Genomic DNA, 72,089 nt, shown 5'->3' with positions numbered 1-72,089 from the left:
TGTAAAAGATTGGTATTTATTAATTTTATTATTGTATCTCATCATTCATATTATAAAAGCATATTACTTTTTGCAATTAGAATTTAATATTGATTTGTAATTATATTTTTCAACCTTCTATTTCCAGATTTAAAATAGCATAATAAAAGACCATAATGTGTTTATTGATACAAAGATGTTTATTGTTTATTTAGACATGTTTGAGAACTTAGATTTTCATTATATCTTTCAAAATATAGCCATATGATACAATTCATTCAATAGTAATACACCAATCTATGTGATTCTCCATGCAAAAGTCAATACAAACTTTCAGAACCCTTTGCAAATGACCTTGAATTCCCTTTTATAGAAACAAGGGAGCAACAACAACTTTAGGTTGAATTGCAACATGTGAAGACTCAACATCAAAATCACAAACTCAACACAGATTTACATGGCCATCATAGGTCGGATTAGCAATTTAACAACTGCTACATGTCTGATGTCTCCTGTTCAAAAAACAGAGTTCAAAATTAAATATTAATTCATGCCATGGCAAATTAAATATAGATAATAGTAGTACCCAAAACCTAGTAATCAGAAATAGAGAAATGCAGAAATGTTAAAGCTTGGGAGAATTTGAGAATACAAATTTACAGGCTGAATTTTTGCACTATGCATCATATATTCATAGGCTGGATTAGCAATTTAGCAATAGCGAGTGCTAGTTTTTTCCTATTCATAAAACAAAGTTATTTCAAGTGATGCCAAATTCCAAACAGAAAAAACATAAAACCTTGAAATTAAGAGTAAAAGAAGAAAATTGTGCAATACATACTATGATTCTTAAGATTTATGTGCCAGTTTTTGTAGGGTGCTCCACTCTTCGTCTGATGGAAGGTCAATATTCTATAAACTATGGGAAGTCAACTGCAACTTCGTCAACATTCCATATTTAGAAGAGTGACTTGACATCACTGTTTCACCCAATACCGAATTTAGAGTTGTAAATGGTTGGATGAATTCCAGAAAGCTTTGGGGAGTTGTGTCCTTAGAAAGCAAGTTTAAATCAGACTTCATTTATATTTCCATGCTCTTTTTGTAAGCTTCTTTTCCAATGAATATATTTGATGGGTCAACGGTCTTAGGAAAACCAAGTTTAATCAAATTAGTTTTCTTTTCTTGCAACTTCAATATCTTTTTGCCGCATTTATCCATAACTTTTGATGTTTCTCTTAGTTTCTGACATTTTTGAATGATAGATGATGTCTTAACTGTGGCATCAATGCGACTCTTAATTCCCTTGGATGCCAATTAGTTCTCACTGGTACTGTAGACTACTTGCAGAATCTGTTTTGCCATATCCTCTTTTGAATAAACATGTATGCTCTTCTCAAAGTGCCCTTTGATTTTCATATAAATTACTCTCAGACTTTCATTCAATTCAAACCATTCACACAACTTGTCACTCCTCTGCATTATTTTCCGCCAAATGTTTTCTTGTATATACTTTGATGTATTTTTCATATTATCTTTCAATCTATCCTCCAAAGTTTTAATTTTATCATTTGCATTGTGCAGGTCTTCTTTCATTTGTGCACATTTTTTTCTTTCTTCCTCTACTTCCTCTTGCAATTTTTTTTCTTTTTCCTTCTCATGATCCAATAGGTCTTGTATTTTTACTACTTTTAGCCAGTTTTTCTCTCAGGTCCTTCAATTTTGCATCCATCTTCTCCCGCTCTGCAATTTCTACTGTAGAGCCTAAATTTTTTATCCTTTTTTGTAAATCATTGCACTTGTTATCTGTTTCTTTCCTCTTTGATTTTTTCGTTTGCTAGGTCTGCTTGTAACTTTTCTATTTGGTTCTCCAATTTATTTTTTTCTCTCTCCACCTTTAGCAGTGAAGTGCAGACCACTTTGTTAGTCCTTTTTGACACACTAATTTTGTCCACATTATGTACTTTGGAAAAATCCATTTGGAGGGTGCTAACTTGAAATTCAAAGGGATCTATCTGACTGTGTGGTGGATTTTTATCTTTAGTTGGGGGCATAACAACCATGAACTCCATCATATAATACCGTATTCCTTGCAGGTTGTTCATCTAAAACTTCAGTCAGGGCAACCCTATGAAATGCTCTCTTTTTTATTTATTTATTTGCATTTGTTGTGTGTTCAAATTTTTCATAGTAATCACGAAATTGAAAATTTGGGCTTGTTGAAGCAATTGAATGTTTGAAAGGTGACATAGGAATAACAGAAGCTCCAGTTCCACTTATGCATGTGGTTTTAACTAATGCATTACTAGGATTACCAACAACCTTTCCTGATCCTGTCCCACTAACACTTTCATGTGTAGTTTTCATAATATTTTGAGGTGTGTGATCCGAAGCCATAAATGATTGATTTGTAGTGTCAATGGCACTTGATATAGGATTCTGAATAGTGTGAGTATCTACCACTAGTGGCCTCTTGCGAGAGATATTTTGTTGTAGCCCTTGTCCAACACCAAGACAACTAGTATCAGTAGTAGTACCCATGCAAACCCCACCAATCATAGCGACACTTGACTAAACAATAATAGGAATACCATCCCCAGATTCCCCACCAGTGACAGTGGCACTTAATTCAACACCAATGGGAATACCATGATGTGGTGGTGGTTGTGGATTTGAACCTAAAACAAATGTAGGTGGACCCTAAGGGTAATGAGTAGTACCTTTCCATGATGAATATGAAGAATCAAGTCCAATGACTAGTTTAATAGGAGCTTTTGATTTTTAATCTGATGGAAGTTGTACCTCAAGTGGATACCAAATGCCTTCTCCTCTGGGACCTAGACCACTAGCTTCAAAACCCATTTTTTCCACAATGTTTGCCCCTTTGCTATATTTTTCTTTCATGGACTCATTGACTCCACCTAATATTTTAGGGACTGTAGTAGTTGTTGGAGTGGGCTCAACCTCATACTCATCATCATTTTCACTCCTATCATATCTTGTTGTGGGATGCTCCATATTCCACAATTTGATAAACTCTTCATCTTCATCGATGGTCTCAAATTCTGCACTGGTCTTTGGTTCACCGAGATTCTTCCTTGTAGTCCAAAAATTATTTATTTTGGTTTGAGTCTAATTACTCTCTTTACATTCTTGCAGAATTGATTTGGGAATAGATTTGTTAGATGGATTAACAAATTTTTGGTAGAAATTGTAGGACCTCATATTCTGGATGCCCTGGCCCTCCTCTGTTGTCCTCTATGTGTGTAATGCCATAATTTGTGATGACATTTCTACTGTTGAAATGTTATTGTCAACGACAATTTTCTCCATATTTTTTTTTACCTCATCCCAGGAGTCCATGTTTCTAAGCTTTTCTAGCAATGGTTTACTTTCATGTTGGCATAACGCTGAAGAGTTCCCATTTTTCTTACGCCTTGCTTGAACTACACCGATTGGATCATATTGCTAGAGACCCTCATCACCAAAGCTAAAAACTGTAAAAAAATCATGTGCCACATTGAATGCTTTTCTCTCAAATGTGAACCCTCCACATGAGAAAGGAAAGGAAGGAAATATGCTCTTCTTTTGCTGACCATGGAAGTGCCTATCTGTGCTCTCAATCTGTCATACATATTCTACTGCAAATACCCTCTCTGTCACATGTATTGGAAGTCTGTATGGTTTTAGTGTTGATCCATAAAACCTTAACACAATGAATTCTTCCATGAAGAACCAGTCAGCCAATTGTATTTGACTTCTGAGTTGATTGCAATCTCTACAAGACACAAGCAATCTAGGCATTGGAGTGCTTGTAATTTCATTATACATTGGTGCCAAAAAGAAGTCTACAAAATGGTTGTAGTTCTTTCTGTTATCGTGCATCCTTATCTTTGGTGTCCATTCATATATTGGTCACTTTGTTCTATTCCAAGTCTTCTCATCAATCTTATAGTTCACAATTTGAAGATTGTTGGTCTCGAATATTGCATGATACTTGGATAGAAGGAGATAGCACAAGTAGGATGAGAACCTAAATGTCTTATAGGAACCTTTTTTGATCATTAGTAATTGTTTTTGCATGGATTGAACAATGTGCTCAATAAAATTATATCTTATTGGCTGACCTACACAATGGATGTTAAAAATCATTTCAAGAAGGCTTGCACCCACTTCCCTATCATTTTCCAATCCCGGGCAAAATGACAACAAGTAAATAGTATCCCTAACCCATGGAACAAAAATGTTAGAATCATAAGGAGGCTTATGATTATGATCCAACAGAGTACCACGTTTTATTAGATCTTTGATAAATGAATCTCTGTGACTTGGATCGAGACTCTCATAATTATTTGCCAACTTTCCTAGGTCAATTTGGACGTTTGAGTTTTGTGCTTCAAACCCTAGGTTCAACAATGAGCAAATTATCCCACATTTATGGATAGAATTTCCTCTTTTGTATTTTTATTGACAATTGTTTTTTTATCTTCATCATAATTTTTGATGCAGAGCATGACAAAATCATGGCAAGGGAATACTTCAGGTAATACCATGCTTCCCAATCCAGCATCCCACGATGCGATTTTATTTATTCTTTGTTTTAACATTGAGTTGAAAACAATAAATTTTGCCTTGGATGGATCTGCCGCCTTACTAGACAATGCATATCTAATATCTATGATACGCTTTTCACCATGGATAATAGGGTCATAAATATCATGGTATTCATTAGTGAAACCTGGTGTTTTAACCAGTTCGGTTAGGTACATTTTTTTTCACTTGGCTTCCTATTGAACTATTGCTTCCCATTTTCCCCATCGTTGTTATTGTTAATAATTCAAAATAATGCTAGATACAAACCTGGAAATACTAACCCTCAAATTGGACCACGAGATTAAAAAAAAGTAGAAAAGGTGGGATGTGTTCTAGATTTTACTTGAAATTTCTATTTCACTAGATTGGCGCAGACAGTCTCTATTGCAACTTGCATTCCTCAATCTAGCAGCTGTTTCTAAATCTCTCTTGATTTACTAGTTTGTCCATGAAATGAAATACAATTATGATTTATGAGTCACTTATTTTGAAAACTCTGAAAAGTACAAAAGTAATACTTAGGACAAAATATCTAGAATCATGTTGTAATTTTATTAATTATTATTAATATCTATTTGCCGCCAAAGGACAAAACATTCATTACTTCATTCTAAATTATGAGGACATTAAATGTAAAACATTCAATTCCGAGCGAAGTTCTCACAAATGTGTTCACTTCCCACATTTGGGCTGAAATCCACCCTAGGTCGTTGATCTTTTCTCATCCAACAGATGATGGTACTTGTTGTCAGATGTCGTGGGTCTCATGACTTTTGCCATTTTTCGGGCATGTCACCACACTCGAGTCACTTTTCGGGACTATTTTTTAAGTCCGTTTAATCATTTTAAACTTCCACCTGAAAAAGAGCTTTATAGACTTAATTATATTTAATTAAATTTAAAACATTCAATTTCGGGTGAAGTTCTCACAAATGTGTTCATTTCCCACATTCGGGCTGAAATCCACCCTAAGTCATTGATCTTTACTCATCCAATGGACGATGGTACATGTTGTCAGATGTCGTGGGTCCCATGACTTTTTCCATTTTTCAGGCACGTCAGCACACTCGAGTCACTTTCCAGGACTGTTTTTTAAGTCTGTTTAATCATTTTAAACTTCTGTCCAAAAAAGAGTTTTATAGACAATTATATTTAATTAAATTTGAAACGTTCAATTCTAGGCAAAGTTCTCACAAATGTGTTCACTTCCCACATTCGGGTCAAAATCCACCCTAAGTCGTTGATCTTTGATCATCCAATGGACGATGGTACCTATTGTCAGATGTTGTGGGTCCCATGACTTCTGCCATTTTTTGGGCACATCACCACAGTCGAGTTGCTTTTTGGGACTGTTTTTTAAGTCTGTTTAATCATTTTAAACTTCCGCCCGAAAAAGATCTTTATAGACTTAATTATATTTAATTAAATTTAAAACGTTCAATTCTAGGCGAAGTTCTCACAAATGTGTTCACTTCCCACATTCGGGCCAAAATCCACCCTAAGTCGTTGATCTTTGCTCATCCAACGGACGATGGTACATGTTGTCAGATGTCGTGGGTCCCATAATAAGAGAAATTTAAAGATGTGCAAAAGTTTGAGATAACTATTAAATATAATGTTAATATTATTTGTAAAAATATGAAATTCAAAAATAGTATAGAACATGAAACTTAGTTTCTAGAATACAAAAAATAACTAAATAAAAATATAAATTTTGATATACAATTTGAAAGGTAAAAGTTTAATATAAAAAAGAAAACATTCAATATTAAATCTAAAATATTAATTTACAGTTTAACGAAATTCTTTAAAAATATGTTTACGATATATAATTTTAAAAAATAGTTCAAAAATATATATAAAAGTTCAACATAAATTTAGTGTAATATAAAATTTAATTTAATTTAATTTAATTTAATAAATAAATAAAGACTAAAAATATATATAAAAGCTCAACATAAATTTAGTTTAATATAAATTTTAATTTAATTTAGTTCAAATTAATTTAATAAACAAATAAAGACTATAAAAAAATTATATGATTGTATTTCCAACAAAGTTTATAGCCTCTATGAAAAATCCACCCTAAGTCGTTGATCTAATTGAGTCTAATCCTGTTCTCTAATTGTGTCTAGAATCTTGATTTTTCTTCTAATGACCTTGGCCTTGAGTCTAATAATGTGGTGAATCTTATTGATAAACCTGCACCTCCTAAGGACCTATGCAATATGCATTACCTTTGATCCTAGTGAGACTATTGAAATTTGAAACACCTGATGGCCCACTATAAGTCTATATATCACCTGCAAAGATCAAAGACATACTCTCATGAGGGGTTCTCATTGATGATTGATCCAACATGTATGGTGAATGTAATAAATTAAGAATATCTTTATACTTTACAATTGCATGAAGTAACATATTGATATGATAAATTTGATTTAGTGGTTAAGATCTTTGATGATTTCTCTTGTCCTACTATAGGTTCTATTAATCTTCCCGTTAAGGTTGGTAATAAGTTCTTAGATGTCATTTTTGCTATCATTCCTAAATCCTACTTCAGTCTTCAGATCAATTTTGTGTGAATTTGGGACATCCTTGCCCTTGGTTCTCTTCCATGAAAGTGGTCCCATCTACCCTTCATAAATGTCTCAAATTTCTTCATTATGACAAAATCTTAACTATAAATCATAGCATGTACCCAGTACCAACCCACACATGCACTAGTTCAAAACTTCAACAACAAGTAAGTTGGACTTTTAGTTTTAATTCACTTGTTTTTCGCGAGATAAACATCTTTTTTTTAATATATTTATAAAATTATAATCAACCATAATCAATGTACACATAATTAATGGAACAAATTGATTTTTTTTTTATATATTAAATATAGAGGAAGAAGCATTACATAAAAAAGATCACAATATTAAATTTATTTCCATTGTTTAACAAAATATTGAAATAATGTAGCTCATAGACAAAAAGCATTTGAAAATTTTTTATTAATAAAAATGAAATAGAAAGCATTTTTATATCCATAAGACTCTAAGATGCAAACTGAAACAAACTAGAATTTGAAAAATTATCATTAATAGTTATGCTTTGGAAATTTACAATTTTTACATGTTTGAGACTTGAGTCCCTCAAAAACTTTAAAGCCAAAATGAGTGAGACACTGAGCCTGTGAGGTTTCGAGGACATAGGCAAAAAATAAAACTACTAGGGGGTCGGGGCTAGGGCACATGTAGTGGATGGTTTACAACTTTACCCTAAGAATTTGGCCCTCCTTCCATGTAGAATTTTTTAGATAGCATAAGCTGAGAGAATTCTTCAAGCCACATGTAGTTTGGAAAGCCATCCAAGAGCAATCATTTTCGGAGAAAGTCCCTGCCAATCCATGCCCATTTTCTGTGACATGTCAACTGCTCCGCATTCAAGTTCAAAAGAAACGATTGCCTGACCACTGACGTTGTTTGGTTAGGGAGGAGAAGCTTGGATAATTTACTCATCGAAGGGATCCCCACCCCTACTTCTGCAAGGATGACAACATTAATGTTGTCTCCAAGGAAGTCTTCCTTAAACACCTTCCTCAACAACATCAACATATCCACCTTGTCTCCTCCGAGGTCTAGAAGAGATGCCAAGAATCAGGATATAATGTCTGTGTTAACATGGTATCTATATTCATTTCGCATAAACTCTCTGCCCAGCACCATCCCCACAACCTCATTGGTGAATTACCCAACCTCCTTGTAGACTAATTGGAGGGTTGGGTCTCTAACGAAGCCTAGAAAGGCCCTTTGGTCCTTTGCAGAAATGCTTCTCAAGAAGATGGGAGTGTCCATCTTGAGAAATCAGATTGACAAATTAAACAACCCAAGCCTATAAACCTAAACCAAAGGAAGAATTACAATACCATGAGCTCTGACGATTTATCTACCAAATGGCAAAGGCTAATTGAATATGAAAGAAGCAGAGATCGTATATAAATAGTTGAAGCTCTTGATTGTAATAATTACTTCTCTAACCATATTAATTGCTTTAATTTTTTTAAAAATCTTTCGTATCTCTGCTAATCTTTCCCATAAATGGACTAGTGTGCGAAATTGGAAACAACTATAAACCAGTACCAAGTTGGCAAGTACCACATTGGAAGTTGTGGGGACATAGTGGATTGCAGTTAGTGAATAGATATGTATTAAATGACCAAAATTATCGATCATGACATTTGATACATGTCTATTGAATCCAATTCCATTTCGGGCACTTTCTAGTGAGCTATGTTCTCTTCAAAAAATTGGGCCGAAATAAAACTTCAGCCATTGATCTATGATCATCGAACGGTTTAAAATCATTGATGGATTTTAGTTATGTGTCACCCTTCACGTGTCAAAGAGGTCGCGCTTATTGATACATCGTGCAGAGTCCAGACTCAATGTGATGTACTGATGTGATGTGATGTGCCTTGTCTATTAATGACAATGAATTCATGAAAACACTAATAAATTATATATTTTTCCATAAATAACAAAATATTCGCCAAAACAAATTAAATAATTTTCAAGCAGTGGATAAAAATCGCCAATACATTTAAATAATTTTTCCTTCGGAGTAAAAATTTTCACCCATACAATTATATATTTATTCCTTTTAACAAAAATTATTTGCCTCCTACAATATGTATTTTCCCCATAGAACAAGGTATTATTCGCCAGAAATTTATAGAATATTCGTACCCTAGAAAAAAATCGGCAATACAAAATAGTTTTTTTCCCTATTTTAAAAAAAAATTCGCCATCAATATGAAAAATTCCCCCCCGAAAATAATGTCTGATTCGCTAGGATTTTACATAGTTGCCCGGGGGGTGGTTTCTTAAAGTTATCCCTGCACATACTGCCTATTTTTGGTACTCTTCACACGACTTTCTAGAATTGCTTCGATCTCTTCCTTCTCCGAAGTAGGTGTAGGGATTTTGTACTTCTCTGTTACCGAATCCTCCTCTATGTCACTTTCACAATATTCTCTTAAATATGCAATGTTGAACATAGGGGAAATATTAATTCCATCCATCAACTCTACCTCGTATGCACTCCCTGAATTATACTTCTTCAAAATCTTGCAGGGACCAAACTGCTTCACCTTTATCCTATTGTAGATCCCAACTGGGAACATTTCCTTCTTCAAATGAACCATTACCTCATCTCCAATCCGAAACTCCTTATACCTCCTTTTATGATCCGCCTTCTCCATATATTGCAGATTCATCTCATTGATGTGCTTATTCACCTCCCACGACCTCTTTGGAATAGGTAATGGCTGATACAGCCTTGTATTTTAGCTTACTCCTTTTGCCCTCTAGCATGCTCTGCAACTCTGCACAAATTTCTTTACATCTTGGGATAACTGAGGCCAATAATAATGCTCACTGATGATGACAATGGTCTTCTCTTGACCAAAATATTCTGCCATCCCTCCACTATGCTTATCCTTGATCAAGCTCTCTCTCAAGGAACTCCTCAGAATACACAATCAGCTTCCCTTAAATAACATGACATCCTGGATTATGAAATCTTTCCATCTCGTCCTATCCAAAGTAACAGGTTCCTTGCAAGCTTTCCAAGCTTCTGCAAAAGTAGGATCCTTAGGATACAACTTCTTGAGTTCGTTGAAATCAACCACTTCCAACTACATCTTTTTCAACAAAGTTTGCCTCCTACTAAAGGCATCTACAACTCCATTAGACATTCCACTTGATAAACCCTTAGACACATTATCAGACACAATGTTCTGAAACTCACTCAACAAATTACCTGAAAAATTTTACAGGCACTTCTTCATTGACTTCTCTACCCACTCTAGGAATTGAAGCAAAACACACACATTCATGTTTCTTATCTTTCAAATATTCTTTTCCACCAACAAAACACATCCTCGCACGGTTGCATACCTTTTCCTCCACCTCTTTCAGGGGCTTCAACTTATGGCGAACTCCATCCTTTGTTAGGGTGTAGGTATTAGCATGGCCATCATGTACAACACGCCTATCAAACTGCTATGACCTCCCTAATAGCATGTGACATGCATCCATGGGTATGATATCACAACATATCTCATCCCGGTAACTGCCAATCTTGAATTTTACCAGGCACTGCTCATTGACCAAAACTTTGTGGTCATTCTGCAACCAAGGTATCCGATATGGAGGTGGATGTCTTTCTCTCATCAGCTTCAACTTCCTAACCATCTCTTCAGACACCAGATTGTAAGTACTCCCACTATCGATAATCACATTGCAACACTTATTTTCACATTTGCATCTGGTGTGAATTTTTTTTTGCTTTTGATCTAGGTATTTCTCCTCATTCATCAGGGATCTCTTGATAACTAGGGCCTCTCCCCTTTCAGCATCATCTGAACATTTAGACTAGGCTTCTTCGTCTGCATGTGCCACCCTGCATGGCCTTCATTCTTTCTGTCTGTCCTTCCTTGGTGTTGTGGACATTCAAAGGCTCTATGCCCTTCTTCACCACACTAGAAACAAGTTCCTCTAAAACCACCTCTTCTGGATCCTTGTCCAGATCTTCCTCTTCCTCTTCCACATTGTTCACCATTATTTTGGTCGCGGGGCCAATAGAAATTATCTTCCCTCTGATTTCGGCTAGTACCCACATCTTCAGTTTTCTCCAGATCATCATTTCGATCCCCAAAGGATCTTCCACCACCTCTGTCACCTTGGGCTTTCCCTTTTTGCTGGCCTTCAAATATTTTATTCAATTTCTCCTCCACTTTCAACACAAATTGGTATGCTTCTTCAATACTGGCCATTCTGACCAGACTCAACTCCTCTTGAATACTTGGTCGTAACCCATTAAGATAACGAGCAACTTTCTCTTTGTTGGCTTCTGCATGGCTTGTTCTTATAATGATTTTATAAAATTCTTCTGTATACTCCTTTATAAATTTTCTACCTTGCTTCAAACCTTGTAGTTTCTTCAACAGATCCAACTCATAGTCCATAGGGATGAATTGTTTCTTCAGTTTGTCAACCATGTGGTCCCATCTGGTGATCTTTCCCTTTCCTCTCCGATTTCTGTCCAATTGTACCTCTTTCCACCAGATATTTGCATGGCCTTTCATCTTTGTCTTCTCAAATTTAACCCAATTTGGGTCCTCTATCTCCTCATATTCAAAATATTCCTCTAAGTTATTAATCCAATCAATCAGCTCTTCTGGGTTCAGATTCCCAGAATAATTTGAGACTTCAATTTTGGGTCTCTTCCCAATCTGAGAAATGACCCTCAACAAATGAGCCTGATCATGATCTATTGCTTCTTCTGACTCACTTGAGGATGAATCTTCAACCTCTCCTTCATCATCACTTTCTTCTCTCCTCAGATTAAACCCTCTTCTCAGTTCTTCTTACAGTGCATCAATTTGTCTCTGGAGGGCTCTCAAACCCTCATTTGCCAAAGCATTTCTACCGCCAACATTTCTGCCACCATGCATCACTCTTGGAGGCATCTTGAACATGAGCCCACAATCACAGATCCTAGTATGAATTGCCTCACGTTCGGCGATCTGTTCACACACTCAGGAACAACCCGCTCTGATACCACTTGATGAGGGAACAACCCGAGAAACAAAAAAGCACAACAATTGAGAAACAAAAGAGAAACTTTATTATTATTTGCAACCAACATGCACTACATGCATTACAATTTTAGAGGATTAAAACCTCACAAGTTGCTGCACATGCAACTTATAGGTTCTGGAAAATACCCTTCCCACAATACAATCTCCCAACTCTAAAGCTCTCAAAAACTCAACTCTGAAAACTCCACTATTTTCCTCAAAGATGAGTTTTAAATAGACTTTCTTTCCTTAGGAGCTAAGATTACATTTGCAAAAGAAACTTGGCAGACTAACTAGTGCCAAAATAAGAAACTGCATAATTTCACTGAAGCCAAATTCGTTAACTGGAAACTTTTCAAAAAAAATAATTGTACAACTTTTGATAGCCATAACTTTTGATCTAACTGTCGGATTTTCAATGATAATACCTTTTTGGAAATCTCTTGAGAAGATGACTTTCTAGGCTCATCTAGAGCCTCTAAGGGCTTCAAATATGACTAAGAATAAATTGCAAAAAATAGGAAAGGGAAAATCCAGAAACTACAACAGAAAAGAAAAATCTTTTTGGGTGATGTAGGACTGCCCTTACACCATCAGATGCTCCTGCAGCACCTCTTCTCATCTGTTTTCTCCCTATACTTATTGTTCATGTCCTCCAAATGTTGTTTGACCTGATTATGTATTGTCTTCATATGTACTACAAATGCTTATGCTTCTGCACTCCTCTTATCTTCATTACTAATATCCCTCAACTCTGATATGCCTCTAGGGTGTGCTCTGGTAACAATATCAAAAGGTGTTCTTCCGGGACTCATGTTCGTTGATTATTGTAGGCAAACTTTGCTTGTGCAAGGATCAAGTCCCAACTTCTGGTTTTCTCTCCAACTAAACATCTCAACAAATTTCTCAAACTTCTATTTACCACTTTTGTGTGTCCATCGACCTATGGGTGAAAAGTAGAACTGAATTTCAAGTTTGTTTTCATCTTCTTCCAAAGTGTTCTCAAAAAATATCCAACAAACTTACTATCTCTATCAGAAACTATGCTCTTAGGTAATCCATGTAATCTCACCACCTCCTTGAAAAATAGGTTTGCTATATGCACTGCATCCTTTGTCTTCGTACAAGGTATGAAATGCACCATTTTTGAGAATCTATCTACCACCACAAATACATAATCATTTCCTCTCTGTGTCTTAGGCAATCCAAGTATGAAATCCATGCTTATGTCCTCCCAAGATCTCTCCAAAATTGTCAAAGGCTTATACAATCCAACATTCTGACTACTACCTTTTGCAAGTTGACAAATTCTATAGCTTCACACAAATTTCTTAACATCCTTATTAATTTGAGGCCAAAAGTAATTCTCACTAATCAATGCTACTGTCTTATCAACACCAAAGTGTCTAGCTAATCCTCCACTATGCTTCTCCTTTATCAGACTCTCCCCCATATAACTCCTAGGTATACACAACTGAACTCCTATAAACAACATCTCATCGTGAATGAAATAGTCCAACCACTTACTTCTATCCACCATAACTAGTTCCTTACAAGATTTCCAAGGTTCTACAAAATTCGGGTCATCCTCATACAAGTTCTTCAATTCCTCAAAACCTAATACCTCCACTCTCATCTTTGTCAGCAAATTCCTCCTACTCAAAGCATCAACACCACTATTTGAATTCCCACTTCTATGTTTCATAAAAAAGGACTAACTTTTCAAGAACTCCATCCATCTCATATGTCTCTAATTCAACTTACTCTAACTGTTCAAATATTGCAAAGCTAAATGATCGATATACAACACAAACTCCTTAGGTAACAAATAATGTCTCTACTTCTTTAATGCTTTAACTATGCAATAAAACTCTTGATCATACACATAATATCTTCTTCTTACATCATTCAACTTCTCATTGAAATAAGCTACTGGTCTACCTTCACGACTTAACACTGCTCCAGTTGCATTCTCACTTGCATCACAGTCCACTTATAATACTTTGCTAAAATATGGTAAAGCCAACACACGATGCCCTGTCACCTTCTACTTCAACAATTCAAAAATCCTATTTGCTCTGGTTGTCCACTTGAAATCCTTCCTATCTTCTCTCATCGTTTCTGTCATAGGCCTACAAACTGAACTAAAATTTCTGATAAACTTCCAATAGAAACTAGCCAATCCATGAAATGATCTTACCTCTCCAATGCTTTCCAGTGTATTCCATTCAACAATTTCTCTTACCTTCTTAGGATCCATCTTCAATCCATCTACAAATATCACAAATCCCAAATAGACTAACTCTTCCCTCATGAAACTGTACTTCTTAATGTTTATCAACAACTTCTCTTCTCTCAACCTCTGTAAAACTTGTCTCAAATGCAACATATGTTCTTCCTTTCTCTTATTGATTATCAAAATGTCTTCCAAATACACAATAACAAACTTACCCAAGAATTTATTCAATACTTCATTCATCAACCTCATGAAAGTACTCGGTGCATTAGTCAATCCAAAAGGCATCACCAACCATTCATACAATCCTTCATTTGTCTTGAATGTTGTCTTCCATTCATCTGCTTCCTTGATTATGATCTAATGGTATCCACTCTTCAAGTATATCTTTGTGTAGTATTTGGCTCCACTCAAACAATCCATCATGTCATCCATCCTAGGCAAAGGAAATCTATACTTCATTGTGATCTTGTTTATTGCTCTAGAGTCGATACACATCCTCCATTGTCCATCCTTATTTAGTGCTAACACTATTGGCACTGCGCAAGGACTCAAACTTTCTTTGATCAAACCTTTCCTCAAAAATTCTTACACTTGTCTATTCAGCTCCTCATTCTCTACTAGTGTCATCCAGTGTACTTCTTTATTAGGCAAACTAGCTCTGGAAATCAGGTCCATGCAATGACTGATACTTCTCAAGGGGGGTAATCCATCCAGTACATTATCTGAAATGATATCTCCATATTCTGTCAGCAACTCCTTTATTTCTTCTTGTTGTTCTCCTTCATGCTCTGTATTGTCAGTCTTCTTGGGAACTAAGGAAAAACACACATTCTGATGTCTCATCCCATCCAAGAATTTCCTTTTAACTACCAAAAAAATTCTAGCACTTGTACAAACTTCACTCTTTAGAGGCTCCTCCAAGGGCAACAAGTTCTGCTTCATCCCATTTGCAACAATAGTGTATATGTTCTTTCTCCCATCATGTATTACTTGTGTATCAAACTGCCAAGGTCTACCCAACAAGATACAACAAATATCCATGGGCATAATATCACACAAAACTTCATCATGATAGGCTCTGATTTTCAATTTTACCAAACATTGTTCACTTACTAGTATCTTATGATCATCTTGAATCCACACTATCTGATAAGGCTTAGGGTGCTTCAATCTCTCCAAATTTAGCTTATTCACCATCTCCTTCGAAACAATATTATCTAAACTACCACTATCAATAATAAATTTACAACACTTACCAACTACTTTACATCCGGTCTTGAACAAATTCCTCCTTTGCAAGGGCTCCTCATCACTTCCGGCATGACATAAAGCTCTCCTTATCATTAACAATTCTCCATTTTCTGGTTTATTAGCTGACTTGGTATGGTCTTCTTGTACCAATGTTTCTCTCCCACTGCTCTCTACCTTCCTGCATTCAAAAGCACAATGTCCTTCTCCTCCGCACTTAAAGCAAGTTCCTCTAAACACTCTTTTATCATGTCTTTTGTCAGCTTTTCTATAATCCTCATTCTGATAACCACTAGGTTCTTTTTTCTGGTAAAAATTCTATCATCCTTCCAGTATGAACTTCCATATTTGCTAACTTCCTGTCTATATTTTGATCTGCACAGGGTCCTTTTCCTCCGGAATAACTTCTTCCTCCTTGAAAACTTCCTCCTTTAAACCTACCACCTCTACATATTTTCTTATGCTCATGTCTTTTGTTCAACTTTGCCTCTACTTTCAAGGCATATTGATAGGCTTCCTCAACACTCTACAACTTAATTAGACTAAGTTCATCTTGTATAGACATTCACAACCCATTCAAGTACCTAGCAACTTGTTCAATCTCATCACCAGTATGTCTGAATATGATATTCCACTTGTAGAATACTTCAATATACTCCTTCACACTAGATTCCTTTTGCTTCAGGTTCTGTAACTTCCAGATCAGATTGACTTAGTAATAAGCAGGCATAAACTTAGATTTGAACTTGTTGACCACCCACTCCCAAGATTTGATCTTCTCTTTACCTCTTTTCTATCTATCAACCTACAAATGTTCACACCAAACAGATGCATGTCCTTTCAACTTAGTGCAAGCATATCTCACCTTCTTATCTTCTACAGTACCTTCAAAATCAAAATACTTTTTCATCTCCATAATCTAATCCAACAATTCATCTGAATCCAGCTTGCCATCACAATCCGGTGGGGTAAAATATGGTTAGGTATTTGGTCTTATCAAGGCTCTTATGAACCTTTCTTCATCCGGATCATTTGCTAGAGGATTTGCTCCTCATTCTCCAGCTACTTCTTCTTCCTCATCTTCACTCACATATTCAACATGTCAACCTCTTCTCTAGGTCGTTTCAACGACTTCTAGCCAGGCTACAATTCCTCTCAACATTTCCATCATAACAGGGTTTGCATTTCCACACACTCCACCACCTCTAACATTTCCTCTTCATGCCATCTTCATTATAGTCCTTTGTAGATGCAGGCCGGATCCTCAATCCACCACCCTACAACAAAATATTACAGGACTCCGCAATCTCCAGAATGAAATCTCACTCTAATACCACTTGGTGCAGTCATAGTAGGAGAGTCCTCAAAGAGAACAGTCTGGACCATGCATCAAGATTTAACACAATAGAAGTGACACAATGTGATGGAGGCAATGCAAAACAGACTTTATTTTATCATGAAAATCAATTACAAACTGTCGGCAACATGCGGGCTCACAAGCTTTGGCACACTGGTCAGATTACATACGTTCTCAAGTACAATATTCGGTCTCAAGGAAGAATGTAAGCCAACTCTAGACCTCCTATCCTTCAAATTTATCTTCTCTGTTCTAAGATCTTCCTTCTACATACTTAATTACATTGATTTATATGATCAAGAATGATCTGTGTTAGTCCAAGATGAAACAAATGCCGATGAACAAGATGTATTGTGTAAAAAAACAAGGTCAACCTATGCCAAGGAGATCCTTTAAGAAAATCCATAAAATGAAGTGCGGACCCAAGAGAAGGTCGACAACACACCAAGGAACATTGGAAACAACGAACCGAATCTCTGTAAGCTACGAAAAATTATCTGCAAGATTCTCCAATAGCAAATATGTCCAAGTGGTCCCAGTGTTCCAAGCTAGAAAACTGTCTCAGATTCTAGAAGTGATAACTTGCCAAAAAAAGATCCAAACATCTCATAGACTTAGGATAAGGTAGATGATCATGTCCACAAACAAAATCCAGCTCCGCAAGATCTAGTGCAAAAATGCAAAGAAACACAAAAAGAAATGTTGAAACTGCAAAACAAGAAACAAACTGAAAAGAAAATGTTTTTGGTTGATACAAGATTGCCATGAACCAGGGATGCTCCTGCATCATATTTGAAAACATTTAATTTATGAGACACATGTTGATGTGGCATAATAAGATGAATTGTTGAATGATTAGATAATTATTTTAGGATAAGAAGAATAAATGCCATGAATCATATACATAAATTAAAGAGTTTATTTATAGATAGAGGAATTAGGCATTAATTAAATAACTTGTATTTAATTAATTTTATCAAGCCAATTTTAGGTGTATACACATAGTACCAGAGATCAATATTTAATTCAACATGGTATATGAGCATGGATTCAACAAACCCCTTCTCAAGCTTTTTTGAGAATTTCTTTTCTCGGAAGTATGACAGAGTCTCCAAGTTTTCCTTCTTGTGTGGATTTGGAAGTGGGCGATCTTTTATTAGCTTTTGGAGCAAAACAAACATCATTTTTTTGGAGAAATTCAATACCATTTTTGGAAAGTTTCTATTTTTTATAAAATTTATATTTTTGAAACATTTCTATTTCTTGAAAGTTTCTATTTTTGGGAACCTTCAAGCCTTCCAAGCCCTAATTGACAAGAAATTGGGTTTTTGGCCACAACTTGGTCATACAAAGTAAATCTCACAAAAAAGATATCATCGAAAATTTAGTTTCAACGTCGATCCAAATCTATAGGTACTTTTGTTTGATTCTATACCAATTTTTGGTACTAGGCCTCCAAAGTCAACCTCTAGTTTTGTGCTTCTAGGGCCATATCTTGCACATGTATACTCCATTTTTTCGACTTCCATATATCATCAGGAAGCTCTTAGAGTCCTCTATCTAGATCTTCTACTTTATTTTTATGATTTTTCCATTAGTAGGTTTTATTTATTCTTCTATGTTTTCACTTTATGCTTAATTACTTGGTCATTTTGGCTCCTAGAAAATTTCTATTTACATTTGATGGCTTCTCTCAGGCTGTTCTACATGTATTTCCACCACTTTTCTATATTTGGTCATTTTGAGAGTCCTTTTCATGTACTTCTTTATTCGTATATGCACTGAGATAAAGTGTCGCTCATGTATGGTTTTCAAGGATTTTGCACATTTTGTTGTGCTACATGCACTATATTATAAAGTTCCATGGGGGGTTGTGTGGTGCCTTTTGTTTTTCCATCATACCTTTGTCTGGTGAGTGTCCATCCAAAACGACATCAAATACTAATGATTCTTGTCCCATGCATGTGTGCATTGGTTGCATACCCTTTTTCTATTGCAGGTACTTTTTTGTGCATGTTCAAATGTTTCAACAAATGTCTTTTTCAGTCAACATGGAAGAGACCAAAAAGGAGATCTCAATGCTTTGCAACATCCTCAAGTAGAAAATGCAAAAGAATATTTACAAATAATAGCACATGTACGACATAACATAGATACAATATAGAAAAGAATTGAGATACAAATAGAGAAATGTCACAACAAATTTAGCCTCTTTATTACCTTGCACTAACGAAGCAACAAGGGTCATCCAAAGAGAACCTAACATAACTCAAAAAACATATCAAGTAGTACATCATGGTGGAAGCACATTGCAAACAAGCAAACACACAAAAGAGAATCCACGACATGAATGAAGCTAGTCAAGAAAATTATCCACCTCCCAATCTTTCTTAACATCATTTAGGGATGGTGGAAGAGGAGACACATTGATTATGGTAAATGATGATATTGCAAGTTCCAAACAAGGACCATGCTCTAATGATGAAACACTTTGTTTGTCAATAGGAGCCATGCTTAATGCTTTTAAAAATGTGAAGATAGCTCATGATTAATCTCAATAAGCTCATACATATCATCAAAATAATTAGGATCAACAACGTTAGCATGAAGAATATTATTATCATCATCCATATCATCATCTAAATTAATCATAATAGGATCTTTAACATGAAAGGAAGTTGAACGTGATTTCACTTGAGCATTTTTAACTTAGGTGATTTGAGTTGAACTTCCTCCCTAAGGTTAGGTGAAAGTTGGACAAATGGGACCAAGTCAATATCTGGCATCTTTAAGGAGGAAAGGATTTGGGAAGCAAGCTTATGAGCCTTAGCATGATGTCTTCATGGATGTTCTATTGTACAATGATTCCTTTTAGTTCTAGTTGCGACTTGCGAAGGTTGAGGATCAATCGATATAGGCTTCTTTTCTTCCCTTATAGGGGGAGGAATAAAAGAAAACCCAACAGGTTGAGAGATACATGATGCCAAGCGCTTTCCTTTATAGGATGTAGGAGGTGGGACTGTGGCATATATAGGAGGAATATAAGGAGTAGGAAGAAGACCAGGTCCAGAATGATGAAGAGGAATATCCATGGGTGTAGGGTCTCTAGATTTACTCAAGGCCATTATTATCTTATTTTTCCATTTTTGATAAGATAAGAAAATGATGTTATTTCGAGGCTTTAAGGGCTTAGGTTGTTTAAGCCAAAAGAAATCTAGAGTGCAACTTCCATGCTTCACTATAGGTTGGTAAATGCTATGATTAATCATTATAATTATGTAATTATGAAGAAATTTCAAACATTTATGAATTGTAGAAGGGATAGCTTTTGTGGAAGAGATCCAAGGATTTCCCAACTTCACACGAAATTTACTCGATGTAGGCATGAGTAGTTAACTTTATAATTATGTTCATGGCTCCCTTTTATTTTTTAAAAAATAAATAAATAATTTAATAATAATTGTAGGCACTTAAAAGTTGCACAACAAATTAAGTGAATTTTATTCATTTAATTGTCCCCATTTCTTCCAATTAATTAAATTAAGATTTAATTAATATCCCTATTCTTCTAATTGACCATTAATCAAATTAAAGATTTGATTAATATTCCCCTTTTTCTATCTAAGTCATTTAATTAAATTCACATTTAATTAAATCCCCCTTTCTAAGCCATTTAATTGAATTTACATTAAATTAAAATATCCCTCGTAGCCATTTAATTAAAATTCCCCTTCTAGCCATTTTTAATTAAATTCACATTTAATTAAAACCACCCACTTGCAAAATAAAAAATCACATTTAAATAAATCAATATTTATTTAAATCTATCAAATGCAAGTTGCAACCAAAATTAAAATAAATTAATTTTATTTTAATTAAATTCTTTTTTCCTTGCAAAATCCTACATCTCCCACTTGCCTCCTAAACCTCTTCTAGAGCCTTCTAGATTCTTGTAGATCCTTTTAATTAGCCTAATCCCTCTAATCATGTCCTTTCCCTAAATTTGAGGAGGTCACTTCTCAAATTTGGAATAAAGTCTTCTAAAAGCAATAAAGGCTTTATCCATTCAACAAGCTAACTTGTTGAGTTCCCCCAAATTTGGAAGGACTCTTACAATTTTGTCCCCAAAGTCTTCTTAACCATTAATGGTTAACTCAACCTTCCCCTCATGATTAGAGACTTACTCTCTAACTTAACCCTCATCTAACCCAAGGGTCCCATCAAGCACTCACGACTTTGACCCTAGTTATCCTATTAACCCTTGCACAAGAGTTTACCCCTTGGGTAAAAGCTTAATCCAATGGATAACTCTAACCTAACCCTAACCCTTACCTCCTAAGGTAACCTTCATGTCTTCTCAGGCATTTAATGCCTCTTACATCTCCTCTCAAGCCCTCTCAAGGTTACATTTGTCAACTTGAGATTGGATTTGATCCCTCACATGGATTGTTAATTGTCAATCCTAGCCCTTGTTGAGATTATTCAATTTCAACCCTCCATTGCCCTATTTCCCCTATAAATAGAGTTCTCATTCTTCAAAATAATCAAGTCTTTTGTGCATCTAAATTATAGTTACATTGCAGGTTAAGGAGCTCTCTTTATTATCAAGCATCCATATCATAAGCATTTTAGTTTCATTTAGGTTAGATGCATATCTTTTCTTAATTAATTAACTCATCTAGTATCATCTTAGCTTTCAATTTGTAACTCATCTAAATCTTAATCATCTAGTTTTGCATTTCATCTTGATTATCTCATATTATCATTTCACTAAGATCTTAGTTGCATTTCCATTTAGATCTTAGAATCATCACATATCCCTCGTTCTTTTGGTAGTCATCCTATCGATCAAGTGCTCTTCCAAGTCGAGAGCCACCTTGATTTGAAGGATCCTTGGAGATAGAGAACAATGAAACATGCTTAAGATCTTTATTTCATATATTTTTTCTAATAATTTTTTATCTCTAACATAATGTCCCATTGGTGCGTTTGTGTTGTTTGTCTCTCTCATGCAGGTACGACAATCTAAGCATACATTTCTAGCACCCACCGTGGGGCTCAAACCCTATTTTTCAACATTTTAACTTTTTTTTTCGTAGGATTCATGCCTACAGTTTTAAACACAAAATCGTACATATGACACATATTCCAGTGCATACGATAGATATTCCAACGCATACGACATATCTTTTGGTGCATCTCTTTTTGCACATTTTACTATTTTTCTTGTGCATTTAATTATTTTTCTCACGCATTTAACTATTTTTCTTTTCCATATAATTGATAGTTTTGCGCATACAACTATTTCTGTTGCACATATGATCTCTGCTTTTGCGTATATAAAATAGAGGCAAAAATTTGTAATCCAGTTTTGAAAAAAAAAAAAAAAGGCTTGTGGAAGCCCACCTGAGATTTTGATTTTGCTAACTTATTTTCTTGTAGGTTTTCCTAACAAGTTTCTTGCAGATTTGGAGGAGTTAGAATAGATTTGGTTTTTCTTTTTTTTGCTTCCTTTCAAAGTTGGCTTAAAAAGAATCTCATCTTTATTTTGGTCTTAAAAATCAACCTTATTTTCATTTGGGCTCTAAAAAGAATCATATTTGCAAGGTAAAAAGAACAACAAATCAAACATTTACTTTCTTACAAGTTAGGATTCACACCTCATATTTGGGCTAAAAAAGAATCAACAAATTTGCAATTTCTTGCAAAGGATTAAAAAGAACAATCAATTTTATTATTTCAAGTTAAAAGGAACAAGCCACAAATTTTCAATTTGCCAAGCAATTTATTTTCAAGCAAAGCATTCTTTACTTCATGTTGACTAGGATTTCAATTTCCTAGTTAGACAACAAATTGCTTTGTGGGATAAAAAGAACGCCATGCTTGTTGGAGCAACATCTCCAAATAGGACTTAGCCAACAATTTCTTTAAAAAGGTTAAAAAGAAGTTTGATTGATTTGTCTTAAGTGGTAGGTATATGCTCCCCCCTTAATTGGGTGATCAAAAAGCCAAATCCACTTTTTCATTGCTTTATTTACTTACAAGCATTAAATCCTTTAGAGGGCCTATCTTCCTGAAGCCTCAAAAGGGCTAGTGTGAAGGGTACGACCCAAGTGGGTAACGACTTTATCACCAAGTTTACCAACCCACTATAATCAAATGTGGAGGCTAATGAAAATCCCCTCCAACGGAAGTGTGTATTTGATAGTCTTCCCCTAGTATCCTTGTGATGTGAAAAGCCTTTGTTCTAAAGGTTGGGAAGCCTCTTAATTGAGTTTATCATTTGTCGCGCCAAATGGAATCCTTACTACAAACCAGACCATTAGAAGCTTTGAGTCGAGTCAGCTGCCAAACATTGGCAATATCATAGTGCAAGGGTGGGGAAGAATCTGACCCCAAGATTACTCACCATATATCTCCCAAGATAACTACTCAACTATGAAGCAATTCACTTTGGGTTAATTTATGGAAAAAGGCAAAAAAATGGGTGCCCTCTAGGGGGTGGTAAGGTTGTTTGAGCTGACGGAGTATCGAGACTAGTGGGATATGATATTGTCAATGAACGTTGAATAAAAAAGTCTATCTGATGTGTCTTTTGTTGTAAATCAAGCTAGTGATAACATTGGGGATTTGAAAACATCCTCATAAAACATACACTCAATGTTTATCATAGGGATGGCCATTGTTTTCATGTGTGCTATGTCTTCTTGTCATGAACATTAAAACATCTTGCAAGTTACAAATCAACCACTACAACAATCAGTTCAAAACAAAAAGCAAAGAGCAACCTTAGTGGGAAGAGAATTTCCAAATCCAACTAAGCACTTTTATAAAACGGTATCAGTTCTTGAACTATCTTAGGATAAGATTTCATCTAAGAAAATTAAGGAGTATCCATTTGAGTGATCAAAGGTTCCATCGTCCAAGAAGTCTTATCAAAGCAATACCTAGTTAGGTTCTCAAGTTGTCAAATTAAGTTTCTACATCATGAAACTTAAATCATATCATTTGACACACTTTCTCATAGAAGCAAATCAAACTAAAATTCTACTTGACAAGTAGGCTTGAGTATCCAAAACAAGGTATCCATATCCAACATCAATATCAACTTTGATCATTTTGTATGAGCACTCCCCACATTTTGAGAAGAAGAAGTCTTCATCAAAAGACTAAGTTGAAGAAGAGACAACCTAGTTCTAAGGCACTTGTCAAGAGGAGTAAATTTCTCTCTATCAACCGTCAACTCTTTAAATCACATCTCACATTCTTGTGTCATATGTAGTTGTATCTCCAAGGAAAAATTAACGAATTTGACAAAGAACCTTTGACAAGTAGGGCTTACATTCAAAAAGCAACATTCAATCAATGTCTTAATAGTGGAGGAAGGATTAATCTGCCTTGTTTCCAAAGTTTCTTATCACTTACAACGAAGCTCGGCCTAAGCCACCAACTCCACCAAGAACCCCAATAGAAGAAGAGGAATTCACTACTGTAGAGATATATTGATGCCCACTGTCACTCGATCTCAGAAAAACAAAGAGAAAGATTCACAACCAGAATCAAGCATGAGTCGTAGGGAGACCAATCCTTTTGATGAATATGCAAATATGGAAGAAACAACGATCACCAAAGAGCTTCTCCAAGAATGTCAAGAGAATGCTGCTTTCCAAAAACACGTAGAAAGAGTTATAGAATTGGATAAGAAAAAATATCTCCTCATGCTAACTAGTAAAGGAGTCAATATTCCTGAAGATTTTGAAAAAGAAAATTTAAGGAATACTGATGAGATAATCTCACGAACAAGGGCAAGAACCTATACTTACAATACCCAGAATCAAGGACACCTGAGAGGAGAGGAAACACATGATCAAGAAAACATATGCAACCGATATCACACCCGTGAACAAGATAACACTCACAAACAAGACAATACCCACAATCGGGACAATCTTAATGAATGAGGGGAAGCTCCCCATCAAAGGACCAATGCACCCCTAGCTATTCTTATGAAACAACTCCAAACACTTAAAGACAAATGTAGGACATGCAACAAGGAACCACGATAAGATACTCATTAGAAGACATTTGTCCTTATTCTTTTGATAGAAGATTAAACATGGTACCTTTTCCCCCAAATTCAGATATACCAAAGTATGACAAATACGATGGTAAGAGTGATCACGTTGGAGAATTTTGTACTATGAGCTTGGAGTTTTCTCACAATGACACATACCTAATGAGACTATTCCCAATAAGTTTGGGAGGGAAAAAAATGGAGTGGTTGTCAAAACTCACACCTCCCATAAGATCATTTGATGAGTTGGTCAATAAATTCATAACACAATACTCCTATAATATCCAACACACGATCACCATGCTTGGCATATACAATACGAAACAAAAGAACAATGAAACATTGATGGTGTTTCTACAATGGTGGAGGTGCATGGTCGCAAGGCACCTTCAAGATGTACCTGAAAAGGAAAAGATGGAAATCTTCATAGACAACTTAAATAGTGAAATGAGTTATCATCTCAAACTACAATGTATACTCTCTTTTGCAAAATTAATAGAGAATGGTATCCAAGTAGAAAGAGCTTCCATCAAGAAAGGAACCTTGAAGTTCTTTAAGGAAGGTGTTAGTTTGTCAAAAAATAATATCTTTAAGAATCAAAACAATAACAACTCAGACAAGTTCAAATTTTGGACAAGAAACAAAAACGTTGTTAATGATGGGGTAGTCGAGGCCAACAATGTAAAGTCTAAACAACTAGTGTTGACTTTAACAGGTAACTCACCATCAAATAATGATCAAAGAAGTGTCAATCAAGGTACTAACACTTATCAACGAAATACCAACCAAGGAGATTCAATGTCAAACAACAACAACAATCACCAAGGCAACAACAACAACAACCTAGGGAACAACACAAATCAAAGAGGCAACACTAACAATTCCCCATATCAACGCATATACACACCATTAGGAAAAACCTTAGAATCAACATTTTGAGAGCTATTGGCAAATAAGATCATCACATTGCCAGCCACAAGCAACTTTGAACCCCAAGTCAAACCACCATGGTGGAATGACTTGCATTATTGTGATTATCATCGAAAAAAGGGGCATAGAACAAATGAATGCATGAGGTTGAAGAACCTAGTTCAAGATATGATAGACAAGGGAGACTTAACAGTCGATGGTCATAAAACTAATGGTGACCATGAAGCTTTCAAAAATCCTCTTCCTAATTACGACAAGGGAGGAGCATCAACGTCAAACAACACCAAAGGAGCTCGTATCAATCACATATACGAAAAACACCATCAATCACATATCGATATATGGTAATAAAGTAAATGTCATAAAAATCAAAGACAAACAAGAACATGCGTTGATAAATGTGACAACAAGAGCTCAGAAATATGTCTTAAAGGGGAACGCATCAACAACAACAACTCTCCCCAAGACTCAATATAACTTGGTCATCCAACTACAAAGAACACTTGCTCAAATATCTATACTTGAGTTGCTCAAAATTTCACCAAAACACAAGGATATCTTGGAGCAAGCTCTTGTCGAAACAATTATTCCAAATGATCTGGATATTGATCGATTCCAAGCCATGGTGGCCCATATGATGATGCCACATAACATATCTTTTTCCGAACACGATGATGTCTCCTTGAGTCATCTGCATAACACCTTGCTACATATCAAGGTCTTAGTAAATAAACATCGAGTAAAAAGAGTATTAATAAATGGAGGATTCAATCTCAATATATGTACTCTAAAGCTTATCTGTGCATTGGGCTTCTCTAAGAAAGCTATTGATCCCCCCAAAAAAATCACTATAAAAGCCTACAATGATGAAGAAAGATCATCTGAAGGAACTGTGATACTACCAATTCAGGTAGTCCCTGTACAAAGAGACACAATGTGTCAAGTCTTGGACATAGAATTGACATACAACATACTATTGGGTCATCAATGGATCCATGAAATGCAAGCAGTACCTTCCACGTACCATCAATTTCTCAAGCTCCCCTACAACAGACAATAAATTTCAATATCAGAAGATACTAACCCTTTTCAGTATTGCAATGCTATGGGGCAGCTCAAAATGTCCTAGTTCCACACAATAGGGAGGCCCAAGCTTCCTCATCATCCAACCATCAAGAAGAACTCAAGTCTCTATCAATGAAATTCAAGAAAAAGATGAAACTAAAGGACCAAGGCATGGGGGAATACTTTGTTGAACCCTTGTGTCTATCTAAGTTGCCAACTTCACCAAGGTCTCATGGACAACCTTCCACATCTAGGCATTAGGCAGCACAACCCATCACAAATTTTGATGGTAAATTTATCCAAATGGATACATTGGTTGAAGAATCAGAAGATAAAGACATCCTTGACTAGCTATACAAGGATGAGGAAGAAATCAGAGCTATTGTCCTAGAAGTAGTTGTACCAACAACATAGTATGGAAATGGGTTCTGGATCATGCAACAAATGGGATACAAAGGAAAAGGACCTATTGGCTAGCATCAAGAAGGTATCATAGAACCCATACAACCCCATTCCCAATTACAAGAGATAAAAAAGGACTTGGGTTTGGCCAACATATTCCCCCAATACAAAAGAGAGTTCATCATCAAAAACTGCAATGGAGAGACGACAAGAAGAACTCGCTATCCAAAGGGAGGAAGCTTCTTATAAGAAAGTACATCATGTACAAGAACCTGATCAAACCAAGGCCAAATCGCACTCGTAGGAGATTTCTACTAAAATAAGGGAAACTGTGTATGAACAAATTCAAAGAATAAAAACAAGTATAGATCTTGAATCAGAACAAGCTAACTAGCTGGTATCAATTATCAGTGATATTTTCTCACCATACAAGATCCCTGTTAAATTCAGTGAGGTAACCTAGGACACTGCTTCTGAAACTGATTCCAATGAGTATGAGTGGGATACTTGTTCTAATGTTAGAGAGGATATTGGAGTGGATACAATCCACACATACACACCCATTTCTCATGAGGGACAAGGCTTAAGATCTCAATCGTTTTAATTTTGACCGCAACATATCTATGAGGCTAGTGAGAATGAGCACCAACAATAGGAACAAGGCAATGTCGAGGAGAGTACCATCAAAGACCTTGAGAATAGCAGAGACCTCACCGATATCCCAAACAACTATGACAATTTCTCCATTATAACACTTACAACAACTGATATTAACCCGCCAAATGACTCCCTACCACTCATGTGTCCTGACCTCATAGACTGGGAAGAACCAGAACAACATGATATACCAATATTCCCAAATGATGAGTCAATTGTCCAATAATTTTGCTTAGTCAACCCAAAAACATGCTCCACCAGTGAACCACATAGCAATATATGTAATCAGGAGAGTGCCAAGTCTCTTAGTCACAAAAATAAAAATAAAAAATGGATCTAATAGTGAAAACCATTTAATGGCAGTGTTAGATCGCAAAAACAAAAAAGTAAAATAAAGGACGTATCTAAAGGTGAAAACCTTTTTGAGGCACCTGAATGGGAGACTTGACACTCTTCCTAAAAATTACCAGGAGAGGTCACCAATCTTGATTGAGCCAACTCAATCAATAAATATCAGCAATGAAGCGGCAACCAAAACCATACATCTGGCAGAATCACTCACAGAAATAGAAAAACAAGATTTTGTAAAATTCTTCAAGGAGAAGCGAATCAATTTTTGGTTGGTCTTATGCTGACATGCCAGGGGTAGATCCAAATCTAATCATGCATCACTTGTCCATCGCTCCTGTAGCTAAACCTGTCAAACATAAATTAAGGAAGATGAATCCACATGTGGCATTATTAGTCAAAGCAGAACTGAAGAAGTTTATAGATGTTGGCTTCATCTGACCTATAGACTATGACGAATGGATCTCAAACATTGTACCAATTTCTAAACTAGGTAAAAGCATAAGGATTTGTATAGACTTTAGAGACCTCAACAACGCATGTTCGAAAGATGACTTTCCTTTTCCAAGCATCGACACCATTGTTGATCTAACAGAAGGGCACACAATGCTATCACTCATGGATAGTTTTTTGGGCTACAACCAAATTAAGATAGCTCCAGAGGATCAAGATAAAACTGCATTCACATGTCCATGGGGAATATATTACTGGAACGTCGTGCCTTTTGGCTTGAAAAATGCCAGTATAACTTATCAAAGAGCCATGACAATAATCTTCCATGACATGATGCATACTTTCATGGAGGATTATGTAGATGATTTGCTAGCTAAGTCATTCACAAAAGCTGAACACTTGGAAATCCTAGATAAAATCTTTCAACAATTGGAGAAATTCAATGTCGGATTAAACCCTAAGAAGTGTGTCTTTGGGATCACATCTGGAAAACTTTTGGGCTACATTGTATCAGAAAAAGGCATCGAAGTGGATCCAACAAAAGTTCAGGATATCATGGAGATGTCACCCCCTAAAAACATTGAATGGAAGACATGGAAGACGTTTATCAGACGATTCATTGCTCAGTTAGCAGATAAATGTCTTCCATTCAATCATCTGCTTTATAAGAATATACCTTTCAGATGGGAAGACAAATGTGAAGACTCGTTCCACTAGCTCGAACAATATTTGATGAATCCACCAGTTTTGGTACCACCAATAGAAGGTAAGCCACTCATCCTCTATATATCAACAATAGAAGTATCATTGGGGGCATTGCTAGCACAAGAAGATCCAACAGGCAAAGAAAGGGCTATCTATTACATCAACAAGACTTTGAACAAATATGAACTCAATTATACATTCATCGAAAAGGCTTCCTTAGCGATGGTATTTGCTTTTCAAAAGTTCCACCACTATATGTTAGCCCACACAATCAAGCTAGTAGCAAAGATCAGTCCTCTCAAGTATCTACTCAACAAGGCTACTCTCATAGGAAGATTAGTTAAATGGGTCATGATCCTAAGTGAGTTTGACATTTAGTACACAGAACGACGAGCTATCAAAGGATAGGCAATTGCAGATCAACTGGCAGAAGCACCACTACCAGACCAACACCCACTACAGGTGGAATTTCTAGATATGGATGTACTCACTATCATACCCAAGCAATGGACCCTATACTTTTATGGATCCTATACACAACATGGATCGAGTGTCGACATCCTATTCATCAATCCAGAAGGGCACACAATTTCGAGATCTTATAGACTAATGTTTCCATGCACCAACAACATTACTGAATACCAAGCCCTAGTAACAGAAATCAAAGTAGTTATAGAATGGAGAATCACAAAATTAAGAGTCTATTGGGATTTCCAATTAGTTATCAATCAGATCAATGATGACTATTAGAAGAAAGATGATAAGCTAATGCCTTACAAGAGAATGGTGGATAACTTCAAAAAGTACTTTGTGCACATCACCTTTGAGCAAATTGCAAGATTGGAAAACAGAGCTACCGATGCAATGGCCACTATCGCCTCGCTTCTACATATTCTAGATAAATATAATCATTACGAATTCCTGGTGGAGCAATTGTTTTTCCTAGCCTATGACAATTCCAAATCCCAAGTCATTTGTGCCCTGACCGGTTTTGATTCCCCTCTATATGGGAAGATATATGACTATCTCTAAAACAATACCCTCCCACCTGACCTATCTCGCAACCAAAAAAGAAGCTTCATCCAACAAGCCACCCCCTATGCCTTAACTGCTGACACACTTTACCGCCGAGGTCTAGATGGTACTCTTCTTCAATGCCTCAATCGTAAAGAATCTGACTCCTCCTTACATGAGCTTCATGAAGGCATTTGTGGTACACATTCAAGTGGTCCTACTCTCACCAATAAATTTATGAGAATGGGATATTACTGTTCGACAATAGAAAGAGAGTCCTATCAATTTGCTAGGAAATGTCCTAAATGCCAAATTCATGGTAACCTAATACATGCACCAACACATGAGCTGCAACCATTCACCACATCTTGGCCTTTTTATCAATGGGGACTTGATCTGATAGGAAACATTTATCCTTCCTCTTCAAATGGGCATAAGTTCATTATCACCGCCACATAGTACTTCACTAAGTCGATCGAATCAGTCCCAATGACCACTGTGACTGGAAAGCAGATCTCATCATTCCTCCTCAACTATTTCATTTGTAGATATGGCATTCCTATTTCCATCATGACATATAATGGACACCCTTTCAAGAATCAAGATGTGCAAGAGGTATGTGAACGATTCAAAATCCAACATCGCTTTTCCACACCATACTACCCACAAGGGAATGACCAAGAAGAAGCATCAAACAAAACAATCTTGAAAATCCTCAAGAAAATAGTGAATGATGTTGGCACCAATTGGCATGTACAACTCAATTTGACACTTTGGGCCTACAGAATGAGTATCCGCACACCTACAAGGGCTACACCATATTCATTGGTGTATGGTTCAGAAGCAATTCTGCCTCTTGAGGTAGAAATCCCGACTCTCCGAGTATCTTTGAAGGGCCTCATACCAGATGAGGAATATCGAGTGAATAGGTTGCAGGAACTAGAGCTTCTTGATGAAAAACGACAACGTGCCTATGACCATCTCAAGGCATATCAACAACGAATGTGCATAAGCTATAATCACAAAGTTATCCCAAGGGCTTTCAAAATTGGTGATCTAGTCCTAAAAGAAAATCCCATAAATCAACAAGACTGAGAGAAGAAAGGGAAGTTTGAGCCCAACTGGTTGGGACCATTTGTCGTCATATCAACCTATGGATCAGGAGCATATCATTTATCAACTTCAAAAGGGGACGTGCTCGATGAACCAACTGACAACATCCATCTGAAGAAATTATACACTTGAGTCGTCCAATGCATAGATCAAGAAAAATAGCAAATTTTTTTTTAAAAAGTATTAAAAATCATCACTGAGGTGGAAACCTGGCAAACAGGCGCCTTGTGACACAAAAATAAAATAAAAAATCAGAAAAAAAAATAAAAAATGAAAAACAAATCAAAAAGTGCAAAAAATAAAAAACAAGTGGTGAAAACTTGGCAACAAGCGCCACTTGTGAGAGAACGAATCCTCCATTTATTGGTACTTGTATCATATCTTTAATTCATTTGATCTAAGCCCATAGTCATCGCCAAATACTTATTCACGCCACATCATCCTGGACATACTTAGTGTAGTCATTGTCCCCGATAATCTAAATCATATCCCACCATGGCTTGGTGATCAGTGTAAATATCCATATCAAAGTAGTATCAATAACAAGGGGCAAAATTCTGACCTCGCTGGGGGCATTTCGCCTTGAGGGTTTTCAACATCAGACCAAACATGTAGCAAGACAAAAAGGATCAAAACAACCAACAAATGACAAACGACAATGAAAGAAGACTAGATATCATGGAATTGAACTGATTGAAATTGAACAAAAGATCTATTTGCAAGATGTTTTACTTGACAAGAATACATTTCCAATAGCATGCATGCTTACTTATGGTTGTTAATTTTTGCTTATCATATCTCCTAAGCAACTCAGGGATGTCTCACGACTAGAGAAGCAAGGAAGGAATGTGATGTTTTCTTTGTCTATTGTTTAGGAGTGAAGCCTTCTATTATGCAAATTTGTCTTACGACGTGATAAGGTAACCTATCACTGAAGACATTTTGGATTTGTATGGGACAAAGGTTAACTCTTGTATGTTTTACACAAGCAACACTCTGGTTGTCTTGGTTCAATTATATCTCGACGCTTGTGTCATCTTTCAATATCAAAATCCATGTAAGTTATACTCAGGTCATTATGGTTTATTTATACCATGATGCTTGTATCAACTTTCAACAAATCAAGGCCCTATGATGAAAACAAAGGAAGCACTGGCTCTTTGATCAAAATAGATGGAAACATTGAGAACGAGAATGCATATTAAGCTTTGCATTAGCTGCACATCATTATCATCTTAATCTTGCATTAGGTTGTATATCATTTTAATCTTGCATTAGTATCATATCATTATCATTAGGTTGCATATCATTTCATGTTCATCTTGCATTAGTATCATATCATTATTGTAATACCCTAAAAATGGTCATCTAAACCATGGGCCCCTAATCTCGACAACATCACCAAGGTCCTAACCAAAGGCAATTAAATCAATCTTGAGCACATTATTAATTCTTTAATCATCAAATATCACATGGCAAATCAATTACTCAATATTAATTAAATATTTATTTAATTAATTGAATCATTCCAAGAATATCATTTTTGATCAATTATCCTATTTTAATTTATTAAATATCCTTGCATATTTAATTAATTAATAAATTTGCCATTTAATCATGCAAAAAAGGAATTAATTTATTACAAAAGAGGAATTAATCACAAAGCAAGAGTTGAATTGAAAATAAACAAAAAGAATTGAATTGAGAGAGAAATCAAACCTGAGATATTATTTATTTTTCTAAATTTAGAACTTGAAATCATAAAAGCAATTAATTGAATTATTCTCTAAAATTGGAACTCAAAGCTTTTCAGAAAAAGAAGTTTAGTTGCATTGAAAAGACTCTTTTCTTGAATAAATCAAAGAATTATCTATTTTTATCACAAATGAATGGAATTAGTTTATTATTATTTTCTAATGCAACTTGAACTTCTTATCTAAATGCATTTCAATTAAACTATAATTGGAATCTATCTCAAGGTTAACTGAACCTGATTTCTCAATTATTTTCAATTAATCCTAAGTTGAGCTTTTTTTGTAATTCTCTATAAATTCAGCCTTCAGCTCTCATTCCAATTCACCCTAGAGATTTTTGAGAACATGCTTGGAGATTAATTATTATTATTACACTAATTTTTGCCTTGGAGTCATTGAATACATTGTGCTTTTTTAGATTATTTGCATCCATCATTGCTTGAATCCATATTGCTTGAATCCATTATTGCTTGAATTATTCATCCATCTTGCATCCATATAGTTAAATATCATATAGATTAAATCCTTTATCTTGGTGTAGTCTAGTCACTAGTATTGCTTATAAAAATCTGAGAGCAATCTTATTCTCGCATCTTTTAGAAGGCAATTAGTCGCTTTGTTATGGTTTATTACTTATTGATTATTGATTTACTAACGATACATGTAATGACTTAATTGAAGTGTTGTGCTTGCAGCTACAGACCCTTTTTCACACACACAATTATCATTTTCGCTTTACATTGGGTTACATATAAATCATTAGGTGCATTCTCATTATCATATTAATTTTGCATTATCATTATCATTTAGACCATGTTAAAATATTGCATATAGTTACATTCATTGTATTAGTTACCATTATCATTACATTTCATACATCTCATTTTCAAGATGCATCTCACATTATCATTACATTTCATACATTTGATTTTCAAGGTACATCTCACATTATCATTATATTTCATACATCTCATTTTCAAGATACATTCACAAATCAAAATCATATCATTATCACAATTCATCCTATACATGAGCATCATCATATCAAGCATATGTAACATTCTAGATTGCATTATCCACAACACACAAAAGAACAAAACATGTTAGAAACATTTGCACAATCATAAGCATCTGCAATCATTAATCCAACCATCATCTACATATCACCTTCCAAACTTATAGTACATTACAATCATCATATAAAGCATATAAATCATCCACAACACACACATCACATCATCTACATCAACATCTGCAAAAATCATCTAGATCAAAAGCATATCATATAGCTTATCAAAATCAAAGTAGTTGCATCCATAAAATATCATCATATATATGTGTGGCCACATGTTGATCCAAAGGAAAAACAAGGATATAAGCTAGAAACATATCATCACTGAAGTAATCACATGACCTAAGTCCCTGGATATATATCAATAACAAGTGTCCAACATATCACGTAGCATCAGTATCAAGGCAATCAATAAACATCAATAAGATCATCAGAACATCATACAAGAACATTGTTGAGTAGCATATCAATAAGATCAAAGTACAACAATGTATCATATCAGGAGGTCATCAAAATACAAAGATATATGTACATCAAGGTACAAATACAAAATACATGATCATGATCACAGTGCAGGATCAACCTGACCACCTCCAGGACCTACCAACCGAGAACTCGAGCTACCCGCACCTGTGATAGTGTTAGGAGCATCCCTCCTGGGATCCACAACTCCTTCACTGCCCCTCTATCTCTGAGAACCCCCGCGCTGAGAACTAACAACATATGTAGGAGCACATCGGTCCAGTGGTACAACCTGAAAATATAGAGTTCTGTAATACTCCACCCGCCTTGTCTTCTCAATAAGACTCTGGATGGTGTCCCCTGTAACACCCTATGCGGCTGCCTACTGCAATGATCACACTGTCTCCTTTGAATGACCACATTTCTCTATCTTTGCATCTCTCTTCGCTCGAGTAGTTTCCTGCTCTAGCAACACTGTCACCACCTGTCTCTGCAGTTGTGCAACCTATGCCTGGGCCTATGTAAGTTAACCTTGTACCCTATGTAACAAGGACTGTAATGCTGCTATTTATGCTTGTTGCTGATGAGGAGGTACTCTAATCTGCAAACCCTGTGGCTACAAAGGTTGCAGATCCTACATACCAACCTATCGAGGGGCAAGAGGGGGCATATCAATCCTTCTCTATCAGGCCAATGGCTACACATCCTCCTCCTCTGACTCCTCCTCTACTGCTACACTTGCCAATCCCATCAAACCTACTCCACCAACCTCCTCAGACTCTATATCCTCATCAGAAGAATCATCACTCTCCTTAGATCCGTCACTATCTGACCCCTCCTCAACCCCCACGACAACAACATCGTCCACCTGCACCGGTCCTCCCTGCCCAACCCGATCCATCCTCCATCCTCCTCCTCTACCCCTCACCACTCCTCCCTCATCTCCTCCTCCTACCCCGCTACCACCTCCTCCCCGACCATGTCCAAACCGCACCACCTACAACAATCCTACCACCCGTCCTCCCTCTACCCCTCATCCCACATCAACGACCTTCGCCTTGATCATCATCATCGGCCTCCTCTAGTGCAGGATTCAACTTTCCTGGCCTTGTCAATCGAGAGATCATGTGTGTCAAAAAGTAATGCGTATACTCCACAGTCATCCGTGCGTATGCTATGTCCTCAAACATACTCCATACGCAAAAAGGCAAATAATAGAACTTATTCTGGGTTGTCACAAAATCCAATATGGGCCTCCAATCTGTCCTCTCCTTGTGTACCTGAGCATACACAACCATCCCCTGTGGCATCGACTGCACGCACCCAAACTGTCGATAAACCCAAGGAAGAATGGACCACTCTACCACGTACGGGGTGAGACCCAAAATAAATCTGATCATAAATAAGTGGGGCACCTCAAAATAATCCTTTGACCATGGCTTGCACAATCGATAGGGCCTCCACACCACTGTATCCATATCATCTAGAGCTCGCCTCCAATACTCTAACTTCCCGAGCATCGGCTGGGAAGCAACCTAGCTCTACATCATCACAAAAGGTGCCCCTGCTAGTCTGAACCTCGACCCAAGTGGACGGGTCACGACTATGTCCTCCCATGCCCAAATCTATAGTAGAGTGCATCTGGAAGCTAGGCTGGCCGCATCATCATAAACCACCTGATGAAGCTAATGATATAATTGGGAGAGCAAATAAATACCCCACGTGTATCATGTGCACGCTTGCACCATCTATTAGAGAACTCGACCCCATCCAACTGATAAACCATGTGACCTCCTATCCGAAATCAAGAAGCTTCCAATCAAACCTGCCAAAACTAAAGGGAGTGGGGCATAGTTGTCTACCATGTCTTGCCACACCACTGAGTAACTTGCAATATGGGGATCAGAAAAAACCTCCCACAAAGCATCGGTCTCGCCGGCCTCCTCCACATCATACTCCACAAGCTCACCTTTAATCGGAATTCGCAAAATCCGATAAATGTCCTCCGATGTCACTGTGATCTCACTCGTCGGTGAATGGAAGCTATTATTCTCGTTGTGCCATCTCTCGGCTAGCGTAGTAAGTAGTACCCTATTCTTTCGATAAGGCGGCATGTGTAACAAGTGGATGAGACCGCAAGCCTCGATGACTACCAAATCATCAACACTCAATCGATCTCGCATCACAAAAGTCTTCAGGAATTTCTCCCTAAGCATGAGCACTCCTCGATGGAACTATATCAATACATGGATATCATCCTGTCAGATACATCTATTCTACACAATCTGACACTCAACAAATCAAGTGATGGGAGTCATGCAATCAACCAAGGTTTGTTCAATTATCCAATCAATTAATCACGCCTCAAATTGACTTTCAAACAACATGCTTCATATCAGGACTCATATGGAAAATCAAATACCATTTTAAAACAACCAAGTTCCATATCAACAATCAATCTAAAAAATAAATCATTCAAGTTCCAATCAATCTAGACTCATATCGCAGATCAATCAAATTCGTCTCATATTGACAAATCTGACCCATATTGAACAACAATTGACTCATATCGAATCAGGACCCATATCAAAATTAGACCCATATCGAACAACAATTGACTCATATCGAATCAAGACCCCTATCGAAATTGGACCCATAACGAAAAATTGACCCATAACGACAAGTTGATCCATAACGACAAGTTAACTTATAACAAAAAATTGACCCATAATGGAAAAATGACCCATAACAACAAGTTGACCCATAACGACAAGTTAACCTATAACGAAAAAATTGACCCATAATGAAAAATGACTCATAACGACAACAAAACCCATATCGAAATTGGACCCATATTGCAAACATACTCATAATGATTTTGAACCATATCGACTTTGACCCAAATTGATCCCCACCAAAATTTGAATTGACACAACAAACTCATAACGACAAACATCAATTATCGACCAAAATCAACACATTCAATTCAAAATGACACTTTGACAAGGTGTAAAAACTTCTTAACAAATCTAAAAATTAAAATTACACATGTAAAAAATAATCCAAAAATAAAAAATTTGCTCAGTGTGTCATATGCGCTAAAACAGTCATTAAATGCACAATTTCATATGCGCTATTTAATCTATCATATGTGCTAAAAAACACATCATATGCACCAGACTGTTTCTCGTATGCGTTGTTCTAACAATCAAATGTGTCATTCTAAAAATCATATGCACAAAAATACAATTCAAATGTGCTACGACAATGATTAAATGCGCCATTCTAAAAATCATATGAACAAAAATACTATTCAAATGCGCTATGAAAATGATTAAATGCACCACAAGACAAATTGTATGCGCCAAAAGAAAAATCAAATGCGCAAAAAGAAGCAAAAGTAAAAATGCGTGGAAAAAAACCTTAACTAGCCCAAAAAATTCAGAAATTTCCAAAAACGCCTAAAATCTAATCTAAAAATTTACAATGCGGGTTAGAAGTTTCAACTTACAGGTGGGCCATATTCCACTGGCCTCTCAAATCGATGAACTCGCTCAAAACAGTGATGGTGATAGAGGGTGCCATCTCCTCTCTCTCCTCCAAGCTCCAATGCTCCAAAGACAAGTGTGCAAATGAGGTAGAAATGGGCCCTTGGAGGCTTGTATAGCCCATGCTGATGCAGGCGACTATGATGCCTTGGTGGACATGTGGGGCATGTACGCACTATCCCCACATAGTCTTCACCTCGTTTTTTCGTATCCTTTTTAATAAATCTATCGGGCAATAAATTTTAAAAATCCAAAAAAAAATCATAAATTTTTAAAATTAAAAAAAATAAAATTTTAAAAATCCAAAAGATCAACCTTTTTTTTCCAAAACATCGCAGTACTTTGTGCCTCTCCCTCAAAAAACACAATTTTTCTCAATTTATTGCCCGAGGGGGCATACCATCATTATCATATCACCATTTCCATATCAGCTCCATTATCAGTCTCATATCGACACCAGTTCCATATCGACATATCATATCGATCGAAATCAATTTTCATATCTAGGGAATCAAATCGACAACTTTGACAACAACATCATATCAAAAAAATTTGATGACAAATAGAGCATTTTTCTTTGAATCAACATGTGGTCACACATTAACTCAAAGAGGGGCAAAATGTAGACACCTAAAAGTTGCACAACAAATTAAGTAAATTTTATTCATTTAATTATCCCTATTTCTTCCAATTAATGAAATTAAGATTTAATTAATATCCCTATTCTTCTAATTGGCCATTAATCAAATTAAAGATTTGATTAATATTCCCCCTTTTCTATCTAAACCATTTAATTAAATTCATATTTAATTAAATCCTCCTTTCTAAGCCATTTAATTAAATTTACATTTAATTAAAATCTCCCTCATTGCCATTTAATTAAATTTACATTTAATTAAAATTCCCCTTCCAGCCATATTTTATTAAATTCACATTTAATTAAAACCACCCACTTGCAAAATAAAAAATCACATTTAAATAAATCAATATTTATCTAAATCTATCAAATGCAAGTTGCAACCAAAATGAAAATAAATTAATTTTATTTTGATTAAATTCTTTTTTCCTCACCCACTTGCAAAATCCTACATCTCCCACTTGCCTCATAAACCTCTTCTAGAGCCTTCTAGATTCTTCTAAACCCTTTTAATTAACCTAATCCATCTAATTATGTCCTTTCCCTAAATTTGAGGAGGTCATTTCTCAAATTTGGAGGAAAGTTTTCTAAAAGCAATAAAGGCTTTATCCATTCAACAAGCTAACTTGTTGAGCTCTCCCAAATTTGGAAGGACTCTTACAAATTTTTCCCCAAAGTCTTCTTAACCATTAATGGTTAAATCAACCTTCTCCTCATGGTTAGAGACTTTCTCTCTAACTTAACCCTCATCTAACCCAAGGGTCTCATCAAGCACTCATGGCTTTGACCCTAGTTATCCTATTAACCCTTGCACAAGAGTTTACCCATTGGGTAAAAGTTTTGTCCAATGGATAACTCTAACCTAACCTTAACCCTTACCTCCTAAGGTAACCTTCATGTCTTCTCAGACATTTAATGTCTCTTACATCTCCTCTCAAGCCTTCTCAAGTTGACATTTGTCAACTTGAGATTGGATTGAATCCCTCACATGGATTGATAACTTTCAATCCTAACCCTTGTTGAGATTATTCAATCTCAACCCTCCATTGCCCTATTTTCCCTATAAATAGAGTTCTCATTCTTCAAAATAATCAAGTCTTTTGTGCATCTAGATTATAGTCACATTGCAGGTTAAGGAGCTCTCTTTATTATCAAGCATCCATATCATAAGCATTTTAGTTTCATTTAGGTTAGATGCATATCTTTTCTTAATTAATTAACTCATCTAGTATCATCTTAGCTTTCAATTTGGAACTCATCTAAATCTTAATCATTTAGTTTTGCATGTCATCTTCATTATCTCATATTAGCATTTCATTAAGATCTTAGTTGCATTTCCATTTAGATCTTAGAATCATCACATATCCCTCGTTCTTTTGATAGTCATCCTATAGATCAAGTGCTCTTCCAAGCCGAGAGCCACCTTGATTTGAAGGGTCCTTGGAGATAGAGAACAATGAGACGCGCTTAAGATATTTATTTCATTTGTTTGTTCTAATGATTTTTGATCTCTAACATAATGTCCCATTGGTGTGTTTGTGTTGTTTGCCTCTCTCATGCAAGTACCACAATCGGAGCATACAATAATAATAAAAAATAGGGTTGTGATAGGAAGAAAATGCCAAACACCTATTTTTGGGTTGTTCTTTTGCTCATAAATGTTGGAGATGGTTGTGTGTAAAACTAGGTTGGGTTGGGGTTCTCACAAAAGACATCATGATTTTGTGTTCAAGCATGACCAATGCTTGGCAAAATTTCTTCCTTTTCCTACATATGGGTCATTAGCCTTTCAATAATGATTTGAGAAATATGGAAGGAAAGAAATATAAGGCTTTTTGAAGACAAATATCTGAGTAATCTATCCTTTTTGAACAAGGTAGAAGCAACTATTATGGAGATAGTGAGTAGTAGGGTCACAAATCAAAGGGAGAAGTGTAGTACTCTAATAGGATGAAGAAGAACTGGCATGGGCTAAGGCTTCCCTCACTAATGTGGCTAAGGGAGTTGAGTCTCATTCAAAAGAACCCTCACTAAATGGAAACACCAACAATATGGATGGTATAAATTAAATTTCCATGGTGCTTCCAGGAGCAACTTGGAAGCCTCTAGAGCAAGATGTATTATTAGTGATTAGCATGTTTGTGTGGTTTATAAAACATCCAAACCATTGTCAAAGGGGACATAGAACATTGTGGAGTTCTAGGCCCTTAATTATGGATTGGAGCTTTGCTTAAAACATAAGATCAAACAACTAGAGATTGAAAGTGATTCAAGTATTATAAAAAATGTGCTTAGAAAAATTCAATGAAAAATTATAAGTTGAAGGTGCTACTTGAAGAAGAATGAAACTTGTGAATAAATTCAAGGATCATATGGCCAACCACATGTATTAGGAGGCCAACATAGAGGCGGAAAATCTGGCCAACCTGGTCATAAGCTTAGAAGTGGGAGAAACGCAACATTAAATTCAAGCATAGATGTAAAAGGCCTACTTTTCTAAAGCAAAATGACATTGACAAAGATGCACACAAGAACCTCTAACATATTGTAGAACTCTAATCAATTTTATCATGTGTGTGTGTGTGTGTGTGCTAATCAATTTTATCATGTGTGTGTGTGTGTGTGTGTGTGTGTGTGTGTGTGTGAGAGAGAGAGAGAGAGAGAGAGAGAGAGAGAGAGAGAGAGAGAGAGAGAGAGAGAGAGAGAGAGAGAGAGAGAGAGAGAGAGAGAGAGAGAGAGAGAGATTTGCTGAATTTGAATTTGAATTGCAAGAAAATAAGGGTCAAGTTTTCGCTCGCAAGTTAACCCTACAATTATAAAAAGGGTCAAGTTTTTGCTCGCAAGTTAACCCTACAATTATAAAAAGGGTCAAGTTTTTGCTCGCAAGTTAACCCTACAATTATAAAATGACCTTTGAATAAACAACCAGTCATATTCAAAAATATTATAACTCTACCTTACACATATGGATAATCCAAATATAACTAGCATACCTATTTTTTAAAAATCTATGTAAAATACACCAATAACTATCAAATTTTAAAAACAAAATTAAAATAGAGCAAGTAATCTTTGTTATTTGCTCTTTAACAATTCCCATAAAAATAAAATAAAAAACTTGCATTCCAATCAATTAGCATAATAATAAATATGAAAAAAAATTAAACCATTTTTAAAAACAATGCTTTTGCACTACAGTTATTGCTTTAAATGCTTTCAAATATTCAAAAAAGTGGAATGCTTTTACATCAAAGTTATTGTTTGTTTTTCTTACAAAGCTCATTGCCATTATAGAATTATGCTTATGTAGCACTTTCTCAAACCATATGATCACCTTGTTTTGGATCAAGCATCTACACATGTGAATAGCATCACTACTAGACTACTAAACTTATAAATAAACTATAGAATATTGCCATTATAGAATTACGTCTATGTAACAATTTCCCAAACCATATGATCATCTCAACATGTGAATACCATTCCAACTATAAAGACACTATAAGAACCAAAACTAACTAGACTGACCTCAAAGTCTGGATCTAGACGCATACTAAACATAACGAAGCGAAAGGCCAGCGGAACATACGTATGTTATGTTTCAAAGGAAAGCGGGCCCGCTGGTCAAACCAGTTGTTAGACGGTAGAGTTCAGTTCCCCATTTTCCGGGTACAAAGCAAAGCAAACCTTAGCAGCCACGACTGCAGAAGACAACTACAATCCACTCACGCCATCTTTACGCTGCGTTGTGTGGGCCCACTCAAATTTACATATATACCCACTACTCTCCTCACACCCTCAATCAATCTACCCACAGTAATATTTCCTCCCCTCACTCACGCTGTTTCTTCATTTAGCTTATTTCTCGGCAAAAGAAACACAAGTCCTATCCCTTTGATTGTTTTAGGTCCAGAGAAGAAGCAGAAACTGTGGGCAAATTCTGTGCAGTGGTGGCCATTGTTTTGGTTTTAGGGATGATGGGGCATTCTCTTGCGCAGGCTCCAGCGGGCTCTCCGGCAAAGTCATCGGCGGCAACACCCATAAGGTCGCCGGTTCCAACCCCAGCGAAAACACCCACTTCATCTGCATCTCCAGCGCCCTCGCCTGTGGCTTCGTTCCCTGCTATTGCACCTTCTTCTGCCCCTTCTTCCCCAGCCGGAGCTCCCACAACAGATTCTTTTTCCCCTGCTCCCTCTGTTCAATCCCCAACCCCATCATCTTCAGATGGCACCATTCCTTCTGCCGCCTCTGCTACCTTCGTTCAGAAAATGAGCGTCTTTGGAGCTGCTTTGCTCGGAGGTGCCGCTTTTCTTGTGTAATTAGACGGCTGCATTGTAATTATCTATGTAGGTATTTCCCAGATTTGTAGCTTTTTGCCTGCGAGGCTATCATTCATTCATTTGTTCAGAGACAGGGCTTGTTGAGAACAGTCGCTGTATCGATTCTTTTCCCTCATTTATCTCATTATTGAGTGTGGTCTTCCATTGGCATTTCTCCTTGTATAATCTCCACCCATGTTTCGGACTCACAATTCTTGAATAAAAAGATATTGTGCTTAGTCGGAAAATGTCTTCTCAATATAATTGAACGATTCGTTTTGCAGATAAAAAGATGATTTTTTTTGGTTAATTTTTTAAATCATTGAATGATCTGTTTCTTTCTGTAACCGAGACTTACGGAAATGATTTGTCGTGTCTACTCCTAAATATAGCTCAGATCTTGCATTTGATTTCCAAATCGCCCCACATCGACATATATGAGTCATTCGTTCGGAGCTTGAATTATGATCACTGTTGTTTCTGGATATAAAAAAGCTTTCATACAGTCTAATGTAGAAACAGCAGCAGTGATCATGGAAATTTTGAATTATGTGATTATTTAAAGAAGTATTTTGTTTCTTGTGAAAATTCTGCAGGAATTCTTTAGGTTATGAGTGTGAGAATAAGTTTTAATGATTGATTTAAATTGATCATAAAGTTTGATGAAGTCACTCTTGTATTTTCTAATTTGAGTTTTCATTTAGATTTTTGGTTATAAGGTTGTACAATGATTAATAATTAAATTCTGTTTTATAAATAAAATTATTTAATTATTTTGTAGTATTTGATAATTTTAAAGTTAGATATTTATTTTTTATATTATTTTTTTATAAATAAGTTTATATAATAGAATTAGTTTTATTTATATCAAATGTTAGAAGAAATTACAACCACTTTTTTAATAAGAGAAATGTTTATAATTAATAATGAATTAAGTACCAAAGGCTTTTAAAGGCTCCAAATATACATTCAATTTGTTCAATAGACAAGGCATCCTTCAAATGAGCTATTTAGAAATTTTAAGACTTCTAAATTGTCCATTTCAATCTCTTCATGGAATATAGTTATGGCTTGGCAAAGATCCTCATTGCGTCTTACAATAGTTTTCCTCATTGCGATTTCCTCCTCACTATTCTCCTTTTAGTGGAAATGTCATCTCATAAAGGAATATCATCACATTGATAATTCATAAACATAACAATTTTGTCCTTTGTATTTCACATGATTTATTGGTCAATAAATTTCTCATGCAAGTGCATCATAAAAGCAGTGTGAAATTGAGGTGTTGCTCATTTCATTTAGTAGCACCCAAATTGACTCAACCATATTTCTTAATTTTTTGTTGAATAGTTTTTGGCTTCATATGACATCTAAATAGATTAGGGAGTCTCTTTCAATGTCAAGGTTTGTGACTCTAGTTTTTGCAAAACTACAACCTGTTAATAGTGTCATAAACTCAACTTCGTTGTTGGCACCATTTGGTAGTCTTTTTGAAATGGCCCATAGTAATTCACTTTTGTTGTTCCATATAACAATATCAACACTAGAGACATTTGGATTCCCATTAGTAGCATCAAAATTGAAATAAAGTCTTCCCTTTTGGAGAGGAAACCACTTGATGGATTTTTGACATGTTTTAGAAGTAGAAGTAATAGTGTAGAAATTCCTTAGAAAGCATCTTGGTCATCACAACTTCATAGAATCCTTTCTCTATTTTCTTTATTATCACTTGAACTTCAAACAAGTTTTCTTTTTCATCAAGAATATCTTATTGTTTCATTCCTTCCATATTTCCCATATTGGAAAAGAAACTTGACTCCCAAAGACCACTCCAAATAGAATGATGTAATTTTTGCCAGCTTAAAGAAACAAGTTGTAAATGTCATTTCACATTGTTCCATGATAATTCAAATTTTTGTGTAAGTTGTAAATGTCATTTCACATTGTTCCATGATAATTCAAATTTTTGTGTATTAATAAATGATTCATAATTTCCACAACCTATTTAAATAGTACACACTGAGAGGGGCATGCACTACCATTGGTGTTTAACTGATCACTAAAGAGGATATGCAAAGGTGTTTACCTTTGGGAGAGTCCACTTACCCCTACACAAATTTGAGAGCCAATTTATTCCATCTTTCAATAGTGTTTGGATTTTATAGATAAGTTTGATTGTATATGTACCTATTTTGGACATTTCCAAATGATCATGTCCTCTTTTCTATTTGGGTGAATTTTTATTTTATTTATTTCTTCAATTAGCTTTGTTTGGAGTGCTAAAGAAGGGGCAATTCATTAAAAAAATCCAATTCCAATCAATAACCCACGACGTGTCTTCTAAGAAATCCTTCATGTATACTCTATTGTCCTCCAACGATGTCTCTCTATGTGCAACCATTTGTAGGATGTCCAATAGTGGAGGAAACCAATTCAAAGAGTCTATCCAAAAAAAAAATTGACCATTGTTCACCACCCATGAGATATAATTTGTTACGAGATGATGACAATTCAACATAAAATTCCATTTATGATACCCTCGAGGGGGTTTGGATTTGTTAGAAGGATATGTCATTTAGGTAAAGATATTTATTTTGCAATATTTGGCACCATCAAGTTCCTTTTCTTTTTTTTGTCTATTTGTCTTTCTCCAATTTCTTTGTTATCTTAAAACCTCATATTAAATCTCACTAAAAAAGTTGAATCGTCACTGTTCACGAGTTTGTTGTTCAATGATAAAAAAAGAAAATATATGATAAATAAGCAATAGTAAAGAGGAGAAGATGTGGGCTTTGTGACAAAAGTTGTGGAAATAAGAGTCCTGACACGTTCTCATGTACCACTTCGCAATTGTCTCACGGTTGACCACGTGTTTCACCTCTATAGTTTTGGTACACAACTATTTGTATAGTGAATTAATTTTTTTATTATAATATTAGAACTCCAAAAAGACAAAAAAAAAAACAAAAAAAAAAAATGTGAACAAACACAAATAATTTGAATAAAGATAAATCTAATGATATTTATGGTTTGAATTATGTTTAGAATTCCTTCTTTCATATTCCATTTTCACTAATGCCCATAAGATTATAATAATTAGAATAATGTGATAACTTTAAAAAAATAAAATAATAATAATAATTTAATATTATAATAATAAAAATAATATAATGATTTTAATATTAATATAATAATAAATAAAAATTTAATAATATAACATTATAATAATATATTTATAATTATAAACATATTATTATAATTATTATTAAAATTTTAAATATATAAATATAATATAATATGATTTATAATAATCTAATATTTTTATTTGTAATCTCATTTCTCAATCTAATTGCGTATTGATAATAATATAATAATAAGAATATTATAATAATAATAAATGTATATAGTTTCATACTATAATAATAACAACTTTATTATAATTATTATTAAAATTGTAAATATATATTATAATATATTATTTGTATTAATAATAATAATATTAAATATTTCATAAAAATATAATACTAAAAATACAATATAAAAATTCAATAGTACCAAGATAATAATAATTTAATACTATAATATAATATTATAATAACAATTTATCTTAAATAAAATTTCTAATCTAATGTAATGCTTTAAGGGAGAGGGAACACTAGTCATGGAATATCGTAAGACCTTGTATTATCTCTAATTTTTATATCCAACACCAAAGGATCAATTGTTGAACACTAAAACCTTTGAACAATCCCTCACATTTCAAGGAAAAAAACAAGGTATTTATTATGTTCATTTTTTATATTTGTGATAAGACTAATTATTAATATGAAATACTTTAATGCATATGCATTGCTAGACATGAATAATATTTTTTTACTATGTAGTACTTGTTAAGTGAGCATCTTATTTTATAAATGACATACTTATAGTGGAAAGTTATGAAAAAAATATTTATTTCACTTGTTATGAATTCTCTTGTGTTCAAATAATGATCCATTTTAACCAAGGTTAAAATTTGATATTTTTTTATTTATATATAAATTATTTATTTACAATATGATATAAATATATTGGAAGACTGAATATTATAAAGACTTAGTTTATACAGATTATATAGTAAGCGACCGCTTCGTTTTGGTGAAATCATCTCCCTTGTTAGAAAATGTAAGGGGTTTGTCACTGAATAACATCGTAACGAGAGTCGTGGGAAGTCAGCGAGGACGCGTAATGTAAATTTGCAATGCCTAGTAAACAGCTCGTTAAATCGTTTAAACCAAGAGACCAGTAACACACGTGTATGCATGCTCCTCAAGCCAGCTCAAACCAGCTGTTTGCTTTTACAACGCAACAGACGGTGGAGTCAGGTTCCCGATATTATATTCCGACTAAAGAGAAAAGCCAAACCTTAGAAGCCAAGATTGCAGAGGCGTTTCCGGGAAAGCAGAAGCAGTTAGGGCACCTACGATCCATTCACGCCATCTTTACGCCATACCCCACTCTAATAATATCTATCTCTCTCTCTCTCTCTCTATATATATATATTTCTCTCCTCACGCTCATACCTACAATTATTTCCTCTGCTTAACGCGGTACTTAATTTTGCTTATTTCTTGGCAAAAGAAAATAAAGATTCAAGCTTTTTGATTGTTTTTGTGCGAGAGAAGAATAAAGAAGATATGGGTAAATTCCGTGCAGTCGTGGCCATCGTTTTGGTATTGGGGATAATGGGGCATTCTGTTGCGCAGGCTCCAGCAGGTTCACCAGCGGCAACGCCCACAAGGTCGCCGGTTCCAACCCCAGCGAAATCACCCACGCCATCCCCATCGCCTGTGGCTTCCTCCCCTGCGCCTCCCTCCCAATCCCCATCGCCTGTGGCTTCCTCCCCTGCGCCTTCCTCCCCTGCCCCCTCTGTTGAATCTCCTGCTCCATCATCTTCTGATGGCAACACTTCTTCTTCTGCCTCTGCTGCTACCTTTGTTCAGAAAATCGGCATCTTTGGAGCTGCTCTGCTCGGAGGTGCCGCGTTTCTTGTCTAATTAGATAGTTGCATTGTCATTACTTATGTTACTAATTCCCAGATTCGCAGCTTTTTGCCTGGGAGACTTTCTTTCATTCATTTATTTGTTCAGAATTAAAGCTGTTAGAGAACAGTTGTTCCGAGTTTTGAATACTGCGTAGATGATTGTTTATCTCTATGCTTTCTTTCCTCTTATCTATGACATCGTTGTGTGGTCATCCACTCGCATTTGTCCTTTGTATAATCTCCAGTTCCACCCATGCTTGGGATTCGATTATTTAATAAAAACATCTTCTGCTTAATCGTAAAATGTTTGCTCTCATGCTCAAATGAATATAAACTTGTAAGAAATGGGAAATGTATTATTGTTCTGACTATAAATTTGCAACGGATTTCATCTAGTGTAATTTCTAAATTATAGACACTAATTGCTTACCACTTTTCAAGTCCATTAATTTATCACCATAAAATTAATTAAATATTTTTTTATCGTTTGATTCAAAATGAATCATCTCTCATATTATTCATAATTAAAATAATTTTAATTTTAAATAAAAAGGAGTGAGTTAACTATCCAATTAAAAAAAATAGTTGATTATAAAGTCAATCAATTTAGCCAACTCTCAAATCAAAATAGTTAACTAAATAATCAATTTAGTTAAGTTACCATTGACAAAGCAAATCAATTTGACTAACTCAAGATTACCAATTAATTACAAAATCAAATAATTATCAACTAGTGAGTCAAATGAATTGACTTGTCTACATCCAATTAACAAACTAAGTGCTTCACAATTTGATTTCCTCTCAATATATATTAGAGAGCTTAATTCTTCATTTCATAGAAGAGATGCCAAGCAAATAGATAATACAACACTAAGCAATTAATATTGTAACAATAAAATTATGAATTTTACTTATTTTCCATGCTTATAATTACAACTTATAATAATTAAAATCTTGTTTCAGTACTTTGTATTATAATTTGTGCAAGTTTGTTAGTATTTGTATGGATAACACTTAAGAGTAGAGTCTCATGTTGCTACAATGCCAACTACTTTAAGAAACTAGCACTTGCACCTATAGAAGGTTCAAGGGATCCCTATAGGAAATTGAAGGTAAAATTTAAATGTATTTTACTATTACATTGGATGAAGTACTATTGCAAATATGAGAATAACATATTATTGCCCCTTAGTTGTCCTTGATGACAAAAAGGGTTCTATCATATGACATATTGTATATCATGCCTTACACTTAGCATATATCATAATAGTCATATTGTTTTATGTAACAAAGTTTATAAAGCACTAAATAGTGTTGTTGGCATTTCATGGTTTACCTTTGCATTTGTGGGCCCGAGTTGCCTTGTCATTATACGTCATGTACTATGATCTTGCATTGGCAGTTTTGAAGTTAGCAGATTTCAATGGATTTGAAATGACATTGGAATATTGAAAAGTCAATAGTTAAGGGAATTTCACAAACGAACAAAAGCATTCTTTCTTTGACTCTCTCTAACCCTAGCTCATGTTGCCACCATGAGTTCTGTTCAAGCAGCTACAATGGATTTTTTGTTTGGTTTCTGGTACTGGGTTTCATATATGATGATTCACTGACTTTGGTGGTTACATCGGTGGTCTTCTTGGCTGATTTTATGGGGATTTTTGTGAAGATTTTGGGCAAGTGATTTTGCTTGGTTAAACAGGTAATACCTTTCATGTCTCATGAATTCTGAAGTTAATTTTCTTTGAAAAGGAAAAGCAAGTTTACAGTCTGCTTAAAATCTTTTTCATTTTTTGCAAAAATGAAAGGGCTTATTTAACATTTTATTGTTCATTTTCAAAAAGGAGAAATGAAAATGTGATGTCTTTTTCGAAACTAAAAACTTGAAAAGAGGTTTCAGGAAGGAAAGATTATGATTAAAGAGTTTTATTTTCTATAATGATATTCGTTGTATCGTGAAAGATAAAAAAAAAAAAGGGTTTATCGTTCAAAAAAAAAATGATTTCTCATGAAGAAAAATCTCTGTAATTACATGTGTGATTCTTGTTTCAGTTATTTATTTTGTGCAAACTCTAGATAGGGTTTGGTAACCCTATTCGAGGGTTACCATTGAAGAATTTGTCTCAAAAATTTCATTATTCAATGACATTCTATTCTTAATAGAATTGTACACAGAATTAAAAAGAAAACAATGCATACATTTTCAAAGAATTTGTGATTGGAACACACGTGAGATTATTTAATGGAGATTGAGATTACTCTATCTAATTGTGATTGAGATTGTTTTGGAAAAGCAAAATTGTCAACCCCTAGAGAACTAAAAGAAAACATTTTTGGGAATGCACAATCAATAGAAAGTGATGTACAAACATTGAAACAAAGAAAGAGAAGAGAAAAATACATAAGGAGTGCATCTAAACGAGTAAAGGAAATTAAGGAAAATGTCATGAATATGACTGGTATAAAGGAAAGTGACTTAGAAGGATTACAACCGGAGGCTCATCTCTCACCGATTGGTACATCATCAGAAAGTGAAATTCCTATTGAATTCAAAAGAGTAGATAAGAAGAGAAAACCCTCACCGGTACCCTCTCCTCCTCCCAAGAAAACAAGAACACCAAGGCAGAAGCAACAGGCAGTGAGACCACCGACAAAGAAGCTGACACCCAAAAAGAGAAAGCAAAAACAGGTCATACCACCACTGGACAACTTGCTGAATGAAATAACATATGATTATAATTTATTGAATGTAAGCAAATTGTATGATATATTCACAAATGAGGAAAAAGAAAGTATAGAGAATAACATCATTCTACATCTTGACATTTATAAGAAAGTCTTAATAGAGGTTGTAGATGACTTGCCTAGTGATTTATATAGGCGGTTAGATGCTAAGAGGTTAGCAATTATGGAACTTGACAAGAAAATTAAAATTGAGAAACTGCTAGCTGTACATCCGGTAAAATATGTTGAAGAAATTGATGAACTAATCAGTGAAGCACACAAAACAGTCTTTTCAAGTGGACACCGACATGTGAGCCTAATGGCTGGTAGAGTTAATGAAATTTCAGAAGAGACAACTGACAAATGGGACATTTTCTTTGTTGAGAAAGAAAAACAAGAAGAAATGATAAGACCTAAAACTTTCAAGGTATATCAAAAGGACAAGGGGAAAGGCAAGGTAGGTGGAATACCCAATATAAAAGTGACTGATAACCTACCACCACCTTCAGTTACTCCACCGATACAGACTGATAGTACACCGACTACTGAGAATATGGAAACACCACATGAAGACACAAACCCTGAGTCTAAAATTTTGTACACGATGAACATTGACACTCAGGAGGTTAATGTTGTAGTTGATAAAGAACGCACCGAGGAAAAGAAAAATGATGTTGCTACCGAGCAATCGGTTGAAAACATTGAGATTGGGGTTGAGACTCAAATAGAGAGGTTAGAGAAAACTGAACATTTAGTTGATCCCTTGGTTAGTGGCATGGTTACTGATAAGACTAATGCATGCATTGAGAAACCACCAGAGACAACAACTAAGATACTGGTAGTGGACAATGCAGAAAAACAAACAGAGATACCGATAGATAACACTGTAAAACAAGCAGAGACACAAGCAAAGAAACAGGTTGATTCACAGGTACACACTAAGATAGTGCCACCGACAACCACTGAAAAAGACAAAACCTTTTCTAGTGGAAATGCAGACACAAACTGACCCACCAGAGGCCGAGACAAGCAAATTGGTTACTCCCACCGACAGCACAGAGATTGTAAAGGTAATTGTACAGTCATCCAGTACTTCAATGACATAATTTAGACCCACCAATGTGACTGAAGTACTCTTGGATTCAATAAAGAAAATTACAGATTGTAATGCATTGGCCTATAAGGCAATAGATGATACAATTCCTATTCTTAAGTTGATTGCACCAAAATGCAATTTAGTTCAGGTAAAGGATTCTTTAGGTCAGTTAGACACATTGTCTAAATATATTACTGGCAATATACTGACTGTAGATCAAATAAATGAAGAAATATTTAAGGAGAAAATGGAGAAGGAAAGAGAGAAATTATTTGAAGAAACAATAAAGAAGTGCACGGAACACATTGACACTCTTTTACTGGCACTGAATAAAACAATTATGGAGTTCAAGGAACTGTACAGAGACACTTGTAAGACAAATCTTTTGACAGTGGATATTGACAAGGAAATCAACAAAGTTCAAAAGGAGATTAATGACATAGCTGATAATATCATTGGTTCATCTGAACCTATATCAGTTATTGAACAGGAAATTGCTGGATTTGAAGATAAATTGGAGAAGTTAGAGAAAGAGAAGGAAAAAATAAAGGGAAAAGCCAAAGGGCTAAAATGTAGACTCAGTCCAAAGTTAGATAACCTCATCTCTCTAAGGAAAGAGATCTTTGAGGCACTAATTCAAGGACATAAGACACCGAAAGAGAAAATGCATCATCTCACCGGTACAATTCAAAGAACTGAGGTAGCTTTGAAGGATAGTAAAAGGTTTACACAAAGCTTGAATTTGGTTTTAGCAGACTTATTCCAAATTGTAACCAACCGGTTACAAGGTTCAAATTGAAGACTGCACTCATTTGGCAATTTTGATAACCTTTGTCATTGATGCCAAAGGGGGAGTAGTAAGACAGAGAAAAATGATTATCAGAGGAGATCGTTTGCTTAGGGGGAGCACACATTTTGGGTAAAATTTTGGACTTCATTTTTTGGATACGATTTTTGGATTTTTCTCATGAGTGTTGCCATCAATGCCAAAGGGGGAGATTGTTGGCATTGCACACTCCAATGAGAATTGAAGGTGATTGAAGGTGTTGTCATTGATGGAAACTTACCGGCAACCTTGTGGATATCTTCAGGCACTGGCACCGACACTGACAGGCACTTCATCGGCAGCGACAACAATGCTCACCGACATCCCAGCCGATAGGAATAAAGTTTTGTTTATTGTATTTAATTGTAATATCTTTTGTAAGATGACATGGCATATTATAATAAGACTCATATATGTATGAGGTCTTGTAAATCATTTTGATATGGATGTGGAATAAGGTAGCATAATGGTAGAAGTGATGAGCAAATATTTTGTATAAGGTTTATGGTTATTGTATGAGCTTAAAATGGTACTGAACCTGGCATAACAGATGCTGAATTATAGCAGTACATTATATTGGATTTTCATCATCCATTTTGTAAGTCAGTGAGACTTCCTTTTATAATTGAGTAGTGAGCTCTAGGTAGTTGGTCTTCCTGCATGTGCAGGCCCCTCTTGTAAGTAATATCCATTCATTGGCTAGTGAGTAAATATTGTGGGTCACAAATCCCACCGAGGTTTTTCCCACACCGGGTTTCCTTGTTAAACATCTTGTGTTATGGTGTGCTTTCTATGTTGTCTTTACTATTCTTATTTACTACATTAATTCTTGTTTACTGGTACACTGTTTTGGAATGCAAAATACTTAATAAGGTCAAATATTTTGTTAACCGGTTAGATACTGATTCACGCCCCCCTCTTAGTATCTTTGGGACTATCATCAATCCTAACATCATCAACTTGCTGATATGGGTATTTCACTTGACAAACCCATCTCCATTTTTTGTGATAACACTAGTACCATCAATATCTCTAAGAATCCTGTTATGCATTCTTGTACTAAACATGTTGCTATAAAACTACATTTGTTTGAACGTTTCAGGGACAGGTTGGGAGTCATATCTCAATCTACTCTTGCTTAAAATCCTATCTTCAATAAGGGGGAGCTTAGCTCTCCACAAGCAATATTCTGCTGCTTTACCCTTTGTCCTTGAGACAAAAAGGGGGAGATATCTGGGCATCATTAATAGAAACATTCAGAATTAGTATCACAGGTTTCATGTAATCAATTCAGAATTAGTATCACAGTTTTCATGTGATCATTAATAGTGGCATATTGTGCTATCAACAGTGGCATATTGTGCTATCAGTGGCATTCCAGGTTTTCATGTGATAGTTTTTTATACAGTTTTTGATACATTGGTTGTGTCATTTTGGTACAGATTACTGTGATTCATTCTAGCATATATTCATTACAACAAATTTATATTTATTCATGTACTGGCAGTGGTTTGGTTTATTTTCTTGATATTGACACTCAAATTTAGTGGTGATGTTGATACTGGTCAATGATGGCATGAGTTTTCCCATCAAGGACAAAGGGGGAGTTTTTTGCTCCTTAGTTGTCCTTGATGACAAAAAGGGTTCCATTATATGACAGATTGTATATCATGCCTTACACTTAACATATATCACAATAGTCATATTGTTTTATGTAACAAAGTGTATAAAGCACTAAATAGTGATGTTGGCATTTCATGGTTTACCTTTGCATTTGTGGGCCCAAGCTGCCTTGTCATTATACGTCATGTACTATGGTCTTGCGTTGGCACTTTTGAAGTTAGCAGATTTCAATGGATTTGAAATGACATTGGAATATTGAAAAGTCATTAGTTAAGGGCATTTCACAAATGAACAAAAGAATTCTTCCTTTGAGTCTCTCTAACCCTAGCTCATGCCGCCGCCATGAGTTTTGTTCAAGCAGTTACAATGGAGTTTTTGTTTGGTTTCTAGTTCTGGGTTTCAGATATGATGATTCACTAGCTTTGGTGGTTACATCGGTGGTCTTCTTGGTCGATTTTATGGGGATTTTTGTGAAGATTTTGGGCAGGTGATTTCACTTGGTTAAACAAGTAATATCTTTCATGCCTCGTGAGTTCTGAAGGTAATTTTCTTTGAAAAGGAAAAGCAAGTTTATAGTCTACTTAAAATCTTTTTCAGTTTTTGCAAAAATGAAAGGGCCTATTTAAAATTTTATTGTTCATTTTCAAAAAGGAGAAATGAAAATGTGATGTCTTTTTCGAAACTAAAAAAATGAAAAGAGGTTTCAGGAAGGAAAGATTATGATTAAGGAGTTTTATTTTCTGTAATGATATTTGTTGTATCGTGAAAGATAAAAGGCGGAAAATATTTATGATTTTTTTTTGAAAAAAAAGGGTTTATCTTTTAGAAAAAAAATGATTTCTCATGAAGAAAAATCTCTGTAATTACATGTGTGATTCTTGTTTCAGTTATTTATTTTGTGCAAACTCTAGATAGGGTTTGGTAACCCTATTCGAGGGTTACCGTTATAAAAATTTGTCTCAGAAATTTCATTATTTAATGACATTATGTTCTTTACAGAAGTGTACATAGAATTAAAAATAAAACATGGCATACATTTTCAGAGAATTTGTGATTGGAACACATGTGAGATTATTTTATGGAGATTGAGATTACTCTCTTTGATTGTGATTGAGATTATTTTGGAAAAGGAAAATTGTCATTCTCTGTCTGTCATATAGAGATATTAAAGATATATTGAAATACTCTTTGTAGTTGGAATCATCACACATATTGTTTCATTATACTCGTTCCAACAATTGATAATTTTGTGATTGCAAAACATAGTGCAATTACAAGATTACCAGTGATTGTAACTTGAGTTGGTTTTTGGCTTTGTATAAGGCATAGGGGTTGGTGCTCCTTGAAGTATTGAGACTTCTAAATTCAATGTACAAAGTTGGTGCTCTTTGAATTAATAAAAAAAAAAATTGCCGAGTGGTTTTTCTACCCCAAGAGGGTTTTCCACTCATGAAAATCTTGTGTTATGTGTCAATTCATTTTATGTATTCCATTAGATGCATGCTTTGATACTTTTGCATATATTCCATTAATGATTTGCAAAGTTTGATCCATATGTTTGTCATTTCATACTTCTGTCATTACAGTTATAATCTGCAAGTCATATATTGTTGAAATCTATTCTTTGTGTCTTGTCAAGTCTGAATTTATCATAATGTCATGCTAAGTCAAATGTTAAGCATAGAAGGATTATTCAATCAATCTATATTGACTAATCAGAAATACATGCTTTAATAAATTGTTATTAAGTCACATGTTGTGTTTATGATAAAAAAATGTGTCCAAGTTGTTTAAAAGTTTTAAGAGACCAAAAGTGAGTCAGACTTGTTATTGACTTTGATTCAACCCCCCCCGCCCTCAGAGTCAATCCACTTCCAACACATATATGTATTAAATGAATTATTGTGCTATAATTTCAACTATACAAGACAAATGATATTTTTAAGGTCCAAATTGAATATAATCATGAAATATGGTGAACAAGTCACCACTTATAACTGACAAAATCTATTATTTTGTTTCAATTCCTTATTACAATTCGAAAACAAATATTTTGAACATATGCTCCCATATACATAGGGAAAAAATAGTTTAGAAAGAGGACACACATAGACACATGGAGGATGTAAAAGAATGTATGTAAAGGGATTAATTTATCTCTGTAGACAATAGGAATTTGATATTGCCTTATGGTGTTTTTATAATAGTGTATTAGTTTCACTATAGTCTAGATTTTTATAATGCTTATAGAAGATAAGGTTCAACAACTAGTTTTTATTAATTTGAAACATGTTGATTTATGTATAGTCATGGTAGTTGCATTCTCTTTTGTGCATATTCCACACACAATGTCGATTGTGCATAGGGTGGCTAGTTTGGATCAAAATCCTTTGATCATTTTTGGTTTGTTGTTTTCCCTTCATAAAAAAAATATGAACTATATTATAAGGCTTCTTCAATCCATGGAATCCTATGCAGTCAAGCCCATAACAAAAAATATGAAGTGTCGACGAATTGTGTCATTGGAGGAGGAGGAAGCACTTATCAATTAAACCCAAGCAAAAAATGGTGGAATTAAATTGGTGTACATATTTGCATACTTAGATTTTGAATCTAAGATTTATAATGATTTGAATTAGAAGAGAGAGAGAGAGGAGAACACAAACTTGAAAACATTTATTGAAAGTACATGGCTTCATGACTTCATTGAAAGAAGACATTATGTTCCAATCAAACGAAAAAATAAATTAAAAAAAATTAAATACAAATATATAACATAGTTAATTATATTAATTTTATTTACTATTAATATTGCAGAAATTATATTATCATTTAAAATATCTAAATTATTTTTTAAAAGTATTAATTAACTTTACATTCAATATTAAATTATAATCAATTTAAATTAATTTTAATTTTTATTAAAAATTCAAAATATTAAAAAAAAATTAACAAAAATCTTTATTAAACTTAATTTTATTTTTATTTATTAAATAATTTATATTATAATATTTTTAATAATATATTATTATTTTTAAAACTATTTAATATTATTAACTAAGTCCAAAACAATTTTAAAATATAATATTCATGTGAAAAGCAATTTAATCTCGGCATTACAAACTAAGCGGTAGTCTTGGGAGTCGGTAGGCAAAAGGCAGGAAATTTTGTTTGTTAAGGATTGAAACGGTGCAATTGACAACGGTAAAGAGACGTCACTCAGTGCTCACCAGATAGCAATCCCAAAAACTTGTTCCCGACGTTGGCAGGCAGGAAGACAGCGTGAAACAGGTTTTCCAATTAAAATTGTGGATTCGCAAGCTCACTTAACAAGTCTATCTGCTAATTATTGTTAATATTTTATTATTATTATTTTGAATCAATAGTTATAATTATTTATTTTTAATTGTATTATAGATGTGTTATTGAAAAAAAAAATATTATAAAAAAAAAACATGTATTAATTTAACCATGCATATAATTGTTACTAATTCACAGAATATATTTTCTTTAATATGAAACAATTTATACAATTGAATCATACTTTTAATATAAGATAATTTTTTAGATTGAGTATTAGTCACTTAACAAACAATAAAGTTTTCTTGCCAAATGTTAGTGACATGCTATATATTGATAATATGTGATGAAAGTTTACAACATAAATGTCACAAAATTTGCATGCATTGCTAGTGCTTCCATATCTTGTTTTCTTGGTTTTTAAGATGCAAGAGCCAACAAAAAGGTAGAAAATTGTTATGTTATGATTACGATGATATTAAAGAGAGTGAATTTTTTTTGTTGAATATTGTTGTAGAACACACTATATACATCCAATATTAAATGATTAAGTTAAGTGGTAGGTCTGGAAAAGAAAAAAGGAAGTTGAATTTACTTTTGTCAAAAATTTAGAGGTTTAGTTGCGCTTAATGATCTAGATTTTGTTTACTTTTCATTTCTACAAGACAATTTACTTTGCACTTTTACACCAAGTTTGCTTGCATGTCATTTTCAATTTCTTTACAACATTCTTCCATTTATATTGAAGTTTGACTATTATTTATTTAAATTTAAATTTATTGACGATTCACTATTGTTTGACCTAGGTCATATTTGTTTACCATTGTGATATAACTGATTTACTTAATATTTAAATAAAGGTACTTTTGAATTATTCATACTAATAAAACTTAATTTTATTCTAATATTTGTAAGTTTATAACATTTAAAATATATTAAAATATGTAACTTGAACTATTTTAAAATACATTTATATCAAAACTTTTTTTTTCCCTATACTAATCACACTAATTAATAATAAACAAGTGCCACATAGTGGTGAGTACTTGCCTTTGTTAATTTTTTAATTGAGTGTAATTGAAATCTTAAATAATTTGAGTTATAAGATACTTAGCAATTTTATCAATGTTACAAAAATACTTAAAAGATGTTTTAAAATATTGTTAGCTATTGTTTGTGACTTGTAATGGGGACCAAAGGTACTTGTATAAATTTTGAAGAGTTTCATAAAAATGATGTTTTTCCAAAAAAAAAAAAAACCTCAATGATGAGCTAATCTTTAGTATTTCATTTTGCTAAGACCCCTACTCTCCTTACGTTTTACAATAATAAATTGATTTATTATTATTTTTTATATTAATTTTGTTATCAAGTAAATTTTCAATATGAATTTTTTATTTAATATTATAAATATATGATAAATTATATATATTAAAAAAATAAAATATAATTCGTAATAGATCATGGTTCAAGATTGATTGTCATGACTTTTTAGTTTTTTATGTATATTAATTAAATAAAATAAATTTTATATGATAATATTTTTATAAAAAACATCAATAAAACTAATTAATCTAAATATTTAACACCAAACTACTGATATGCTTGGTATTGAGCTACAAAAAAAATGTATGATTAATCTGGTGTGATATGTTTTTATTGACAAATTTTTATATTATAAAAATTACATTATTAATGGGAACCTATATCCGAAAAATCCGCTTATAACAACAAAAGTTGTATTGGCCAATCATGATACAAAAAAATATTTTTTTTAATATGTAAACTTAAAAATTGCACAAGTAACTTTAGAAAATAAAAATATTTTTAAAAACAAAAATAAAACCTTGTTTGTAATTGGTTCAAATTAATTTTTTTAATAACTAGTTAATTGTAAAGATAAATTATATTTATTAAAAAAATAAAATATAATTCCTAATAGATCATAGTTCAAGATTAATTGTCATGACTTTTTAGTTTTTTAATGTATATTAATTAAATAAAATAAATTTAATATGATAATTTTTAATAAAAAACATCAATAAAACTAATTAATCTAAATATTTAACACCAAGCTACTGATATGCTTGGTATTGAGCTACAAAAAAAATGAACAATTAATCTAGTTGCCCTCATTGTGATGAGGATACAAAAAAATAATTTTTATAATATGTAAACTTAAAAATTGCACAAGTAACTTTAGAAAATAAAAATATTTTTAGAAACAAAAATAAAACCTTGTTTGTAATTGGTTCAAATTAATTTTTTTAATAACTAGTTAACTGTAAAAAAGAAAAACTCATTTATTTGCTTAACGACAAGTACCAATAAGACAACATAAATCGATTAAATTGAAGATAATTAATTTTCTTAATATTCTTAATTAAAAAATTTGCATCTATATTTTAATAAAAATTAATAATTTTGATTTTGATTTGTTAATTTGTTTTTTTTATTAATAACTAGTTAAAGAATAGCCCTTGCCAATAGTCAAAGAGAAAGATGAAACCTAAATAAAGTAAACAAAGCAAGGCATGTTTTCATTTAGAAGATTTAATCTTAATGAGTGTAACTTTCTAATTCTTTAAAGAAAAATAATGTTTTTTTCAAAGCAAAAAATCTTACTATAATGAAATATTATAATATCACAATAATATTTAATTTAAAAGGTTTAATTATTTCAAATTAAATTTGTTTTGATTTTAATGAGTACAATGTTCTATTTTTTAAATAAAAGAATGATTTTTCTCGATTTTAAAGCAAAAATCTTACCATAATAAGATATTATAATATCACAATAACATTTTATTTAATAAAAAAACTTATATACCATTGAAAAAATCAAAATCATTACATTTCATTTTAATTTTTCAAATAGTCTTATCCCCTCATTTTGGTGTTGGGGAGATGATTTAAAGCTAGTTAAACTTGCAAAGTTGGAGGTAAATTTAGTAATCACAAATTCACGAGCAATTAAACAATTGGAGACAAATTTTAATGTTAGATTTTTGTTTTTTATTTTAGTAATAGAGGGAATTTCATAAGGTGGTTCAACAATTAGGTTTTATTTTTATTTTGATAACATAGGGTTGGTCTAACAACTAGGTTTTATTTTTATTTTGATAACATAAGAAATTGGTTGGGTCGCTCCAAACTAGATAGCCTTGACAACAAGCCTCACCTATAAACCCTCAAGACAATGGATATAAACCTCCCAATGATCAGGGACCCTCTAGGACAAGCCCCACTATAAACCCTCAAGACAATAGATATAGTCTAGGGTCAGCCCTACAACTAGATAGCTTTGAGGGCAAGCAGACCTTATAAACTCTTAAATCAATGGATATAGTCTTCCCAACGAACAAGCAATCTTATAAGGCACTGTCTACCTAGCCCCTAGAATTCACTCGCATGGAACCCATCCCATGCATGTTACCTTTATGCATAACTCAATTTTTATTTGTGTTTGTCTTTAACTCGTCTCAACTGTCCCTAAGCTGAGTTAGCTGAATTAACTCACTGTAATTACTGTAATTATTGCAAGAAAATTACTGTGAGTTATGCGTTATGCGGTATGCGGTATGGATGACATGGATTCATGCGAATGAATTCTAAAGACTGGGTAGACGGTGCCATCTTATAAATTCTGACATGGACATTAGATTAAACTAACACTAGTTCCTAAAGCTATAGGAAAGTTTCTTAGCTTATATACATCTCAACGGTTACAAAACTTAACGGGTTCGTGAGCCGCCTCAAGGTCGTCGGAAGAAAGCCGTTGATGTCCTGGACGCGTAAATTAAATTAATACTAAACAACTCGTTAAATCGTGTCAAAAAACAAAAGGCCAGCGACGCACACGTGTTTTTTCCAGTGGAAAGCGGATCTGGTCGTCAACCCACCTCAAACCAGCTGTTGCTTTTACAACCCAACTGACGGTGGAGTTAGGTTAGCCAAACCTTAGCAACGAAGTTTGCACAGAGTTTCCGGGAAAAGCAGAAACGGTTAGAAAAGCAATCCACTCACGCCATCTTTACGCTATCAAATTTCTATATATACCCTCACCCTCACCCATCCTAACGACAATAACTCCTCTGCTTTATTTAGCTTATTTCCTGCCACAAGTAAAAGAATCCCCAAGCCGTCAGAGAAGAAGAAGAAGAAGAAGATATGGGCAAATTCTGTGCAGTGGTGGCCATTGTTTTGGTTTTAGGGATGATGGGGCATTCTGTTGCGCAGGCTCCAGCGGGCTCTCCGGCAAAATCACCAGCGGCAACACCCACAAGGTCGCCGGTTCCAACCCCAGCGAAAACACCAACGCCATCTGCATCTCCAGCGCCCTCGCCTGTGGCTTCCTCCCCTGCACCTGCTTCGTCCCCTGCAGTTGCACCTTCTTCAAAAGCTTCTTCGGCCCCTTCTTCCCCAGCCGGAGCTCCCACAACAGATTCTTTCTCCCCTGCCCCCTCTGTTCAATCCCCAACCTCATCTTTTGATGGCACCACTCCCTCTGCCGCCTCTGCTACTTTCGTACAGAAAATGGGTGTCTTTGGAGCTGCTTTGCTCGGAGGCGCCGCTTTCCTTGTGTAGTTAGACGGGTGCATTGTGATTGTTTCTGTTTGTATTTCACACATTCGCAGCTTTTTGCTGGGGAGACTTTCATTCGTTTATTTGTTCAGAGACAGGGCTTGTGGAGAAGAGTCTTTGTAATTTATATATAGCGTAGAAGATTGTTGCTTTTTGTCAGTTCTTTTCTGTCACTTATTCTATTATTGAGCCTGGTCATCCATCCACTGGCATTTATCCTTGTATAATCTATACCCATGTTTGGGACTCAAATTCTTTAATAAAATGATCTTGTACTTAAACCGGAAAATGTCTGTGTCTGTACTGAACTAGGTATACTTTTTGTTTTGTTTTGTTCGGAGAATGAGAAATGGTTTTCCCAAGATAATGAATTGATTGATTCGTTTTACATATGAATGAAGAACTATATATCTATAAAATCATTGTATGCCCTGTTTCAAGCTGTTAGTCTTTCATGAACTGGAGTTTCACAGCAATTGCTGGTGAAACATGTTATAAAATCAATTGATCATTTTTTATTTTATTTTTCAATTCAATAACAGTGGCTATTTACAATGCAAGTTATTATAGAACAGATATTCCAAAATTACATTATTTAAAAACATACTTTTTTTTAGCTTTAAATCAGTCAATAAAATACTTGAGATAAATTTCACAATTCGTGCTTGTGTAAACTCGTTTTGCCAGATATATTGAGATAATTGACTCAATTAAAGCTCTGTTCTCATCATTGAGTATGAAAGGAGCTGTACACACAACAACAAACATATATATCTTAATGATCTACTTAAATGTTTTTATGTTATTTTATTTGATTAAATGAATAAAAATGTTTATTTAATTTTAATAATTTAAATTTAATAAATTTATTTACTCAATTTAACTATAGTAAATTGAATATTAATAATTTTAATTTTAATTTTAATAAATTAATAAAAGAAAGAAAATTATCTTAATTTATATCATTAATATAGATATTTATGTTAGTAGCATCTATGTAGCATATGTATTTTGTTACATCAATTATTTATTCATAGTTTAGTCTTGACATGACCTCTTAGTATTAAGATGATCTTTTTCACCCATGTTCAAATGTATTATGATAGTTTGGTCAATTCAAAATCTTCAAAATCTTTATGATCAAATGACTCTCAATAATTATTAGTCATTGTCTCTCATTTTTTATTCTCCCATTATTTTTTTACTAGTCATTGTCTCTCATTTTTTATTCTCTGCTTGTAGTTATGTGTTAGATCTAACTACATTTATGAATGAAACACTTTCCATTGCTGAAATGTTTCAGGAGTTGGTTTTCATCATCATATTTAAATACCTCTTAAATATTTAACTTAAATAAAAAATTATTGTACTACTTTCTATCAATGGTATCAATATATGACAAGTAGGGCTTCCAAGTGCTTGTACAACCTTTATTGTAATGTAGTTTTCTTGAAAAATGTAATACATGCTCAATATTCTATCTAGCCCACATTGATATATCATTACTAAATTTTTCAATTCAATTTCAACATTTCCATTATTGGTTAAGTAATTTCAACATTTCCATTATTTGTTAAGTAACTTCATCTCTTTGATTTTATGTTCTTTGTAACCATCAATCACATAATCAAAAAGTACTAAGCAATTTCCATGTCTTTGAACTAATTCATAGTTATGCACTTATAGTTATTGTCTTTATATCTCAATAAATTGATGTAAATGCATATCTCCTTGAAATCTTCTTCTTAATATATTGCACCTCTTGAGATGTTCATTCATCTCATTTTTGTTTCAATTTGGGGGAGTTTGGTCTTTGGTTCATAACTCATTTGTTGGATGTCTTCCATTGTGGGATACTTGTTTGGCATTTTCTTCGCACTTGATGTTTTTCACATCTAGTGTTGGCATCAATGCCAAAGGGGGAGATTGTTAGCAATTTGGATGAATTGATTATGTGTTGCATTGATGTCAACACTATCTTATTTGGTTGTCTACCGGATTTTGGTAGTGGTTGGACTTTGATGATGATCAGGAGATTTGTCTCTGGTATATTTTGATTGGTGGAATTGGTTTGGTTCTGTCATTCATGTGGTTCAGATGCTTGTCACATTCAGTTAGTTCAGGATTAAGGGTTCTACCGACAGAGCTTTATTGAAGATCTTTTGATGGATTCGATAAGTGGTGTTGGTGCGGCTTCTAGAAGGTTTTCAGGATGATGGTTATCGTGTTCGTGTTCCATGGTTTATATAACGTGTTGGCGAATTCTCCCGATGCATTACCAGTTGGATTTATTATTTGGTTAATGTTGTTTCGGTCTTACGCTGACTTGGTTTATCATTGGTTTGTGGGTTTATGTAATGGATTTATTGTATGATCTGTTAGTTGGACGACCTAATTGTTTAGGTCCCGGGTTGGTATAAATATGATGTAAGATCTCTTTGTAGATCGTGGCATGTGGTCAAGGTTATGGGATTATTTGTGTGCAAATAAATTTGTAATCATATGCAAAAGGTTTGATCTATCATAGGTGATCCAATTGGGTTTGTGTAAGAGGTTTAAGACCTCCGGTATTGATCTTAACCGGAATTGTACTCAGGCATAGGAGATGCTATTCTTGCAGTTCATTCTTATTTTCGAATTGTAGTCTGGATTTCTTTTGTAGTCAGTGAGGCTCCTTTGTGATGAGCAGTGCGCTCTAGGTTGTTGGTCTTCCTGCATGTGCAGGCCCCTTATTGTAATCACATACTTACTGTAGAAGTATTATCTGACTGTGGGTAGGTTTCCCACCATGGTTTTTCCCTTTACCAGGTTTTCCACGTACAAATCTTGGTGTTATGTGTTGTGGATGCATGGTATTTGGTTTATGGTTTATGTCTGTGCTTATTTGGTATATCTTCTATTCCGGTATTTGGTTTATGCATTCAGGTAAAAGGTTTTGTGTGCTTAAAGTTTCATAATCTGTTAACAACTGCTCTGCTTCACCCCCCCCTCTCAGTTGTTCACCAATTATCCTAACACTCCCATCGAATTGTATTAGATTGCTCTACCTACTGTCAGCTCTCTTTTTCAATAAGATCTTATTCTCTATCTACAAAATGATTTCAGACTGAATGCATACCTTAAATGTGTTTCATCTATTTGCAAGTTGATCAATACATAGATTAATAAACTTAGTAATATGAATCTTCCCTTCTTGAATACAGTCTGCAGTAGATTGGATTTTATCTTTTGAATCGACTAGCCCTACTCTGTTTTCTGCCCTTTGGGGTTATGTTCGATTCACTTTCTGTCATTGGGTTTCTATTTTTAACAAGATTGATCTGTACTCCAAATCTGATCCTACCTCTGTCAATCATCTCGAGCCCATCAAGCATCTACAACTCAGTCACCATTAATGAGATTACTATCATCTTATTGATCTACTGAGACAGGTTTGATGACTATATGAGATCCACCATCACTGACTACATCATATCTGATTTGTTCTATCCACCAAGGAGCCACATGTACTCTTATTCTTCATCAAGTTCAGATGGTCAAGGTGGGTCAAGATCCATATGGACAATCGGGTTGCACAGATTAATTGGTTTCCATGCAGAGACTAACCTTCGTGTTATGTGGTCTGCAAAAAAATGTTCATCGCTATAGCTATCTCGAAGTTGGCATCTCAAAGCTCCATCGATATAGTTATAACTATCGAGTTAACATCTTGCCTCTATTCCGCCTTCAAAACTTATCCCAAAGACCATGTGAGCCTTTGGTTCCTTTCGTCGGTATTGGTTGCACCAATGGAAAAAATCACCTTGATTCCACTTATCGCCATAGGCTATCCCGAGCAAAGAACCTCGAAGCCAAGAGACCACATATTAGAATAAGCATAACTATCAGCATATGAAAAAAATGTTAGATCAACGGGAACAAGTTAAACCGATGACATACTGTTAGCTCACCTTTATCGACATAGTTATCCCGATACTCAAACTCCACGGTGAAAAACTACATCGGAATAGGTTACTCTGATGACAACCTCCATCGGAATAGTTAACACTATCGACTTAGCATTTGGACATTATCCCGTCAAAACAAACCTATTCTGATGACCCAGCTTGAACATGCATCGACATAGTTGTTCTGAAATCAAACTCCAATGGAACTTCTCCATATCGACATATGTTATTCCGATGATCTAAACAATGGGTCTTCTCTACATTCTCTTTTGTCGGAATAACTTACACTATCGACATAGTAAGAAAGTGTCATTCCGCCTTCAAAAGCTACTCCGAAAGATATTTTTGGTCTCCTGGTCGACATAGCTAGTTCGACACAGTGTTTGTTAGAGTAGTTAACACTATCAGTATAACACAAAATCGTTATGCTGCCTTTTTCAGCTAACTCGATAAGTGGCTTTGGCTTTGTTTTCGGCATAGCTATCTCGATAAGATCACTTCACTTGCATAACACTTGATCGGTATAGCTATTCCGATCTACAACCCGCAACACTTCTTTCTCTGCACTCTCCAATTTGCAACCTCTCTGGCATCCACTCTGCAACACTTTTTGACATCATTGACAGTATTGCCAACATGGTTGTTCCTTGCATAAATTAATACACATAATTAAGATTTAATTGTTTGAATCTTGTTGAATATTATTTAATTTTATTGATTAGGCTTTCTCTTAAGTTTCCACATGCAATAGTCTAAATACTACATGTCCAATTATCTAAGGTGATAAGGAATGTATTTTAATTTGCATTAGATTTAAGTATACTAAAATGAAAAATTTGAAAAATTGTCTAAAATAATAATTAATGAAAGATCATTTAGAGAATCATTAATACCCCTTCCCTCTAGTGATGCCTATATAATCATGTCATTTTTTCAATCATTTTTACTGAATCGTATTTGATGAATCTCTAACAAAATTTATCCAAAGTTTGACGCTTGCTAAAGCAATAATGCAGGACTAAATGTTTTGGATACCTATCGTATTAAGGGTCTTGTTAGTTATTAGTTATTATAGTTTTTTTAAAACTACACATTTATGTGAGATAATTATGGGAAAGATGAAACCAACCACCAAACATGAGCCTCAACCTATATAAGAATTCATTTGTGAATTAATTATTATCACCATAATATTGGTCAATGTTGGTTTAACCATATACATATTGTTGATGGATAACACAAAAGGAATATTTTTGTGGTAGCTTGAAATTTGATAAGCTAGTCAACACCAACCATATCCAATAGAAAAATGAGACTAATGACTATAGATAAAAATTTACAAAAAAAAAATTACATCTAAAGCATACTTAAAAGATGAGCATGCCCCTAAATAAATGGAAGATGAATAATTTAACTAATAAACACTATTTAAAATAATATTTCATATCTATTTGATTAATGAAAATTAGATGAATTTTTAATAAGTGCTAATATGAGCTCAAAATGGTGTGAACACATCTTACTACAATGTAGGGGTTTATAAACACTTTACCCTAGTGTTCAAATCTTGTGCTTACTTATTCTAACATATCATGAAATATAGTTCATGCACAATATAGTTATCACTTACAAATATAATTCAATTATCACTTACAAATGGGCATGAGAATTGGTTATCACTTACACCAATTTTGTATGTGAGATTCAAATTGAGTTATAATGGTGCAACAAATAATATTTATTGATAATTATTCCAACAAAATTTGTTGGAATAATGTATCTTTTATTAGAAATGATAGAACACACTACTTTAGAACATTACTAAATTTACATTTTATTTTAATCGTTATTTTGGTGGATAATATAATGAGTGGCAATTGTCCCACTTCATATTTTTTTTCAAAGAGTTTCTTAGAATATATATGGTTCTATGTGTGAATTCTTGGTCATATGAATTATTTGTTGTTGATTATTTTAAATTTTGTAACCATTAAACAATGCTTATGTGCTAAATCATAAGGATTTTCCTTTCAACTCCAAAAAAAAGTGCACAACCATCCAATTAGGAAAAGGCACCAAACAAGAGAAAGGAATTTCCAAAGAAAGGAAAACAAAATAAGAGATAAAGAGAAGCATAACTTGTCCATCAAACTTGTAAAAGAAAGAATATGAACAACCTACAAAAGATTTCTAATTTCACAATTACTTTATTTATTTTTAATTATATAAAATAAGATATTTAACAAATGAATGTTGTAATCTCTACCCATGTTGGTTTTGTTGAGTTTGTCACCATTGTGCATCCATGTGCTAGAAATTGAAACCCATTACCAAGAATTTCATATATTTTAAACTAAGGAAATTTGTGAAAGTCACTCTTCAAACTGGAATGGAGAAATTTAACCTTATTAATACAACAACTTAGCAACCGGTAAAAATAAAAGAATATAACAATAAGCAACAATGCAACCACAAAGATGATCACCATAACACCATAGATTTATACGTGGAAAACCTCAAAGAGGAAAAACCACGGTGGGATTGGAGACCCACAATATCTATCCACTAATTAGATGAATAAATATTACAATAAGGGGCTTGCACATGTAGGAAGGCCAATAACCTAAAGCACACTGCTCATCACAAAAGGAGTCTCACTGACTACAAAAAATATCAGACAACAATCAAGAATGAAGATTGAACTGCAAGTATAGCATCTTCCATGCCTGAGTACAGTTTTGGTTAAGCTCAATACTAGAGGCCTTAAACCTCTTCCACAAACCTAATTCGATCACCTATGATCGACCACATCCTCTACATGAATGATTACAACATTATTTGCATAATCTCATACCATACATGTTCTGCTATGATCTACAAAGAGATCATACACATATATATACAAACCAAGGACCTCAACAATTAGGTCGACCACCTACAAGATAATACAATAAATTCATAACTTAAACCCACAATCTAATGATCAACCAAGTCGTCTTAGGCCAAAAACATTCTAAACCAATCCTTAAATCTCGTCGGTAATGCATCAGGAACATCCTCCAACATGTTACAGATGTTGGCCATTTGGAGGAATTGATTATGTGTTGCATTGATGTTTTGTCATTGCTGTCAACACTAGCTATTTTGGATGCTTTACCGACACCCTTTTGGTCTTGGTAGGTTGTGTAGTTTCTGGTTGGTTTGGATCTAGCATGATCCAGTATGATTTGGTTATGAAATTGTCTTACTCATGTTCATATTCAGTCAGTTGGTTTTGGTCTGGTGATTGGATGCTATACTATTTGCTTGGAAACTTGGTTTGTGATTCCGGCGAGGGTTTCACCGGCGGAGCTTTGTTGAAGATCTTTGATGATATGCATAAGTGGTGTTGGTGTAGCTTCTGTTATGGATTCAGGATGCTGATGGTGATCATGTTTGAGATTTAGCAGATTGAGATCATTGCTTTAGCATGTGGACCTATATTGGGTCCCGGTGTTATTTAGGTTATGGATCGGATTAATGTAATGTGTGGATTGAACCCCTTGATGTGTTTCTGGGATGTCTTATGAGTTGGATATTATTTGTTTGGTCTAAGGCTGACATGTTTGGTAATTATGTAATTGGTTTATTGTCTGGTGGCCAACCTGACTGTTTATGGTCAAGGGTTTGTATATATATGATGTAAGATCTCATTGTAGATCATCATGGTCATAGGAATGGGATATGGATATGTAATGTGCGAATAATGTAATATCATTCAGGCAAAGGTTTGGTCGATCATTGGAGATCGAGTTGGGTTTATGTAAGAGGATTTAGTCCTCCAGTATTGAGCTTAACCAGAATTGTACTCAGGTATAGGAGATGCTATCTTTGTAGTTCAATCATTTCTCTGGATTGTAGTTTGGATTTCTATGTAGTCAGTGAGACTCCTTTTGTGATGAGCAGTGCGCTCTAGGTTGTTGGACTTCCTGCAAGTGTAGGCCCCTTAATGTAATTCACATACTTACTACAGAATTATTATCTAACTGTGGGTAGGATTCCCACCGTGATTTTTCCCTTTACCGGGTTTTCCATGTATAAATCTTGGTGTCATGTGGATGGTATTTATTATCTGATAATTGTTTATGCTTAATTGGTTTATCTATTATTTTGGTATTTGGTTTAAGAATTCTTGTATAATGTTTTAGGTTTCAGTATTAAAGTTTTAAATGCTAAATGGTTCTGGTAATCTATGACAACTGATTCAGCCCCCCTCTCAATTGTCTTTCGGTTATTTGAACTGTCTAACAATTGGTATCAGAGATCTGATCCTCTCTGTAGAAAACTTAACCGCTTGAAGAAGATCCTATGACGATTAACAATTCAAGTTCATCTGGAGCTATCTTTCGGAAATATATTCCTAGGCTTGATGGAACAAATTACACAATATGGAAGATTCAGATGGAGACTCATCTGAGATGTCTTGTTAAGGAGATTTGGGGATCACACACAATGGTGTTACACCTCATAATATGACATCTGGCAACCCTCCTCTGGTAAACTTGGATAAGGAGCTTGAGAATGATTGTAGAGCAAGAGAAGCCCTCTTGTGTCCATTTTCTAATCAACAAGTAATGGGATTAACCGACAAATCATTTGGAAAGGCTATATGGGATAAATTAGAGACTCTTAATGAAGGTGACACTACTATGAATATTGCTAAACTTGATGGTTACCAGGTAAGATATGAAAACATGAAGATGGAACAAGATGAAAGGATTACTGCATTCATGGAAAGGGTAAATAAGATTGTTATGGGAATTCAATGTTGTGATGGAACTCTAAGTTAAGATGAAATTGTTTCTATAGTCACATAAATCTGTCCACTTAATTAAATGAATATTTAGTATTTATTTGATTATTTAACCATCAATCAATAATTAATTAAATTAATATTTAATTAATTCATCTTAACCCTCTTCTCCTATTAATTAAATAAATTATTTAATTTATTTGATTTAATTCACTTAACCAAATTTAGACAATTAATTAAATAAATAAATCATATTTGTTTAATTAAATCTTCTCTCACATTTAAATAAATTAATATTTATTTAAATCCCCCAAAATCCCATCTCTCACATTTAAATAAATTAACATATATTTAAATCACCTTTATCCTCCACCCACTTGCATTTTCCTACAAATGCAAGTTGCACAACTATTTTAAATAAATAAATTATTTATTTAAAATCCTATTTATCCTCACCCACTTGAAACCTTTAATGGTTTCCCTTAGAGTCTTCAAATGTAATGGTTTCCTTCTAGAGTCTTCTCAAGCCTTTAATGGTTTCCCTCAAAGTCTTCAAGCATTTGATGCTTTAT

At 34.4% G+C, this 72,089-nt stretch overlaps 3 protein-coding genes across 3 annotated transcripts; all 3 read left to right on the top strand.

Moving 5' to 3' along the window:
- The first annotated feature begins 43,260 nt into the window (after positions 1-43,260).
- LOC131029972 (early nodulin-like protein 18) lies at positions 43,261-43,602 on the top strand. Its single transcript, XM_057960659.2, has one exon. The coding sequence runs from the start codon at positions 43,261-43,263 to the stop codon at positions 43,600-43,602; it is 342 nt and encodes a 113-aa protein (XP_057816642.2).
- A 4,404-nt stretch (positions 43,603-48,006) lies between these two features.
- LOC131029960 (classical arabinogalactan protein 9) lies at positions 48,007-48,860 on the top strand. Its single transcript, XM_057960648.2, has one exon. The coding sequence runs from the start codon at positions 48,279-48,281 to the stop codon at positions 48,636-48,638; it is 360 nt and encodes a 119-aa protein (XP_057816631.2). The 5' UTR covers positions 48,007-48,278; the 3' UTR covers positions 48,639-48,860.
- A 13,404-nt stretch (positions 48,861-62,264) lies between these two features.
- On the top strand, positions 62,265-63,067 carry LOC131029952 (classical arabinogalactan protein 9). Its single transcript, XM_057960639.2, has one exon. It carries the CDS (start codon positions 62,365-62,367, stop codon positions 62,779-62,781), a length of 417 nt encoding a protein of 138 aa, XP_057816622.2. The 5' UTR covers positions 62,265-62,364; the 3' UTR covers positions 62,782-63,067.
- The last annotated feature ends 9,022 nt before the right edge of the window (positions 63,068-72,089 follow it).

This window comes from Cryptomeria japonica, chromosome 10 (assembly GCF_030272615.1).
Source record: "Cryptomeria japonica chromosome 10, Sugi_1.0, whole genome shotgun sequence".
Taxonomy (NCBI): Eukaryota; Viridiplantae; Streptophyta; class Pinopsida; order Cupressales; family Cupressaceae; genus Cryptomeria; species Cryptomeria japonica.
Note: the sequence above shows the minus strand (reverse complement) of the source record. Positions and strands in the feature narration are given on the sequence as shown.

Coding starts and splice junctions, on each gene's coding strand:
- LOC131029960 (XM_057960648.2), top strand. CDS start 48,279: ATGGGTAAATTCCGTGCAGTCGTGGCCATCGTTTTGGTATTGGGGATA.
- LOC131029952 (XM_057960639.2), top strand. CDS start 62,365: ATGGGCAAATTCTGTGCAGTGGTGGCCATTGTTTTGGTTTTAGGGATG.
- LOC131029972 (XM_057960659.2), top strand. CDS start 43,261: ATGGGGCATTCTCTTGCGCAGGCTCCAGCGGGCTCTCCGGCAAAGTCA.